The sequence below is a fragment of the Neolamprologus multifasciatus genome, chromosome 2, assembly GCF_963576455.1.
Source record: "Neolamprologus multifasciatus chromosome 2, fNeoMul1.2, whole genome shotgun sequence".
In the NCBI taxonomy this organism is placed as follows: Eukaryota; Metazoa; Chordata; class Actinopteri; order Cichliformes; family Cichlidae; genus Neolamprologus; species Neolamprologus multifasciatus.
The window spans coordinates 8,524,018-8,595,836 of NC_140440.1; the positions used below are offsets into that span (position 1 = coordinate 8,524,018).

The 71,819-nt window shown below is 39.2% G+C and overlaps 3 protein-coding genes across 6 annotated transcripts; all 3 read left to right on the forward strand.

Annotated features, from left to right (window-relative positions):
* Nucleotides 1-4,640: 4,640 nt before the first annotated feature.
* On the forward strand, nucleotides 4,641-18,562 carry tlx2 (T cell leukemia homeobox 2). 3 transcript variants are annotated; one of them, XM_085180502.1, is made up of 5 exons: nucleotides 4,646-5,978; nucleotides 12,126-12,338; nucleotides 12,924-13,161; nucleotides 15,416-15,596; nucleotides 16,090-18,562. In XM_085180502.1, exons 1-5 carry the CDS (start codon nucleotides 5,462-5,464, stop codon nucleotides 16,099-16,101), a joined length of 1,161 nt encoding a protein of 386 aa, XP_085036628.1. In that variant the 5' UTR covers nucleotides 4,646-5,461; the 3' UTR covers nucleotides 16,102-18,562. The 3 variants fall into 3 exon arrangements, with proteins under 3 accessions (XP_085036621.1, XP_085036636.1, XP_085036628.1); XM_085180495.1 differs by lacking the exon at nucleotides 16,090-18,562 and having other exon boundaries at nucleotides 4,641-5,978; nucleotides 15,416-16,083; XM_085180510.1 differs by lacking the exons at nucleotides 12,126-12,338; nucleotides 16,090-18,562 and having other exon boundaries at nucleotides 4,643-5,978; nucleotides 15,416-16,083.
* Nucleotides 18,563-21,443: 2,881 nt separating this feature from the next.
* npm1b (nucleophosmin 1b) lies at nucleotides 21,444-38,758 on the forward strand. The gene is made up of 11 exons (XM_085180520.1): nucleotides 21,444-21,569; nucleotides 21,879-21,961; nucleotides 23,793-23,912; nucleotides 24,137-24,230; nucleotides 24,522-24,613; nucleotides 24,883-24,956; nucleotides 25,145-25,208; nucleotides 30,202-30,300; nucleotides 33,995-34,084; nucleotides 34,179-34,253; nucleotides 35,660-38,758. Exons 1-11 carry the CDS (start codon nucleotides 21,473-21,475, stop codon nucleotides 35,711-35,713), a joined length of 942 nt encoding a protein of 313 aa, XP_085036646.1. The 5' UTR covers nucleotides 21,444-21,472; the 3' UTR covers nucleotides 35,714-38,758.
* A 17,510-nt stretch (nucleotides 38,759-56,268) lies between these two features.
* Nucleotides 56,269-67,338, forward strand: fgf24 (fibroblast growth factor 24). 2 transcript variants are annotated; one of them, XM_085180539.1, is made up of 5 exons: nucleotides 56,269-57,216; nucleotides 57,394-57,430; nucleotides 61,863-62,031; nucleotides 65,151-65,257; nucleotides 66,956-67,338. In XM_085180539.1, exons 1-5 carry the CDS (start codon nucleotides 57,185-57,187, stop codon nucleotides 67,232-67,234), a joined length of 624 nt encoding a protein of 207 aa, XP_085036665.1. In that variant the 5' UTR covers nucleotides 56,269-57,184; the 3' UTR covers nucleotides 67,235-67,338. The 2 variants fall into 2 exon arrangements, with proteins under 2 accessions (XP_085036665.1, XP_085036658.1); XM_085180532.1 differs by having other exon boundaries at nucleotides 56,275-57,216; nucleotides 61,863-62,040.
* Nucleotides 67,339-71,819: the final 4,481 nt, after the last annotated feature.

Genomic DNA, 71,819 nt, shown 5'->3' on the forward strand with positions numbered 1-71,819 from the left:
CAAGAATGTACCTACGCACAAGTAACTTTTACTTTGAATGTAATCTAGGCTGAAAAAGATCAATTTCTGTCCATGTATACACAAATTTGTATACTTTGAATTGCAATAAAAAAAGGCTCCTGGCAGCACAAAATACTCTAGCTGTTATATATTTCTAGATACTTTCAGAGATCATTAAGGTGCTAGCATTGAGGCCAAATATGATTTTTGTGCAGGTGTCCATTTATTTATCTCGCTACCTGGAGAAAAGACTGTGGGAACTAAACCCACTCAAAGGCTACCAAGACACCCTTGCCTGTAGTCTTGTTATGAATCAGAAATCTGTAAATGTGCCTAAGCTGATCACTGATATGGCTTAAACTGTAAAGGTAAGGGCAACAGCAGAATTCACCACAAAACGTAAAGCAAATACAGACAAATCAGACAAATATACTTGTATCAAGTAACTGTGAAAAGGTTTTTGTAGAAGAACTCATGTTCTTCTCACAGACAACAAAACGTGCCGTAGTAATGCTATGTGTTTCCACTAAACATGTGGTATCGAACTTTTGAGTTTATTAAAATTCATGGGTATTTTATAATGACATTTTTAGGTCTTTGGAACAGTGCATTTTAATTTTTAACTTGATGCATGGATGAGTCCTTTAACAGTTGGACCTTGTTATTTTTTCTAGGTGTGTCTCCTCTGAATTTCAACCTAATAGCAACAGAGAACCAAACAAAACTGGGAAGAGAGAATCATATAAGTTGGCAGGTAGACATCCATTATGAGATGCCTGTGTTTGTCCTTAGTGAAATGTTCATGTGTTAACTGCAGGTTTTGTGTGTGTGGTGTCAACTAGGCAGGAAGATGTTCACACTTTAATTACTAATTTTTCTTAGTTTTGTTTTATTTTGTTGTTTTATGGAAAAATGAAGTCAACTTTAAGTGAATGGAGGGGTGTGGGTGGGGTTCTTCCTGTACAAAAAATCCATGGACATTAAAAAAAATTCATAGCACAATCTAAAGATACAAAGCCAGTGATGCAAAACAATATTATTACAGAGAGTGAATCCTCCAGGCCACTTTTAAGAAAACAATATTTTACTTGAGTATTTCCATTCATTTCAGGGGGAAATGGTGAACTTTGCTGAAAGTTTTGTTGATGATTCACTGGGTAAAATTATACTTTTTTTTTTTTTTTAAATTTAAGTAACATTGTGTCCAGTATAAGCTTTTTCTGTTTGGTGACTTGGCTATTTTGTCTTCTTATCAACGTTCTGTCAATAAAACATCTCAAGGATTACATATAAATAATAACTTAGAATAGGCCTGAACTGTGATCCCCTCAGTGCTGGAGAATTAGGCCTAATCCAGATTTATGACAGGCTGAAATGTATTGGAAAACGTTGAACACTTGCAGCACTGAAAGCTGGTTCGCATGCATCAGAGCATTATGTGAAAGATTACCTGTAACTAAAGTATACCGCTAGTTGTATATTATTATGAATTTGTAAGCCCAGGAGGAGATCTATACGGTCCTCTCCCAAAGCCCGAGCATCCTTTGGCACTTTGCTTATACGTAACTTTGCCTTTTGCGTCTTTTTTATCATCCTCTTCTGTTCATTTTAATTTGGTGTGCAGCTCCCCCAGTCCCCCAAATGAGAGCTAAATCGGCCTATAGGTCACTAATATATCGGGGAGGCAACTGTGACAAATTCCTTTTGTCTCCGCTTTGCTGGTACTTTATTACCCAGACGAGCAACATGGCCTGGAGATAACGATTCATCACGCACAGCCGGCAACCATAGACAACGCCTTTGGGCAAAGTCAGCAAGGGGCTTTCATATTAAGAGAGAGTAGAGAGCATGCGAGCATGCGCACGTGTGTTTGTGTGTGTTGGGATGTGCGTGTCTGAGTGTGTGTGCGTGTGCGTGTGTGTGTGCGTGTGAGGGGGGCGGGGGGTATCTTAATTGGCTATGGGGTTTTATTGCATTAGTAAAACTGCTGATTGCAAACCTGCACAGCATCACGTTGAGTTTACGTTTAAAACCTATAGATAAACATCCTATGGGCCTATTATAGATTTTTATAATGACAAAACAAGTTCAGGGATCTTTATTCAAAAATCTACAATAATTTAAGACGTTCTGCAGGTGTAGCACATTGGAAGAAAAAACAGTCTCTTTTGGAAAACTGGGTAATTGCCACCGCAGATTCGCAGACTGGGAGATATATATAAGTGGGAAATGTGGCCAGAGGAAGATATTTTAACTCGCACTTGAAGCTAGAGAGAAGATGGAGTCCACAGAGAACAGTCCCAACAGTGTTTCACAATGCGCTATGTCAGACGAACATATATAAGATTTAGCAAGATATGGCTCAAAACCTGGTGCTTTGGATGGCTAAAGAAAATAAAATCCAGAGAATTAAAAAAAAATCCAATAACCATTTAATGGATTGAAAATAATAAAAAGGGTATACAAGTAGAAGGAAACCCTGCTACAGGTCACAGGATAAGAAGTTGCTCGATCCATCTAAAGAGTCCCAAACTACACATTAGACATCAGATAAGTTTTAAAACCCCATCTTAACTCCCTGGTGTCTCATTATAATACGTTCATTTTACACGAGAGCTAATCATGGTGTGCAGTCTAAATTGTTGAGAATAATGAAACAAGACGCTTGGTGTCCTATTGAGCAGGCTCAGGTTGTCAAGCTCAATAAAGAGATCTCAGATATTACACCTACATTAGAGGTTTACACTTTAACTCTTTTGTTTAACATGATTATGTCTCTTAAAATCCTTCGGAAATGAGATGTCAAATAATCAATATGTATGTAAATGCTACTAATACTACTACTAATTACTATTATTATTATGATCTAATCGGAATATGCGATCTAACAGCTTCCCTCAGATCCCTCAAATCCCAGATGTTTTAGATTATAATCACTCAGAATTTGTGATAGGACGCATTCATCTAACGCTGACCCCACACACAAGTTGATCATCCTTTTAAAAGTCTGAATCTACATTACAGTGTTGCGCAACAATAGAGCAGTCGGCAATTTTAGATACAGTTCTGTAAATCGTGCATCAGTACATCAGATTTTCTATTTACTGGACATGGAAAAAATGGGATTCCCTGCATGCTCTGTATCCAAAAAGAAAAAAAATGTCACTTAAGGTGACGACCAATCAGACATCACATCACAGCTGCTGACATCACCAACAGGGAGAGATGTGTTACCCCAACGTGGCTTGCAAACATTATTTTCCGCCTTCCTGCCCATAGATCTTCCTGGTTTTGCATAAACGGCCAATTGCCTTGTCAGTAAGCTGATCCGAGTCTCAGTGCATCCTCCCGTCCCTATTCATTTTATTGTAACGCACAAATATAAACAGGCCTAATAGCAGCTACACTCGCACCGGTCTCGTCCCGCACCGTTATTGATATGGCCTCGAATTCACACAATTGATTTTTATGCTTCCCTCTAGCCACCTTGTGCAGTTGAGAGATATCTTTATTCGCACAGAAAGTGAAATAAGTGCGTAATAAAACGGTGATATATTAAATTCGTTTTTCCCCGTGTCGCGCTTTTATTATGAGCCATTTTTCATTTTTATTGAATTGAGACCCGACTGATCCACGCCGTCGCTCCGGGCGGGGAAAGGTTAAATAATTTGTGCAAATCAGAAACGCAGCTTTTCACATTTGGCTTCTTGATATCTGTCCTGCTATTTATTTGTTTAATTCTATCTATCTATCTATCTATCTATCTATCTATCTATCTATCTATCTATCTATCTATCTATCTATCTATCTATCTATCTATCTATCTATCTATCTATCTATCTATCTAGTTTTGTGATCGTGTGTATTGGAATGAGACTATCAGCGCCTACAGTGGTCACATCAAAATCTGAGATTTATGACTTCATTGTGCGCAACAAGCACCTTTACACTTGCTCACAGTTTTTTGTTTCATTTAGGATAAATTGTACTGCTATCAGCTGCCATCAAATCAGCGGAGATACCACACAGCTCACTGTCACTTCTTTTGATCTTCTGTCCGTTTCTACTGGTTAGAATATTGGTGAATAATGGATAAATGATGGTACCAACAAACTCTGGCGGAATATCCATGTGTCACTGTGTATGCAGTTTAAGTGGCTTCGTGGATTACACATAAAGTAGGAATAATTGAAGAGTAAACTGTTGTTTTCCTTAAAGCGTCCCCTTGCTATTAAGTTCTGTTCCAAATCATGTCCAGCAGCAGGTTTCCTTGGGGAAAGAATAAAATCCTAACAGATAACTGATTTGAAAACCTTGGTCATAACATAAAGATAATGATTATCAGACCATTTGCTGTCATAAACCACATAATGTTATTGTGGGAAATATTTAAATAAGTCTTTAGTTTATGTTCACAGACAACAACGTTCATTTTTTTGTCCTGTGATTTTCTCTACACTGTTGTTCAATTTAGATTTTTGTTAAATAATTTACTTTCTTAAAACTGAAAAAATATTATCATTCCTGAAGACCTAGCATAGTTCTCAAATCTCTGATACGTAGAGGAGCATTAAGGTGAAAGTAGCCACTTGACGCGGGCCTAAGTTCCACTAAATGCACGAAACCTTGCATTTGAAACCAGAAGAGCTGAATAAAAAATAAAAAGCTGCGGTTTCTTTAAGACATCCGAGCAAAACAACTGTCCTACCGTGGAGGCGGGAGGGAAGAAGAGAGGGAGGGAAGGAGGGTTGGCTGGAGGACCGAATGGCAGCTTTTACGCAGAGGGTAGTCTCACCTGCTGAAACGCACTTCACCATTCAGAACTACAGAGCCCTCTTCCGCGCTCCCCTCCAATTAATAAACACGCCTTCGAGGTCAGCGCTTCGTTTCGCTTCTTCGGGGTTGTTTTGTTTTGTCTTCAGCTCCATTTTGATGCGACGAGCTTGGTTATCCTATCATGACCCCAGCGTATGGATCGTCTTTGCCCGAGTAGGCGAACAAAGCGCATCAAGTCTCTCCAGAGAGGTGCCTCCCCCCCAAAATCTCGGATTTTTCTCAGTAAGTAGGCTACTCGGGATAGCCATTTGGCATTTATCGGCTGTTTTTCTTGTTGTAAAGCTGCCTTGTATCTAATTCACTTGGAAAGAACTCGCTATTAAAGATGGATACGGTATTTCTTAGTCCGACGGATAGGCATTTAATTTAGGGAACACCCGATCCCACTGTTGGACAAAAAATAATGGGAAGATTTTGGATAGCGCTGGACACCTTATTGGTTTCCTGGGAGTAGAACAGGCCCGTGTCGATGCTCGAAAGCAAAAAAAAAAAAAAAAAAAAAAAAAAGCTCACCACTGCAGACTACATCCAAATACTTCATTCCCAAAGGCGTGAATTGCTTTATGTCAAAAACACATCCGTGCGCTGATAAAATATACTGACAAGCACATTACGAACAAAAACTATGGAGCACACTGGGATCGAGGAGGTGAACCAGACGCACCAGCAGCAGCATGAACCCATCAGCTTCGGCATCGACCAGATCCTCAACAGCTCGGACCAGTCCAGCGGCTGCATGCTCCCCAACCGGACCGGTGACCCGGATTACGCGCTGGCCTCTAATGTCTACAGCAACGGGTACAACAGCGTCTACAACCCGGCCTGCTCCATGGCAGCAGCGGCGGGTTTAGCCGGCTCCTATAATGTCAACATGAACATGAACGTCAGTATGAACATGAACATGAACGTTAACGTGAACTCTGGAGGCGCAGGTGGGGTAATTCGGGTGCCGGCGCACAGGCCCATGCCGCCTCCGCCACCGCCACCCGCCGCTGCTGCTCCTCATCCACCCCCATCGACGCATCCACCGGGCATCGGACCCGGCATCCCCTCGATGCCGGGGATGGGAATGGGGAATGCAGCAAACTTCACATTTCCGTGGATGGAAAGCAGCAGAAGATTCGCCAAGGACAGATTAACAGGTAAAGAATAAATCTTATCCTGGTCCCACAACACTTGTAGTTTAATGTTTTTCATGAACACAGAGATAGTAGGTCAGAAACCAAGACCTCGTTATTTACCACCAAAAAAGTGAATATTTTCCTCACACCCACTAAAGAGGAAATTATGAATTTACTAACACTTGTGTTGAAAACAACCTCCGACCGACGAAGCGTGAAGTGGGCCTAATGGCTCAACAAAGTGGCGCTGATGATTTCATCTTTAGGTTGTAATCTATAACGAATCATATATGCGCACACAGTCAGTTTTATTATGCTGGAAGGGCAGCCTGATAAACGAGTGGAGAAATTGACTCGGACATGCTGATGAATCAGTATTGGACCATCACTCTCCATTTACAGCGGATGACGGATAACGACGTCCCCCGTTTTTTCATGAGGATGAATGATTTTTTTTCCCTCTCCCGGAGAGCCAATTGAGAAAGCAAGAAGATGAGTCACCGTAGAAACAATATATGACATGTTAAATTCTAAACAAGAATGTATGATAACGTATTATTATTATTATTATTATTATTATTATTATTATTATTATTATTATTATTATTTGAGCTGAGTAAATTAGGCTAGTAAATAGATATTAATAAATAGTAGGTTAAATGTTATGACACAGCAGTAACCTATAATTGGACAACAGCTACAATATTGCTTGCAGACTTACTCTAGCAGACTATATGTAGACTTCAGTGGGTTTTTTTTTTTAATTTGTAGTTTTTATTTCCAATTTTACTTCTTTCAGAACCAGCTGCTTTTATTTTTTGCCTTAAAAATGAAATTCACCGAAGTCGATTTTTGTGCCATTTGGGCTTTTAATGCCCACGATGAGTTACATAATTCCTGCCTATGTTTTTTATTCAGGTGTCTGCAAACACATGCTGCCATTTTTGTTCCCAAAACCCCACACGCCTTTCAACACTATCAGAATTACATGCTACTTAAAGGCTGACATCGTTTTGTTTATTTGTTTCCTTCTCAATCCAAAATGAGATATTTGCTTTACTTATTTAAATATTATATATATGCTTATTTAAATATTCAAATGTAATGCAATTGAAGATAAGTTCTTTTCTAGTATAACGACTATATATTGTTTATAATAAATTATATGAAAAACATACGAAAGATAATTCTCAGAGAGAAAATGGTAAAGAAAAAAAAATAACGATAGCCAATAAAATTTTATTGGAATAAGCTGAGATAGGTAAACGTATTTCATTAAAAACGATTTCTGCGTTCTCTGTTTTCTTTTTTTGGGTGGGGGAGGGGTGGTTCAGCTTATATTTTTCTCATGACCTCATTGCTATAAAGGAAGAACATCATGGATTTGCGCGCGCACGCCCCCTCCTCTCCATGCATTAAATATTCACTCTTCAGTTCTTTCTACCTGATTAATTATTAAATACCGGGGGACGATATGTCATCTGCAAAAAGATACAGTGTAAATAGGCTTATCAATTTTACTCATAGTCACCGAGGGCCCCTCGTTTAATTTCTCTCAGCTTTGTGTCGCTGTAATTATTTCGCAGCTTATATCTTTCCTCTGTATTGATCAGCCAAAGATCACCAGCAGCAGGACCAGCTACAGCAGCAACTACAGTAGCACTATCCACACATACACACACACACACACACACACACACACACGCGCAGACACACACATTCAGATATACACACACAAACACTCCAGATTTAGCCTGCTCTGTTTCCCATAAAAGGCCATAAATCAAATGGACTATCATCTATCCTGATGGGTAGAGCACCGTTTTAAATGTTTCTCCTTGTTTCTTGTTTTTCCTTTTCGCCTTCCAAGTTGAAACCGGAGGAGAAAAACGGTCCCGTGCAGCTTTAAACAGCTAAACATGTTGCCAAATGCTTCCAGCTCTGGCATTCATGGCAGGATTTCTTTCTTTTTTTTTCTTGCAGAGATGTAAACGAAACCTGTTAACTTGGACAATAGATTCTCATTTTTCACGCCGGGATGCCTCCCACATGGCACAAACTCGTGTTATTAATCACAGTAAGCTGGATTGGACTGTCGCAAAAGATTTACGGGTTATAGGGGCATCATTTATCCATCTGTAAAGATACACTTCATGTAGCCTACTGATGAATCCTTGGTGGTCACCCACTCCTCTGTGTATTCACTCAGCGCTTACAGGCCTAAAATGTTGTGCGCCAGGCTATTTTATTACAACTAATTGTGTTATTTTATTTTTATTTATTTCTGAAGGACGAGTGAAGAATTAAAATAAGTTCACCAGGGTTAGCTAGCTGCTATTTTCCATCTGCTGTTCCTGAACATGTAGGCAAAAATCAACCAGAGAAGAATAAAATCATACATAAAGCCGCACCGTGCGTAAAAGTACACACGCACTACTATAGCAGCAACAGCAGCAGTAGTAGTCGGAGGCTAACAGTAGCCACCTTTATTTTTCAATGTACTCTGCTCAAAAAAATAAATAAACCCGGGTTCAAGATTTATTTGTAATGTTATTTTTTTTCACATTATTATTTTTTTACGTCAGAAACGAATTAAAAAAAATAATACATTAATAACATAAAACATATCACAATAATATGTAATGAAAATTAAGACTAGTTAGTAACTGAAGAAAAATGTAATGGATAGTGAAATGAAAAGTGGGCTTTACAGCACAAAATGTCAAGTAAAATATGTACTAATTTTAAGAAACCAAGCCTTTTACCACTAGTGATTACTACTACTACTACTAATAATAATAATAATCTAACAGAAATTTGTGATCTGTGATGAAGGATCAAAGTACATAATAATATGTTCTTTGAATTGTTTGGACATTTTGACAATAAACAGAGAAATAATACAGCGTCTTTCACCGTAGACCACCTAACAGCAATAAAAGAAATATAATTAAAGCGCCTTTTCTCTCCTGTATATCTGTGTCTGGGTGTAAATGGCAGCAGGGCCGAAAAAAATATGATTTTATTTCAGAGCTGAACCCGCTCCTGCCCTTTTGCTTCCACGCTGGCCTGATTTTCCGTGTGACAAAAGACAGTATCCCTGCTTTTTGTTGCGTATAGTGTAATAAATAGCAATATATGTTCATGTTATATTTCAATATCCCCTTTAGAATCCTTCACGGATATATTTATTAGATTGCTACAAAGGTAATATCCGCCGTGGGGACGGGAGGCGCTGTCACCGGGAAGTGTTATTAAGTATAAGTGGTTTTATTATGGCAAACATATTCTCCACGGTAGCATTTTATTTTTTGATATGCTTATGCTAAATTGTATTATCCAGGCAACAGATTTAGCATTCGCACCCATTTTCTTTTCCATTTGATGAAGAGGGGGAACAAAATGTGCGATGTGTTTTGCAGCATTTATTTTTGGTTGCTGGTGATTCTTTTCATTTTCTTTGTTTCATGGGAACACTTACATGATCGCTTTTTTTGTTGGGGATAATGGCCACATACAGACTGCTTAACTGTTTCCCGAGCTATAGGAAAACAATTAATTATTAGAAAAATAATTATGTTTTATAGCTTTATTTAATAACTCATTTCCTAATTATGGAAACTCTAAGCTCGTGGGACTTATTATACCCTTACATTTGGAATCTGTACAGGAGTGGTATTCTTCTTCAGATACAAATTACTGCCATCAGTATTTCTGATATATTTCAGATTTATAAAATTTTGACTACTATATTTGTTATTCCATATGGCTTTAATTTTCGGTACTATTATTTGTAACATATTACTTATAATCCAGTTATATCCAGCTAGTTTACACTGACTGTCACTAAACTAAGCTACTCACTGATGCAATTGAGCAAGGGTATTCTTAATTGGTTTGGCTTAAAATCCAGCACATTGCATAATTCATTTTGATTCTATACTGCAGTTCACAGTCTCGATAATTATAGTAATGGATAAACCTGAAGGCATATGGAGTAAAACCAAAGAAAAAAAAAGCATTAAACATGTCTGGTGGGGTATCACACCACGGGATCATATATTTATCAGGATTTTGCACACTGTAAAGCAAAGCCTTGCTGTACTTGTCAGGTCTAAAGGGTGTTGCTGCATGTTAGGTTGCCTCTGAACGTGCTTGTATGTGCCTGGCCCATTACTTAGCTCACAGATGGCCTGAAATAGCCATCTAATGCTGTATTAGTTAGCCAGACCTGCCGCTGGGAGCAACAACAGGCACGCTTGCTTTCTCTGTGGGACCCATAAAGCTCCAAATAGATTTGGGCAAAGACACAAAAAGCAAAAATGATATGTTGCTTAACACATGTGCTGTTCATTTAAGACTCCACTTTAAAGTTACTGTAAGAATGTGGCTTTACAGGAGATTTAGAAACACACTATGAAGTCCAATAAGGGCCGTATAATTCAGTATTAAGGACTGTGGAGGTGCTCCAGTCCATTGTGAGCACCTATAGTAGTGTTATAGAAATATCTTGGGGATTTTGTCATTAGAAACTCATGATTAAATACTACAGATGCCGGTCTAAGTCCCAAAAGGAATATTGGAGGGGTACAATTACCATTTTTTATTATTATTGAGCATCAGAGCAGCACATAATGTGAAATTATTATAAGAATATTAACATAGAAGATTAAAAATAATAATGAGAGGGAACGAAGAGGTCATGGTCACTATAAATCCATGCAAAAGCCAATAACTGTAGCACATTTTCACTTCAGACACTAAATCTGTGCTGCTAATTTGCACTTACGTGATGTTAACTTTATGTGACCTACCGTAACAGTGCATAGTAGCTATTCATCTTTACTTTACAAATCATTTGTTTGTGTACGCTTCAATTTGCCACTCGTGTTCAGCACCATCAGGGGACGTTGGCGGCTCCCTTGAAATGACTGCCAAGTGCGTAATAATTTCATGTTCTATTTTACATCCAAATTGTCAGCGTCTGTATAGCAAATGAATTTTCAAGTCGCTGAAAACTCTGAGAACAGCAGCAGCAGCAGGAGCAGCACGTAACCCTGAGGGGACACCTATGCAGATGTTTTCATATTCATTTTGGCTCCTGGTGAGCTTTTCTGACAAAACAAAAACAAATAAACACCCTGTAAGACAGCAGGCAAAACAGCTTGCTGGGGACGGATGACATAGAGATAGAGAGAGAAGGAGAGACGAAGACAGAAAGTATATTTTTTTTCTCTTTTCTTCTGTTGATTTCCATTCAGAATGAGAATGTGGCTCGGGAGTGGATCTATGGCCAACGATCTCATTACATTTATCGATCTTCTGTTTACCCATGGCTGACAAAATAGACAGGATTCATAGATATTTTATGATGCAAGAAGATAAGTTGTTATTAATACCCGGCAGTTGAAAGAGAACCACGAGGCACTGAGGCAGAGAGTGAAGAAAAACACAATGTACACCCTTACAGTGCAAAACTGCAGTTTATATTTTTGAGAAGGAACAGTGACTAAGCGACAAGAGACAAAGTAAGACAGTACAGCAAGACTTTGAAATAGCATTTATTACAAAGTGTCTATATTCTAAATAGTAATGCGTGTAAAGTTTATGGCAGCCTATCCTGCAAAAAATGATGTCACTGTGCAAGATGTTACACAATTGCAAATTGAGGTTATTGCTTGAGTTGTAATGACACACGCTTCATGTTTGTGCTCCAAGACATTTTGCAAATATCAAATATTTTTTAAATGTAATTATTGTGATGAAAAAAGACCCACCAAAATCTACTTTCCTTCAGAAATTGTGTTTTGTTAGGCTTGCAATTATATTATGTAGGTCTGTGAATAGTACTTATGGAGCTTCATCACATTGTCAGAGGATGACCTTGGCTGTAGGTTTTTGATTGGTCAGCCAGGGCTTGATTTATCTGTATCTGTGTAATCCTGCTAGATGTCACTTATTTTTTTTCTGAATGGCATATATCTCATTTCTTAGCTAAAGATCTCCAAACGCTAACTTAAGAGACTAGAAGCAAATGGCATTAAAGTAGACTCTGTTCATCATTTAGGCCTCCTTCATGTGATTAGCTGCTATGCGTCGGTGCCCGCCCGGCGGCAGCTGCTGCTGTGCTCCAGATGCGGGACCTCACTGTGTCTCCCTTTCCTTTAGGGGAGCAGGCAGAGGAGAGCCGAGCCGGAGAGGCCACAGGGGGGCCGGGGGCCACCGGATCCCTCTGTCCTCTCCCCAAGGGAGACATCGGCAGGGTCCCTGTCTGGAGCACGGTGGAGACATTAGCCAAATGTTATTACCCCGAGCTTGCCCACCTGCGAGACGGCAATGGCCTTCTAGCAGACTATCCTTTTCCAAAGGGTGCTTGCCCAGGTGAGTCACCCCCTCTCCCCCACCAAAAAACCTCACCTGTAGCTAATTTTTAAGAGCCACCATCGTGTGCCACCAGAAAGCATAAACTGGATCTAAAACAGCATTTGAAATCTTAATATGTGTCAGTATTTTTCACGTCTTTATCCTCTAGCACTTTAAATTTTGAAGTGATAATTCACATACCATCTTTCTACTTCTGCCTCAGTTACTTTTTCCTTGGTTTTTCTGTTTGCACATCTCAGCGTGCTCTTCAGAAATGGAAAATGTGGCAGTGACGTTTATCTTCTTCAGTTGGCAGCTTCTAGGCCTTCTCTTAAGACTCCCCAAACATCATAGCTTTTTTTCTCAGTTAGCAGCAAATGAACAATAATTTTTATCTTACCAAGGAATGGAAAACTAACTAGGTTTATGAGTCTATAGAAATAAATCCTCAGGGGAAATACATTTATAATTCAGAAGAACAGGTCACTCCAGCTTAAAAATGGAAATAAGTAACCAATCAAGCATTCATGTTAAATCTCTAGAATTTTACAAATTTAAAACACTCATCAGACAAATTAATCCTCTTTTTCCTCCCTCTTTCAGCTGCCCTCTCGCCCTTTTCTGTGACCCGTCGAATCGGCCACCCGTACCAGAACCGGACGCCACCTAAGAGGAAAAAGCCTCGCACCTCCTTCAGCCGGGTGCAGATCTGTGAGCTTGAGAAACGTTTTCACCGACAGAAGTACCTGGCATCGGCCGAGCGTGCCACCCTGGCCAAGGCGCTGAAGATGACGGATGCACAAGTTAAGACCTGGTTTCAAAACAGGCGGACAAAATGGCGGTAAGATTACAGCAGGGTGTTATTGGATGCTAAAGTAACATAATTCTCCGTTCTACGTGTCACGTTTTGCTCTTTGTTTTGCATCCCACTATATACTTAAGCAAAACAAACAGGCCTTGATGGTTTTTGACTTCATTAGGACAGGATGTTTGCTCAGAATTACAAATCTTCTTGTCCCACAAACTGACATTACAGAATGTGTCTCTGTTTTACACTTGCGTCCAAAAATGCTTACTAGTGTCTTACTTTGAAGACAAGTAAAATGGCCCACATTGCATTGAAGGAGTTGTACAACACAACACCTATTTTGCTTAGCTTAGCTGCCAGTTGAGGCCAGTTCACTTGACCAAGCAAAATTACTCCTGAGCCTCCTGAAAGGCCTTTTAGAAACCTGCTGTCCAAAGCAATACTGAAACACTCACAGGAGGAATTGACTGCAGAGTCCATGAAAAAAACACACACTCATTCACTTCATTCTAACTGTTGTTTATAGCCATTTGAAAGTAAATGAGTAGTAAATCAAATTATGATGCCCTGCCCCTTGTTAAAGGAGCAGGATACATATTTCAAACGCATATTACACACAGCTAAATTACCTTAAGTCATTACGCTAAGGGTTTTTATGTGTAAATGGCTTTAAAGCTTTTTTGAATGATTTTCTATTTAAAAGTTAAAGAAAACAGTTAAAAATCACTGCCTTCTTTGTTGTAAATTAAAGTATAATATAGAATTTTGGTTTAAGGATGTTCATTTACATTTAAAAAAAAAAAAAATTCATTTATAGAAAAAAATCTTTAGCAATCATGTCCTTAAGCCATAAATGCTAAGGCACAGTTTCCACTACAAAGTGCAGTAAAAATGAATTTGCTTAAAATAAACAGCAGACTGAACGGCATGTCACGAGTAACAAGGGAATTGGCTTAACTCGCTTTTCTGATTTCCTACTTTTGCTGAGATTTATGCCATTTCCCTGTAGTGTGCACCTGATAGGATGAGCATGAGGGATGTCTTTGTGTGACGACTACGCGAGTAACAAGAGGATGATCAAATCAACAGCCAGGGAATCAGATTATGATAATGCTGTTAACAATAATGTGTGGCTAATGGATGGAGGTTGGCGTGCTTGAAAGAGTGTTTTTAGAGGTGTGCTTATGCTGGTGATTTCTAGCTGCCATTTGTATTTTGCTTTATATTTTTAAGAGAATTGAACATTTATTACATGTTGTTTAACATAGCATTTCCAAATGTCCGTAAATAAATCACCATGAATTATTCTGTTATGGTAATAAGAAATTTTCAAGACTGATAGAGTAAAATGTTCCACTGTTTATAGATATGCTTGCCTTTGTAAAGTAATTCAAGTAAATTGCCAAAAGTATTTACATTCACTATTTCAATTGAAATAGAAGTGTAATTTTTGTTGAGTACTAAAACACCAGTTCACTCTGGAGGTTTTCCAACATAACTACAAAACAGGCTGTTTTTTTAGGAAGACGCACGACTTTTCAACGCAGCAAATGTTGATATCAGCACAGTGCATATACAGGATGTGCGTAGTCGTTTCTTTGAAAAGAAAAGAAACAGATGCAACTTTTCACCTTGAGGCAGGAAGTGCTTTGTATGTCTTCCCCCTCTATTAGTCACGTTCCTTCAGCAACACCTGTCACTCATCTTGATCAGCTGTCGCGTAGCCAAAAGCAGAAGGAGTATCTGGCACAGGTGTAGCACAAAGACAGAAGAAAAAACAGGCAATTTGCAAATCCACAGGATTTATTATGGAATAAATAAATATATATATATATATATATATATATATATATATATATATATATATATATATATATATATATATATATATATATATATATATTTTTTTTTTTTTTTTTTCTTGTTATTTTAAGGCATTGCGGCATATGATTGAAATTCTTCACCACAAGAAAAAGACTGCCAGCTTTTTCTTGGTTTTGTCAATTAGAAATGATAATAAATGAGCCTGGATATGCTAACTTATCCAGGAAAAATTTAACAGAAGCACCTAAAACAGAATTGCAGATCTATTCTACATATGTCTGTTTAAAAAGTAAAGAAAGAAGGAGGGAGAGAATCCCACTGTTTCTTTTTTTGAAGCATAGCACACTGCTAAAACGCTCTGGCACGTGATACAAGTCGATACTGTGTACAATCGCCATAAAAAGAAATATTATATTGGTCTTAAATCCTCCTTTGCTCTCCTTTGTCTCCTCCTTTCACCCAGGAGACAGACTGCGGAGGAGAGGGAGGCTGAGAGGCAGCAGGCCAACCGGCTGATGCTGCAACTTCAGCAGGAAGCTTTCCAGAAGACGTTGAGCCAGCCACTGCAGCCGGACCCACTCTGCCTGCACAACTCCTCCCTCTACGCCCTGCAGAACCTGCAGCCCTGGGCAGAAGACAATAAGGTGACCTCCGTCACCTCTGTAGCATCTGTAGTGTGAGCGTGTGTGAGTGTGTGTGTGTGTGTTTAGAAGAGAAAGGGAGGGAAGGGGAGAAAACAGAATGTCTTGATCAAAGTGTCCAAAGTGTCGTGAGTGTGAATGGACACAAGAGAGGATTTTCTTCCAAGACTGACATTCAAAAACTCAGAACCATTTTGGGATATCATAGATGCAGGATGCTTACTTTGGAAAAAAAAACAAATCAAATAATGGACAATGTGCTTATTCACTCATTGATCGTTACCAGCAACATGGTGGGGAAGAGTGTGTAGAGAGAAAGACACAGCTATCGGTTACTGACCAGACCTGCAAAACACTGTTTGCGGACTTCACAGCACAGGAGCCGCACTTACATTGATGTTTGTCAAAACTAAGCAAGTCTAAAATTGTTATCTTAAATATCTAAAGCATGTTGAGTAATTCCCTGCCTTACACCAAGTTTCCGCTCTCCCTTCAGCTGTCGGTCTAAAAGAGAAGAGGGCACTTTATCCCTAAGTGCCAGGAAACAAATGGACACCTCTGTACATGCCCAACTGTCAAGACTGTACCCTCTTTTGCCTCTGGATCCCTCACAAGGTGGCAGAGAGACTCTCTGCCAATAATGGCAAAAAGAGACCTCATGTTTTCGCTTTTGACTTTGTAACAATGTAGTAAATGCATGTTTCAACCCTTTTCTGTGTGCACTCGGATGTACCATTGAAGTCAGCGGCTGCCAAGGTGGATCTCCTCCCCAACCGCAGTGTTCAAATGGTAGTGGATTGGTGAAAGCCCTGATCACGGATTCCTCATTATGTCGAATTTAAAGGTGTTTTATATTAAATAATATTGTGACTTTTTGAAAAGATGACAAACCTCTCCGTTTTTCTTGCCTCTTATTGTCTTGTTGGGTTCTCTCACTCACTTCCTGTTTGTTGTTTGTCACCATTATGAAAACTGTGCAATAATACTTTATGATTTTAGGGATGTAGTTAGCCTCATGGGAATTGGCTATGATTACACATTAAAGTTTCAAACCACCCAAAGGTAAGATACCATCAAACTGTATGAGTAGGACAGAGCAATACCTTTTTTTATCCATAAAAACTGATGACTACAGCTCCCATGTGTGAACGTGAAGCAGGGCGTTGCCGAAAAAACAGCAAGCGTGCTCGGCAAAAGCCTCCCTGGATAAATAAAAGGTTTGAAAACCGATGCCAGCTCAAATTAGAATGAGAGTACATGAGAAAGTACGAGCTGTGCCTGTGCCAAATGAACATCTGAAATGCGGCAGCCTGATTTTGTTTGTATTTTTGTTTTACTCCACTGAACTGCGAGGACTTAACGAAGCAGTTGTCCAGTGATTGGTGCAGGAAACCAAGCAACAAATGAAAGGCTAACAAGTTTAGCCTTTTTCTGTGGGTCACTGATTGAGATAGGGTCTCAACAGCACGGATAGCAGGGAACGGCTGAAACTATCGGGGGCCAGATATGGTGTTTAATAATGCCATTCCTTCCTTCATTCCAGCACAAAAAAACATATTACATAACCGAGTGAGATCAACAGTTACCTTAAACAAGAATTTTGATGTTTGATTTGATCAGAGTTCATTTGCCTTTTACTGTAATCCAGCAGGAATGCAAATCTCAACCCTAAATAATCTCTCAAATACCTGTTGCCTTTTTTATGGTTAATGTATCTTTACGTTTCGAAAGAGTTTCTTCTCTTGGCCAAAAAGAATGCGATTAAACTTAAACTTACGGTAAATGTACAAGCGGAATGCCAAAAGACAGCACTATTATTTAGAAAACGAAAACAAAACATCCTCTATTGGAGAGTAGCCATTTTTGGTGTTTGCCTCCATTGTTGTCTGGGCGAATCGTGGGCACCTGTGCACCAGACAGTCGCAAACATTTGTTATCAACACATCCAGCCTATCGTGCTTATCGCCCAAGTCAAAACAAAAATGACCTAGGCAGACCTAGGCACAGTAAACACATCATTCAGGTTCCCTGCTTGTAAATGAGCCTTCAACACAAAGAACGTCACAGGAAATGGGCCTTGTTGTGCTCTATCTTGTTTCCTTAACAGTGAGCTACTCAGTTCCTTTGGACTGCAAAGCATAACACCAACCTCTTGTTAATCTTGGCTGTACCTGCCACTGAAAAATACCTATCAGAAGGCCTGTCCCTTACCTTCTTTTTTGAGATCTGCCTGTTTGAGCCTTGCCTTTCTCTTAGAGCAGCTTGATGATGTGGTTCGAAACAGCTGTCTGCAGCTGCAGCCACCCTCAACAACCCTCTGTTTTCTCAGAGGCATAGTGCCAATGTTTAGTCAGTTTCCAGAGCGTCTTGCCTGGTTGAGATCGTGTCAGTAACAGCCAGCTCTCCAGGTGATGCCTCCTCAACCCCCACTTCCTCCGCTCCCTGCTGCTTTCATCTCTCTATCTCGAATGCCTTGAAGACGTGACTTGGCCCATTTTAGAAAAATTCCTTCCTTTTACCGTTTTCAAAACTGCTCATTGTGTTTTGCTACAGGTGCTTAAAGATTTTTTTCCTCCTCTCCTATCATGGCACTGGATTTTTTTTCTCCCACCCCCCTCTCTGTTGCCACTGAGGAGCCCTGTCCTTATCCAATAAAATGTCACCACACAAGATGAACAAGAACAAAGAGGCTCAAGGTATATCAGACTTCCTATCAAGCATTTTGTTTTGAACAGGAGCACCATAAACGAAAAAAGTGCTCACCACGTTGTGCTCTGTCTCCTCCAATCAGCTGTTTCCATTCTTGAGAAATGCAGTAAACATTTAAGCCGTTATCAGGCAGTTGTTGACGCTTCGGTGGGTTTAGCTCTTCGAGCATTGAAAGTTTGACTTCTATAGTATGACTATCAAGTCAGATCTGCTCTTGTGCAATAAATATTTCCTATTTGTTATCACCCTGCATATTTTAGTGTCGATATATACATCTATCTATCCATCTATCGACATATATATATATATATAAGTAAAATGCCTGTGACCTGCATATTTGGCACAAAAAGCATAATTTTACAGCCTCATCTGGACAATAAATACACTAAATTCCATTTAATCCAGTGACATATTTGTCATTCTTTACAAAACCAAGCATCTGATAAGGTTTATTTCCAGACTGGCTTGATGCCATGACACCAATGTTCAAATGCACAAACATCCCATGGCATATCTACCGCATAAATAAGCAGGATATAAATTCTTTGAGATTCTTTTTTTTCTAGATGTATTGTCATCACTCAGCAGTTATAACAACTTTTCCGTCTGTGGCAGCTGCAATATTTCAGAGGAAGGCAAACACAGTCTGACACTGCCAAACTGCTAATGTGTTGACACGCGAGGCTTTGTTGACAAAAGGTCGTCTATGGTTTCTTGGCTCTAATGTAGCACTGTGATCCTTTTGTGTAGCAGAAAATGCTCAATGAAGAAGAACTCTACTGAAGATTAACAATATACTTGGTAGCGGTTTGCACTAAATCTGCAAAATACTCCAAAGGTGATCTGTGCAGTTTACCTCTAATGCTTTGTCAAGTGTGACAGATTCTTGAAAAAGGTGCTTATAAGCAGGTTATTACATGTGGGCAAATTAGGCTTGTCAGCAAGTTTAGCTCTGTTTGATAAAACACCCAAATAAGGTTAAACAAATTTATTTTTTACGTTTGATGAAAAGTTTGAAGCACAAACAATAGATTTTCTTAGAGAAATGTTATTTTGACTAAATAACTAATACTAAACACATCCATGGACGGGATTCGGCCTGAATTGGCAAGTAAAACCCTAACATTTACAAAGATATATAAAGTCATACAGAATATTTAACAAAAAGTGCACATGATTTTATGGTAGAGAAGTAGAAGGCAAGACGGTTAAAAATATTGGTTTAATATGATAATTTTAAAAAAACAAACAAGGAAATTCCATAAGGATCAAGTCAGAAGTCAAAGTGACGAATGAGGAACTCTTTCTGCTGTTTGATGCCACGACATGAATAAACTCTGTCTGTTGACATGCTATGCTCTCATGGCTCTCTCTTTGATGTACACACATATACAATTGAACCCTAAGTGTGTGCAACCAGTTACACTTTTGCATATTTACACATAAGAATGCATACAAGGAAAAGAGAACAAGGAAATGTGAGCATTTCCCTGTTAAGGTTAGGAGGGAGGAAGATTTATACATATGGGAATATGTACATGGGAACATTTCATTGTATGTTCTTTTTATCTCATATGGTAAAATTATTCTAGCATAACTGTAATCTCAAAGAAGTACTTAAATTTTTTATTAAGCAGTATAAGCTAATTGGTGATAGAAAATGACCGGTCACCAGCAACTTCATACATTCATACAGTCTTACAGCATTACTATCTGTGCTAAAGTGCAAAACTAGTTTTGAGTAATGCCCATGCACATCAAAGTCACATCATTCATGAGAACGGATCTGCAGACGTGTCCCAACAGTATATGACACATTAAAGCTTTCTCAAGCTTACAAGCATGCATGAAGAGGACTTATTCTTGTTGAGTAATATAGGTTGAGTAATACCTCAGCTGTCGTTTTCCTATTACACTTTACACATTTGTTTGTGTGCCCTGGAAATGGTTAAAGGCAAGTAAAATAGCCATGTGAATGGCAGATTTTTGCTGGCATGGGCTGGGTTCACTTGTCCTCTAAGAAGGAAAGGTTACTCCGTGTCAGTGAAAGTGATAACCTTTATCATGCAAAGAAACATTTCTGACCTTAAGGAGTCTCTTCCATGATGAAACTGATGTGACTCACATACCATGTTCTATGCAGTCATCAGATACCAAACCAGAAGAATGGTCCACCATTCTTGCAGTAATTCTAAAGACTTAGAGAATGAATGGCAAGGCACAAGTGTCACTCTGGAGGCACATGGTAACACAGCAAATACTTTACTGCAGCTTTTCTTTTCTTTTTATGGAAGAATCCGATTTGAATGCTCCTTTCAGTTCAGATTTATTTTCATATTGCACCAGTTCTCAACAACAGTCATCACAAGGTGGTTACAATAAAAGAATGCTAACAAAATGTTATAACCATGCAGGACAAAGGCAGTTATCTGATTTATTCTATCCCCTGCCTTGTAATTAAAAAGAACAATACGGTCATTCATGTGATCACCAAACCAAAAAGGGTAATGTTTTTATACATTTAAAGTGACCATCACAAAAACAATGGGTTTAAGGAGATGGATCTGTTTCAGTCTGGAACGTCATAATGGTTAATTTCTCCTGTAATATGCAAGGCTGCAATGATTCTTCACTGTATTATGAATATTTTTAACAACCGCAGAGGACTCTTCCATTCTGCAACTGCCCCCTGGGCTGGACTTTTAATATTACTGACCAAAGGCCTCTTTTATTTAGTCCAAACAGCACATTAGACAATGGACATGAGGGAAAAGATCACAATCTAAATATAAACCCTGCTATCTATCTATCTATCTATCTATCTATCTAGATACACACAAAAATTAAACAACAACATGCGACTTCAAGCTTTACTATAGCTTTTAGTTTGGATTTGTTTGCCAAGTATTATAACCTATGCTTGTCTCAATCATGTTCAAAAAAACGATAATAGTCTGTCATGTCTTCCTTCCTTTAGTTAGTATTATGTATGTATACGTTATATATTAAGGTTTATTAAAGATAAAACTACCAAATATTCATTCAACGGCGCCATCTCGTGTTCATCCAGATGACCGCTCACCTTGAGTTTTCTCTCCGCTCTAATTTCTATTGGCTCCAGATCACTTGTCCCCCCCCAAGTGACGTTTCACCGTCCTAGTGGCTCTTTCATGTGTCCGTCATACGAGTTTACGGAACTGTATCCACCCACTACAAAGATGGAGGACGATATCTCAGATATGAGCAGACCACAAATGTACTTATTTGGTGAGCTCGCTAATTCTGACAAACCCGATTTTTTTGTTTGCACAATCAGTTTTAACGTCATGTTGTCATGCACAAATAGCCACTGGAGATTTTTAATCGGAAGATAGCTAAACAGCTGGCTAGCCTGCTTACCCCCTCCCACTCGCGCCAATTCAGCTCTTTTGTTAGCTAGCAGAGCATGGCGTGGAGCCACGTAAAGAAGCAAAATGTATATACACCTCTTTATCTGATAAAATGATATGCATGTGCGTATGTTTATTTAAGACGAGCGCAACCCACGGTTGGTTACACGTATTGTTTCCCCCTCAGGTTGCACCTTGAAATCGGACAAACGGGAATTCAAAGTTGACCTAGACGGCGATGAAACGGAGCAGCAGCTGTCACTGAAAGCAGTAAGAATCAGACTTTAGATCGAGTTTGCCTGGTCTTGAAAAAAATTAATTCTTTGACTAATACGGCTAATAACTACGGAAGCCGAGATCTACATTGAGCGCTGTTATTCTTTAATGCTATACTCTCGCGATAAATTGTTATGTGTCTTGTAAATTCGTAATAACATAGTTTGTTTTATCGCGATAAGATATTAATTATCCAGAAATTGGGAAATGCCTTTGTTATGGCACGTGAAGACAAAGGTATAGGCAATAAACAGAGAGAATAATATTACATATAGTATATATATAATTTAAAATACACCCACCCCTAAAAGACATCCACCCCTCAAATTTTCTATAATTCGCTTCCTAAGAGGCAGACTTTCTGGCTCTTTTAAATTATAAAGTGGTCTTGAGCAATATTTCCTCAGGATTTCTGGAGGTCTTTCAAAGCTTTTCTTTGGAAATTCGGTGCTTTCTCACTCATTTGCTGTTCTTTTCTGAAAATCGACTACTTGCAGTCTGTAGCAAAAACAAATAATCCGTTACGAAAAATGGCAGACATAAGAGAATTTGACAGCCATGTAGTAGGATTTTTTGGTTTTTTTGGTTTTTGCATTGACAAAGTGATTCCTGAAGGGCTATCGGCCAAAGTCTTGGCTTATGTTGACATGGTGTATACTGTATCCTTAAAAAGAATTGAGGAAACAGGACATGTGGAGGACCAAAAAAAAAGAAGTGGTAGTATGAAAAAACTATTTACAGTCATATCCTTAAGAAACAGGAAATAAATCCAGCAAAGACCTGAAACAGGACCTGAGACATCAGATCTTTCTTCCATGTACTAGTTACTAAAATCTTATTAGAAATTGTGTAAGTGGAAGGGTGGCTGTCGAAAAGCCCTTTTAAAGGAAAGGAGATGGGGAGAAAAGTCTGAGGTATGCCAAAATACACAAGAACTGGACAGAAAGTGACTGGTAACAGGTCTCATGGAGAAATGAATCCAGATTTAACACTTTTGGTTCAAATTGCCTTGTGTATGTACGGATGAGGTCAGGAGAAAGGGTGAGTGTCGCTATTTCTGAAAAACAGAATGTAGAAAAAAAACCTGTCAGATTTTACTCCACTGGCAAGAATCTCCTTGTTAATGGCTTCATTTTTCATCCTGACAATAATCCAGAATACACCTAGTGCAGTAAAAGCATATCTCAATTAAAAAAACACAATGGAAGATTCCAGTCAGTCGTGGTTTGACCTCCCCAGAGCCCAGACCTGGACCTTATTGAAGCAGTGTGGGATCATCTTGACAGAACTGAATAAAAGGCAGCTGACATCCAAAGAAGAGCTTTGAAAGACAAATAAATTGCATGTATGGCAAATATGGACTAAACAGACTTAAACTGGGTGTTTAGCCTAATCAGATGCTATAGGGAAGGCTGCTGGTTGAAGGATCAAAAAATCTCACATCGAAAAAAACCCCACTCCTTGCACCCTAGCAATTGTTTATTAGAAGTTCCTTACCAGTAGTTTGTGAGCTAGTGAGCAGCGGACCGGAGTTTCGGCTCTATTTTATATTCTCCTGACAACATGATTTCTGAAATGTTAACATATTGGATTTTTGGTATTAATTTATATTTATTTATTAATTTATTGTCATGGAGCATTCACAACGTTAGTCTGCTAACCTTACTGATGCAGTAGGCTATTTAAAGATGATAAAACAGGAGTTTAATCAGATTAACAGTAACATTAACAAGAACAGTTTATGTTTGCACCAAAAAAAAAAAAGAGACACATTTTGCCAGTACATGGAGGTAGTGTTATATAGCACACTGTTATTTTGTTCCAGGTGTGTCTGGGAGCTGAGGCTGAAGATAAGTTCCACATGGTGGAAGTTGAAGGCCTCACTTACGACGGGAAGACGACAAAAGTGCCGCTAGCTGTCCTTAAACCTTCCGTCCTGCCCTCTGTGAGTCAGCACCAACACTGACAGAAGTATTTAAGAGGCTTCTGGTTTAAATTAACTTGTTTTTACGCTCTTCATGCCTAATAAAAAAGAGAACTAAAAAGAAAAGGCATTCTCTCAGAACCATAAATACAAACATTACACTGTGCTGATAAATCTAAATAATTCATAAATCGTTGACAAAATACTTATAATGTCATCTTCCTTCCTGCTATGTTTTTCTCCAGATGAGTTTAGGTGGATTTGAGATTACACCTCCAGTTACCTTCCGTCTCCAGTCTGGTTCTGGACCAGTTTACATAAGCGGGCAACATTTTATTAGTGAGTATTAAGGTTAAGACTCAGGTAACTATTTGCCTCATTGTTAAAATAAAGTAGGCATACCTACTGAAGACCTTGTCAGTGGAAAAATAGCAAATGTAAGTCTGACCTTCATGCTCGGTAAAACTATACAGGGTCAAATTTTCCAGCCTGAAAAAAGTCCACATATGACTTTACACTTAATTTCTTGAGTAAGTTTTTCTTCTAAAACAGTGTTTTGGGGTAAAATAACATAAAGAAAAGTTGTATGATTGTTTGACAATATGTTGACCAGTGTGTTTGCTCTGTCAGGTGTGAAGGATTCTGATGACGAAGAGGAGGAGAACAATTCGTCGCCGGTAAAGCGGCCTGCAAATCTGCTGCCAGGGAAGAAACCCCCAATGGTAGTTATTGACATTGTCGTATTACATTGCTTTAAATGTTTTATATTTGCACTTATAGCAAAACTAATCATTGTTTACAGAAATTGTTCTCCTGCCGAGGTGGTGGCTTACTGCATAGCCTTCTGTTTAATGGTTATCACGCTTAGTGATCGGTGATAAGATGCTATCGCGGGACGTCAGCATTAAAGTGTACACTGTTACTTATTCTGACACCCCAAATAAGCCTCAAATGTTGTTTTTGACAAAAAGACGATTCATATTTCTTGTAGAAAAAGCTGAAGATGGATTCTGATGATGATGACGATGATGACGATGAAGAAGACAGTGATGAAGATGATGATGAGTATGTTTTTATTTTATTCATTTATTTATTTATTTAATTGGCTGAGTTTTCTAAATAATTTTGCATTCTAAAAGATAACATCTTTGTAAACTCATAGTATAAAATCTATTATTTTGTGTTTTTTTTTTTTATTTTGGGCACAAACATCGAGCAGTGTAGCTTTTAACCAGCTTACTTGCTTCTTGTAGCGATGATGACAGTGATGAAAATGATGTGAAGCCACAGAAGAATGTGGGAAAAGTGCTTACAAAGGTAAGCTTCATCCGTTTTGTTTTATTGCAAATAACAATCAACCTTTAGGTTCTCCATGTTAAAAAATATGAGAGTAGGTTTGAGGTACAATCAAATATGGAGGAAATATGGTCAAATAAAAACATTTGTGTATCATGGAGTTTGTGATAAATGCAGTTTGGATTTGTAATCATGTGGGTGGTCTATGGAGCTTGGAAAGAAAGTGACTGGAAGTTTCTTGAAGACATTTCTCCTCTCATCCGAGGAGCTTCTTGAAAAGTGAAGAAGCTTTCTTTCTTTCCAAGCTGCTTAGACTAACTTGACCTGGATGACTGAGAACCTACACAGACATATCATGTGCCTGCTTTCTGCATCTTTGATTTAGGCAGCACCCTTTGCTAAATTAAACAGAATATTTCCAGTAGTGAGTGTGTCAAAAGTGGGCAGTCCCTTGCTTTGTTCTACATGTGAGAAAGGATAATCTGACCTGATTCTCACCATATTTTTTAAAGTTTGTGCGTTAAACAGCTTTAGAAAAGCAGAAATCACCTATTTGCTTCATCAAACTCCATTAATCTCTGTCTGACTTGACGTTAATAAACCTTCATTTGTTTATAAAAATGCTGCACTACAACTGGCCCACTGAAAGAGTGTTATTGGAACTCTAGTGGCACCAGATAAAGCCTGGATTATACTAGGTTGTGGACACGGACAGCTGGAGACTCAGTGGCCAAGTACTGATTCCTGTGATGCTTTTTTGAAGTCTGCCGCCTCGAGTGTCACCAGGACTCGAGTGGACTCGTACATGCAGAAAGTATCATTTCTGTTTAACCCCAGTCATACAGCTTAAAGGAGAGAAACATATGATTCTGTCCTTGCTCATTTAAGTATTAACGTTAGTATGTTGCTACAAAATTAATATGAACCAGTGCTCATCAGAATTTAGTTGTTTTTGTAACCCTAAGAACATAATGAGCAGTTAAATTGGAATATCTCTGAATATTAATAAAAATTGTTTAACTTTTTAGAGCTTCTGTCCAGAAAAAACTTTTTATTTACAACTTTTTAGTTAAAGAAAACAACAATAAAAAGCTAACAAAGAGATGCCATCACCATCAGTGTCTCGGATTTTGCTATTTAAATCATATTGAAGCAAACTTTTATCATGTAATGTACTGTGATGACCGTTGCCCTTTAAGCTTGGTAAAAAACACAAGCAGATCATTGCGGATCTTTGTAGTTCTCAGTACCTGAGAGGAAACTGCCATGATCAAACTACTTTTCCATACACAGCGTTTTTCATTGCTTTGTTGCGGTCATAATTACAGAGAAGAAGGGCAAATCCATTTTGTTTATTTCCACTCACAGTGAATTCAGTTGTTTATTGCTTTCTTTGCTTTCTTGCTTTCTTTTCTATGAGCTTTTTAAGGCACTTGATAGATTAGTAGAGCTAGAGCAATTCTCAGGGTGCTGTTACCCCCATTTGAGAAGCTACTATCTGATAGGCTCGGATAATTTGTATTTGACAAAATTCATTAGATGCAAGGATATATTTTTCCAGCCTGTCTTTGAGAGCTGTGGATATTTCTTGCGTTTCAGTAACTCTAATTTTTACAGTGGAATGTATTTGTGTTTCTGAGCCTTTGTTGTCCACTAGATGTCAGGGCAGCCATTAGCGTCCCCATAGTGTTTGTTTGTGTGTGCGTGTGTGTCTAGAAAGAATTTCTCGAACCCTTTTTTTTAACCACATCATTTAAACTTCCACTCACTGTATGTTACAGTAGCATTTCATTTTAGCGGGCCCTCCCCATTCGTGCACTCGCTGACCGTCCACCTCTTTGTATGAGACAAAACATGGAACTTTTTCATCCTGTTCGCTCAAGTACCCACCTGTTTTCCTAGAGTAAAACACAGGGTCTGTGTGGTGTAATGATCGGATTTCTCCTCTGTAATCTGCTTGAATTCTCACCGTCTCACCAGCAAGACAACAGTATGTTATGCTGTGCGTAAGCAGACACACACACACCTATATAAAGGGATAGATACACTTTAGTAGACATGCACATTTGAACATATAAGTACATATAATCTCTAGCGTAAATGCACAAAGTCTGCAAACATATGCACTTCATACTGGTAGTGCATAAGCAGAGAACTGCACTCTACATACTGTTTCTCACCCATGCGTGCTCACACGCACATGCACTTCAGTTATGGGAAACATCTTCAACCATTTTTCTGAAACACTGCATATCTTTGTCCCTCTGTCATCCCACTGTTAATATGATTGCTCCTTTTTATCGTTTCTCATGCCATTTCAGCTTTGCACCTGGGTTTTGCCTTTGAACACTTGTTTTGCATGTTACCACAATCGCTTGCAAGTGTGTGGGTGCGTGTGTGTGTATCTGCCTCATTTTTACGTCGGTGTCTGTTTGTGATTTCGTTCTTCTATTTTTTTTTAAAAGCACGCTATCCAAGTGCAAACTCTGCCAGGCAAAAGATCAAAGCAGGGCAGATGCGCATACCTGCGACATGAGCGCCGATCCTTCCCTCAGGGTCAGATGACAGCTGAGCATTTCTGTCACCTGTTGATTTATTCTGTTGTCTTCTCTTCCAATTCCTCCTGCACCCCACACCCCATTCCTTCCATGACCTTAATCCTTTTTTTCACCCTTCATCTCTTTAGCTCAATAGCTACCCTGTCTCATTCTTTAATAATGAAAGCACAAAGCTTTGGGGAAGTAGGGCTGGGAACAATTATTATCCCTTTTTTTTTGACTGCTAATTCAGCTGTGTTTCAAGCTATATTTTGCTCTCTTTTTCTTGTCAAACCTCCATACTGTACTGAATAGGACCCAAAATATCTCAGACATATTCAGTATCAAAATTGAATCAAATCCTTTTTCATATGAATCTACATTTCTTGTTATTATTTGATCATGTATTTTTGATGAACAGGTAATCAGGATATTAAGCTGTTCTTGTGTAGATTAGTATCGTCACGGGATCTCACGTGTTTTAAATAATTACACACTACTTTTGTGTTTCTTGCAACAGATTTGTACAGGGTTAATAAATGTTCTTTACTCAAATTTACTGGACAGCAAATTGCCTATTGATTGGCAGATTTCGTGCTCTCTCTAAACACTTAATATCATTTTTAATGGACTGTAATAACTGTTGAGCCTGTTGAAAGACTGGAAAATGTTCCTTACCACAAGCTGACACGTGTGTCACTCATCTCATCATCCTTCAAGAGTTGGTCTTTGGTTTCCTCTTTCTGTGAATGGGTCTTAGTGCTTTGTAGCAACATGAGCGCTCTAAAGTTGCACCCAGAATACCTTCATAACTCCTGAGTTGGAAAGAGATGGTAGAAAGGTGTGAAGAGAACAAAGAAACAATGGAAAAATAAGAGTTTCCGAGGTTATCCACCTGCTGACATATTACAGAACCTCTGTGTTTGGGTAGATGTGGTAGATATTTTTGATTAAACTTTAAAAATTACAAGAGTTGCAGGTTTGCATTGGTCGTAAAGCCCTTTTTGACTGGGTACCTACATAACCCTAACCCTTGGTATAATCGTTGTGCTCATCCTAATCGCATTCAAATTTCTCCACAATTTGTCGGAAATACCCCCAACATTTTTGGGGTATTTCAGAGGTCAGGAGATTCAGATGGTTGGTGTAATATAACCATATAAAACAGAAAAATGAGATACAAATGTTGATGTACAGATTCTGTTTGGTAGACTCAGATGCATCCATGATGATGATTAGTTTCTCTTGATTGAATTTTGTCCTTCAGGAATTAAGGCTTTGAAACCTCACTGTTACTTCCAGCATCTTATATTGCAGGCGTTGCTGTAGGATATTACATGTGTGATTGCATTGTAGCATTTGTGTCAACACAGGCAATTACACTTCTAGTCCATTCCAAGGTGAATACCAGTGATTGCAAGAAAGGATTTGCTGCTTAGGAAATTCAGGTACTTGCCAGCTTTTCCAAGGTAATTACACATGTGACTGAGAGCAATCAAAACCTGACGGGAAGGAATCCTGTGCAACAATTACAGGTTGTCTGGGTACTAAGTACCTGATCAATGAGGAATCACTAATTAAGTGTAGTCCTTCCTCTGCAGTATAGGTAGCACTATTAAAGGTATGCTTTTAACGTAGACGGCAAAGGAAGGCAATTGTTTTGCTGTCATATCTAATTAGCTGCATAACCTTATAACTGATGCTATTTATTTTCCTTTTTTTTGGTTTAGGTTTAGGTTTTAGGAGAAAATATCGTGACAAGTCATGGCAAAACAAGAAATGGAGTTACTGCAAATGAGGATAATGTTTTGTCACTTGCCATTTATTATTTATCGGCTATAAAAGGGGGCATTGCGTTTAGCAAGAACATCAGTGGGATACAGATTTTTAGAGGGTTAGGAAATTGTAAATGGCCAGCAGTCTAAACTGAGCCACATGTGTTGCATTGAATATTTAGTTAGTTGAGTTGGTCAGAACACGAGGGCAGGCCTCATTGAGTTGTCAGCAATGAACAACAGCAGTTAAGTAACTTTATTCTGTCACTTTTGATTTTGTTTAGCGTGATTAACTGCCACTAGCTGTTCTCACACATAAATTCTAAAAATGATCCAAACTTGAATTTTCTCATTTACAGCACACAGCAGAAATAGTCTGATTCAGAGACAGGGTGTGTCCTGGGTAGAATGTGTAAGATGCATGATGCCCCCTCAGTCGCTCTGAATTTACTAGATAATTACCAGCGCTATTTCCGTGTGGACATAGTCTTTGTACAAAGGAGCTGATAGGTTAAAAAGTTTTACATGTTCCAAACAATATCTCTGTCAGATAGTATGAAGGAAAGCTCAGGGCTGTAGTGCATGCATTAAGCATTAACATCTTTATGAATTTCAGGAACCCGGTGTGGTGAATTGAGCTGTTTAAACACATTTCTATGAAGCTCTGAGATAGCTTACTGGGAATGTTGTTCATTTCCTCAGATCCCGGAGTCCTCACCTAAGAAGCCCAACAAGACTCCAGTAAAACAAAATGGCCCTGCAGGAAAAGCCTCAGGATCAGCTGTCAAACCACAGATTAAGGTATGCCCAAAAGATTTCCGAAGTAAATCTTTGTTTACCTGTGGTTGGCTTGTGGGTATTTAAAATACCCAGTTGTTAAGCATTGTACTCGAGATCAAAAGTGTTTAAGAAAATGTGTAACATTGCAATTTTTAAAGGAATTTTTTTTATTATGTCACTAGTTACAGCAGGGTAAAGTCAAAGCCAGTAGTTGTATTTCTAAAGAAATGTGTCATGTTAGGCATAGAAACAAGTATACAAACAATAGATGATGTTTTACAGAAGAGTGGATGAAAAAGTATACAATTACATAATGTGTTACAGAAGGTGAGGGAACTTTGCTAAATTGGTTGTTTGCATTTACTGCCATTATCAATTTAAAAAATGCAGGCTCACCAAATGGAGGGGAAAAGACACACAAAAAACTTGGAGAGCCTTCCCATTCCAAAGCCAAGGAATGTGATAAATGCACAGTGCAATTAGTCCAACCTGATAGTTAATTTCTTCGATGTAATGTCTCGGACAGCCACTTCTGAAAACCTAAAGCTTGAACTCTGCCTGTCTTTAAGCAAACACACCTGACCTCTAAACGGGTTTCCTGGGGCAGGGTTTAAACCTGCGACCCTTTAGCTTGACCTCGCCATCTTAAGTTGCAGCCACCTTTGATGCCCCTCACCCCTCTGTAGCTCGCGCACACTTTAAGAAAAACAAATTGTCAAGCTTCTCTGCAGGTTTACATACTTCTTAAAGCGCGTTACTGTGAAAGAAAATACTTGGACAGAAACTCGGCTCAGATAAGGTGTTACGTGTCGGCATGCGAACGTTGTCTGTTTGTATGATAGAAACATGACTTGCGCTCACTTACGCAGACAGGGCGCGTGAGAAGATTATCGTTTCTCATCTGACATCTTGATGGAAAGCTTTGTGATTTTTTTTTTGTCATGTTAAACACTAAGCCACAGGATTACCAAACCCCTGAAGGTGTAGTGCCCTGAAGGGCATGCTGTATGGGTGAGCGCAGCTTATAATGCAGTAGTTGTTGTCCAGACATAACACAGCGACTCTTGAAATGCTCTTGGGGATTAGCCAATGGGCAACTAAATCGCCCCAAACCAACCTGCTGGTTTAACTTTCTTGCCTGTGGTGCTTTGAATGCTTCCATCCCCTCTCAACTGTTCTCTCTCCACCACCTCTTCACACCCCTCACTTCCTGGACACACCTTCTCCCAATTGCTCTCATTACCAGTGTTTGATGTCTGGTGCAGCTTGCGCTTCCAGATGCCCCTGAGGAGCGAGGAAGCGGGTGTGGGTGTCTGTTTTTTTCGTTCCTAAATGCAGGTGACTGGTCATTAGATTGGCTTGTCAGATCTGTTGCCAGTACCACGGTTCTCACCTCTCACGGCCCAGCGTGTAGCTGCACCTTCTTGTGTAACAGGCTCGACGTGAGAACCAGCTAACTCGAGTTGCGCTGATCTGAAGTAACGTTATCTTGCAGCTGGTGTCGTTTGATTGATGGGTTTGGCGAAGCCGATGCCTTCGAGCACACGTCAGAGTCGTAAAGTTGTTAACTACTTCACTCAGCCTTATCCCACAAGGGTTTGAGTCATTGTTTTAGCGACTGATTGGCATGTGTTACAGCAGGTGCATATCTTGTAAGTGCTTTAATGTCTTTTGTCAATCTGTCATTTTACCATTTGGACTCAAAGATAGGCCAAAAGATCAACTCATTAAAGTACCTGTACATACAGAGGCTTTATAGGATGAGAGTCACGGTTTTTCCGTGTGACCTGACATTTTCCCCCTACTTGTGCCTCCAAGGTTTTCATTCCAGCAAAATGACAATTACTATCCCTGAACAGCCCTGATGAGCAAAAATGTCACAACCATGTATTTGCACTGGATTGAAGATGAGAGATTACATCAAATGATAGCGTCCTTGTGATTAAGTTCCATGTCTCATGGCATCTGTAATCAGTGTCTGGGCCAGATGAAAAAGCTTGTTGGCTTTGTGTGTTTATCAGCTGTTTCAGGTCCACAGCTGTCCCTTGGAAGTGGAGAGCTGCCTGTAAATAATAAACGTGTAGTGCATTTGTCTGGCTAGGAGCCAGAAAAAAGGCCATTTTCTTAGTGTGGTATGTGTGTGCCAAGGTTTTGTTCATTTTATACCTTTTAATCTCTGCTATTAAAAAAGAACCTGATCTCTCAGAGGCAGGGACAGGGCATTGTGGCTACACGTGTACGACTAATTACAACATTTTGGGTCTGGTATTTGGAAGATGAGAGCTTCTCCTGGAAGGCCTGTTAAACTTAGGTTATGCATGGCAAGACATTACATATATTATGTTATGCAGTTATTGTTCTTTTTTGCAATCAGCACATTTTGACTCGGTATCTAAAATTAAAGATACATATAATGACCACTAGTTCCAGTAGGAATGACACTACAAACAGTGATTTCTATGTCCCTGTTAACTAGTGAGCTGCTAGATGTCACCATGAAATAGTATAGTGTCGTAATGCAGGCACACAAACATACAGTTGGTTGACTATAGAGTGGGTATAGAGTTTCTCTGTACATCTATACACTGTCATCTTTCCGATGTGTCTCTGGCTATCAATGAAACCCTGCAATTTCGCTGAATTCCACACTCCGCTTTGCATGCAGGGGCAAGCTCCATGGCTTGCATAACATGCAGTAACAGAGTATGGTGTATGTGTGTTTTTGTTGTGTCACATTCAGACACTTGCTAATTGAGGACCTGAGTCGTTGGCTGCCCAGGTCTGGACACACCTATTGGCCTACTAGTTCAGTGCTCGCACTTCTCTTCCTCAGAAACACAGCAAAGTCTTTGTGTTTTGAAATAAAACATTTACTGTTGCAAATCTGGTGATAGTATTGTTTTTTTTAATCCTGACCATTGGTAGTAAATACAGGACTGTGCAAAATTCTTGAGCTACACATAATTTCTTTATATTTTGAGCGGCAGAAAGCAAACTCTGTTTTTACCTGATATATTGTATTTCCATTTATGTTTACATGTTTCAATAAATCACTGCACCTGTTTTCTATTTTCCAAAGAAAATATACAGAAATGAGTGACTGCTTTTTGCCCAGACAGTACTGTCTGTTGAAAAGAAAATCTGTTGCTTTATTTGTGCAAATCAATAATTTGATATTCAGTAGAAATCTTTTACTGACAGCAGCCATAAAAGCTAAAGTTGCACTTTTTTTTCTTTTGAATTCAGTGTTTGAGAAACTTTTCTTCAATGGAAAACACTTGACAAACAACCTGAATTGCTCACTGGAGAGTCAGGGCTTGCCCTCTCCTGCTTGCAGGCAATCAAAACATAATTTGTACCTGATGTATTTGTTAAAAAAAAGGATGATGGTGTAATGAGGCTAGAATTTGTTGTCCTCTCCAATTCTTTTATCCCCTTCCAGCTGGTTGCCCACGCCAAGGCTTTAAACACAGACCAAGACTAAGTGGGTCACGACAGGGCTTTTGCCCACACTGGCCTGTTGGTCAACAGATTAATTAATCAGCAGCATGCTAAATTTAGCAACTGTGTGTTTGGTTCATTTTAGCAAAATCATACTGATGGCAAGAACTGAGCTTGTGTTAACGATGAAATGCTGTGGCATAATCGGAAGCCATCATTTTATCTATAGCTCTGTAAATTTCTAGAGTCTTATCTAGCTGATGTACGTTTCCAGATACCTGCTCCGGGAAAAGACAAACAACAGCCCGGCCCATCTAAATCTCTGCCTGAGATTAAGAGCAAGTTGTCAACTGCAGCCAAGGAGGTAAGGCTGCTGTTTTTTTAAATTTGTTTTTAAATGATCCTTCATAATTTAATGACAGTTAAGATTATGATGATTTAATGGTCCTTTTCTTCAGGGAAAGCCACTTCCAAAGACAGAGCCGAAGTTTGAGAATTACTTGAAAAGTGCTTTTAAAATCTCAGACAAACAAGTAAGTAATCTTTGTACAGTGTTGTGCTTATTTCCAACTTCATGTATATCTTTTTGGGCCCTGCTAGAATAGTTTTTCATCCCTCACAGTTCAAAATAATCTTTATCCAATATGTTGGAGCAGCCTCTTTAGCTTCCATTCAAGCCAGCGTTTGTCCGATTGGCTGTCCCTTGTAAATAAAAGCTTTGAATAGCAGGTGAGAGAGGCCGGTGCTCACACTAGATATATGCCTGAGATGAGCATAATAAGGGGTGTGTATATGTGCTCCCTTTAAGTTTGTACATTTTTATCCCATGTGCAGTTCTCATCAATTTTCTGCTGTTCTGCAGTCCGTGTAATCTGTCTCGTAAACGCTCACTCGAGAGTGGCTGTTTTCCACCAGGTTTCTAGAAATACTCCTTCAGATGTAGAGTGTTAGCAGTTTATGCCCAAACTCGTTTTATCTGTAAGAGCTCATTGCCGTGATGTATAACCGGGCATACGTTATTCTTCCTCTCACTGTCCTCATACCTTATTCTGTTCAGTTTGCCTCAAATGTTTCTCCAGCACAGTGTGTACTCTTTGAATTATATTCACACTGTTTCGGTGGGCTCTTGCGAGATGGATTTGGGAGTACACCTGCCAAGGCAAACTCTTTCACGGTGATTTAATGGAAGTGTGTCTTTTGTAGCCCTAATGAAGCGACTGGTGGTATGTGCGTGGTACCAGCCTTTTTCGCTTTCAAGGCCTTTGACCAAATGCAAGCCTTAAATCTTTTCTAATGCGGCTTCTGTCGTTTCAGAAGAAAAACAACATCCCCTGCACATTATTTTGCAAAGCATGAATTAATCACCCTTAAACCCTTAGATGATCACTGCAGACTTAATGATTCTGGGCAGTGTGTCAGATAGCGAAGTTGTGTTTTCTGTATTAAGGCATCTGTTAGATGGCGATCACTTGAACCGAGCTATTTGGACATTCATATGTGATTGCTTTGCAGTGTTTAAATAATAACTGTACAGTTTTGAGAGCAGGTGAAAGCTCTTTAGAGCGGCACATGGGTTGGGTGGACAAGGGAAAGAGTGGGGGTGGAGTTGGGTCAGGGAGAGCTTGTTGATCCCACTGTGTAGAAACATCTGTGGAAGTGCTTTGGTTTCATCAGCCAAGGCTGAGATCTGTCAGACCTGGAGCACCTAGTCATATACTCTGGTATGTAATGCTGCCCCCACCCAGCCCCTCGTCGTTCCCCCAACAGCCCCATCCAAATTCAGTGTTCCCACAGCCGAGACGCACAAAAGCATGTTGTAGTAAAAGTGAGTCATGTGTCTCATGCTGTGTAGCACTTCATTTAGATAATTTGTAATTTTTCTCTTTCTTTCCTTGTTTCTTATTTTGGTGTTATCCCTCTTTTCCCTCTCCTTCCACAGGTGGTCAAGGATCTTTGGAGTTTTGTGCAAACACTGAAGACTGAGAAGAAGTAACATACACATACATTAAAGCATTTCTACATTTGCATCCTATAAGGCATTTAAAGGCACAGTCGGCTAGATTTCCTAATCGGTCTCCTTCTTTCAGCCCTGTGAAGGACTATGATCAGATGAAAATGGACTGAGTGCTGAAATATGGTAAAGCCATCAATGCATAGATTTAGGTTTCAATGTTTTTCTTCTTCGTTTTTTCCTAGACTGAAAGGACTTTATTGAGTTGGTTCTTTCACAGACTCGATTCATGTTTAGCAGACTGTAGATTTGCTGCAAGGGGAAGCTGCGTGCATCACAATGGGCGGGGTCTGTGTTGCTACTACAGGAAAGGAAAAGTTTCTAAAATTTATACTACCTGCAGATTTATGTAGCTCCTGTGTATCACTGAATATGATCATTAATAGTTAACAATAAATCTTATACTTGAAGTATTCAAAACCAAAAACAGGCCAAACTTAGAACCTAACCTAGTTAGTAGTTGCTAGTTCTTTCGTACGCCCTGTTGGCAAAACAGTATTATTTTTATACCAGCAGAAGGACTCACTAACACAAATGTGCTTGACAAAAAGTAAACAAAACTTTGAAACTGTTGAAACGCTGCCTGCAGGTGGTGTAAGTGTCACAATACAGAAGCTATTCCTTTCCTTGCCTGTAGGTGGTGATATCCTCATTGAACGTCCCACTTTCTTCAAATACTGAAGAAGATGCAGGTCACATTGAAACAGCATCTGGGTGGAAATGTGTGAAACTGGTTGATTAGCATCTGTTTATCATATTCAGTCATTATTGCAAGAGGAGGTTATGCAGAATGTGCCTTTAAATACAGTCCTGATCAAACGTTTAAGACCACCTGAAAAATGGCCAAAAATCATACTTTGCCTGGTTGGATCTTAACAAGGTTCCAAGTAGAGCTTCAACTTTTTGCGCATGCAATTTATTGAAAACAACACTTAAACTGAAACAGTCTGTTTTACAGCGTTGTTTTCAATAAATTGCATGCTCCAAAAAATGTTTTGTCTTGCTCCCATTTCTTCTTACACGTTGAAGCTCTGTTTGCTACCTTGTTAAGATTCAACCATGTAAAATTAGATTTTTTTTTTGTTGCCATTTTTCAAGTGGTCTTAAACTTTTGACTGGGGAATGTATCTCTACTGTAAACTGAGATAAACCTGTTTTGTGTGAATTTGAGCAGCGCATATGTAAATGGTGAAGACAGCTAATAAAAGAGGACCGTTTGACAGCTGAAAAATTGAATCAGTTAGTGACACTAAAAGTTGTTTGTTATTTCAGCTTTGAAGAAAAAGCATTTCCGCTTACAGACTTACAGATTGTACATGCGTTTTTTTGAATACTGTATTGTTTTAGTCAAACCACAATCAGTCATTATAATATAATACAATACAATTATATTTTTTTAACAGCTTGGCCAGCAAAACCAATAAATATGTTTCTCCCAGCAAAAATTAAGCAAACAGACAAAAAGATGTCACAAAAATAAATGCATTAAAAAACAATTTTTGCAGAGTAAAATTATCAAAGATCCCCGTTGTGTATTTATGTCCACAACATGAACAACTCTCATTAAAATACTTACAACGCAGGTGCTCTGACTAAAATGTTTTTGTTTATTGTATATTTCATATAAAATCAAAACAGATTGCTAACTCCAGGAGTATATTGGCCCTAATGCTGTTTTGCATTATATTTGAATGTACTGTAATGCATCAGAAAACATTACAAGCGTATTAATAATATTAGTACAATATGAGGTATCAGAGAATTACATCAGAGTAGCATGTCATCACCTTAAAAAAATTTAAGAACTCATATCTGTAATTGTTTGCAGTCATATATCAGTCCTCTGGTGACAACAAACTCTCGTTCATGCTGAGCTTATGATGTGTTTCTATTCTCATTTAATATCAAAATGTTCCACATCTTAAACCAATTAAATTGATATGCTCAAACTCTGCATTATCTAGAAAGCGTTTTTGCTATAAAATGTATTACTTCAATTTTAATAATGGAAGTTGGCCCTGTAATTTACCCAAATGTAATTAATAATTGTTAGTGATGTCTTCTTTACACTGAGGTTTCAGTAGCAGCAGGTTGCCAGGCCCAGTCTTTTGTCCTTTTGCTTTGCACGTGTTTGAGTGATTTCTTTTTTAATACTTCTGTCATATCAGTCCTAATGAACGTTGTGTTGTGTAATAAATAAAATAAAAATATTTCTTGCTTTTATTTACAAGACTGGCAGCTCGACAATTGCAGTTTAGGTTTTATCCTGCCCTTTCTAATCATTTCTTTTACAGCTTTGAGCTGTTTTCTTAGTCTTTGTTTTACATATTGTGTTCTAGTAAAAAAAAATCCCTTTTTAAAATGTCTGGAATATTGTTCTGATTGTTGTTGATCTTTCGTTTTACACACGATGTGTGTAAGTTTGTCATATTTTGGGCAACGGTGAAGCCAGGACCTTAAACAAGTCCAAGTGCGAAAAAGTGATTGTTATTTGTTGAAAGCTGACGCATGTTTAAGGCTCATTATTTTTAAATAATTTTTGTAATCACAAACATCTGGTTTAATTTGGCTGTAAAAAATGTAAGGGATAATAGGAGCAAACTCTTTGTAACGGAGCTGTTTCTCATTTTTTGGCAGTACATGATGAGCAGGTGATGCATGTATTGCTTTACTGAGTGAGCTTTGTCCCAAACCATGTAATGGCACTTCACTGAATTTAGTTCACCATCCAAATGGTTGTCTTTTTTTTCCTGTGACATAAAATACAAACTGTAAGCTAGTACCCATCTTCAGTTTGACTGGATGACAAAACAAGGCCACATGAAATTTTAATTTACTGTGTGATGTAGTCAAGTATAAATTGTAATTAGGTAGCTTGGCTGACCCATTGTGTGTTAAAATAAAATGCATTGTGTCCATTTACTACATCAAACTTAGTTTATTGTTAATGGTTTGTTGAGAGGAACATGTGCGTCCTTTTTTTGTACTTATCTGTAACATTTACCTGAATCAAATAAATTCTAGTAAGTCTTTGACTTACATTCTGCCCTCTTTACTGTAGACAACACCATTTGTCAGTGTGATTATAGTCACATTTGTAACTATGTGACTGAAGTGACAACTTTCAGCTGTAATTAAGTGGGTTTAATAAAAAAAAAAAATGCACCAGCAGTTTCGGAATTACAGACATTTTTATACAGTCTCCTTTTCAGGGGCTCAGAATTAATTTGATTGTTGAATAATGAGCAGTTTGATGGGCAGGTGAAGCCTGTTCCATTGTTATTTCATGACAAATTAAGCAGACAATATCTTGGGATGATTTCAGATTTAAGACCGCACAAATACAATTGAAATCTGAATTTGTATTATACAGCTTTTGACTATAATTTAAAAATACAAGCTTCAAAGAGATTGCAACTTTAGGTAGGCTACCGTTAACCAAGTTGAAAACAATTTCAAAACGTTAGGCATTTCATTGTCCATGTTGACGGTCATAAAATGCCATCATGAGTAGAAAAATACAGAGAGTTAAACCAGTGGTTTACATAAGGTGCAAAGTGCAAACCACTGGTTACACTCAAGAATTGAAAGGCCGGATTAGATTTTGCTAGAAAGAAAATCTAAAAGGAAAAAAATGAGATGAAACCAACAAACCAATGCAGGGCCCAGGTATTGCATCATAATACCATGTCGAGCAAAATACAAAACTACTGGAAAAAACAAGAAAGAGCTGACATTGGCCTCCGCCTGGAAAACCAATCCTGTTTTGGGCGTTGTCTCATTGTTGCCTCTCTAGTGCACTTGTTGGGAATTTCATCAACACCGAATCACTTAAAATGATTAATAACCTCCTCTGCTTCTTTACCCACCAGATCAATATCCCAGAAGTTTAATTGACTTGATGCTGTGCTTTGATTAAAATGTCCCAGTATGTTTTTGTAAACAATATTCAGGAATGATTGTTTCCAACAAATTATGGACCTAACTGCGAAAAATGACTGTTGGACCATATATATTGTATATAAGATGACTGAGGTATAAGTGTATTTTTATTATCATGAATCTAAATAGGCTGCGTTCACATGGAACTTATTATGCCCATAAATTCGCTTTGTCACACGATTAAGGTTGATGGGAAAAAACCACCTCCCATTAAACCTCATGTACTGGAAACTAAGCATAAACACCAGTGACTGTCAGATGTTAAGCATGTTAAGTTGTCCATCACTACATGAACTTTTACACTACATTTATCATTTAACCTTTTACATTTGTTTGCAATTTATCCATGTTATCGTTGTTAGTTTCCTTTGTTGAAAACATGGCTGTGAAATTTCAGCATAAAGAAACAATTATGAAGCATATGGGCTACATTACCTTTCAAAATTCGCCAGATTTGGCCTTTTTGTCGCAGACTAAATGAAAACTCTGTGATTATATATCTCCTGATGCTTCCAAATACCAGAGTTCCACAACCTTTATATTTTGAGTCAGTCCTTTGTAAAGTTCCTTAACATTGCCAAAGAGCTGAGGTTAGGGAACGCTTTGTTTCTTTTAAAATATTTGCAAGAATCTGTTCTGACTACATTAACAGAATTATCAACACACATCTGGCTGTTAAAAGAAATTTAAGTCCAAGGTGACGAACCATCCACCTTTGTAGTCTCCACTGGGTGGCACTGAAGTCCAGGCGTTAACTTCAAAGCCAGACTCATAATGATATAAATTGATTAAGCTTTTACCTGAAGTGTGAGTCAAGCATTACTTCACTGCCAGCTGAAGAGTTTTTGCCCCCTAGCCACGAGGAAGTGAGGCGCACTAGCAGATGCAGCCACGGGATGACGCACAATTTTATGTTCCAAACAAGACGATTGCGAAGCACGTGGAAATCCCCCTATTGTAGTTCACTTGAATTCCAGTCCAGGGTTTGACTGAACCAGCCTGGAGGTATTGACACACTCTTGCACATTGAAATCCCACTGAAAGCACGTTCAAATATAGGTGCTATAGAAGTAGGCTTACAACTTTCTCTAAGTGTGGCGAGAAAATGGGAGTATTGACTTGCAGGATTTAATTCCACTTCAGTTACCGGCATCCATTACTAGTAAGTTAGGCATCAGTCAGGTAGATACCAAGAAAGAAGGGCACTAAAAGCAAAGATCATCTTTAGAAACCGGTTTGAAAAGGTAAAAACTAAATGGTACAAATCAACAAAAGGATGCAAGGACAAGAAACATGAACACTTCCCAGTTCTAGTGATCTTCATAACTCTTAAAACTGCAGGAAGCAGAAATGTAAAAAAGGAAAAAAACATCCATCCTGCAGCTGTCCCTTCCTCTACAGTCCAAGTCACGTCCACGAAATAAGCAAAAAGCATACGCATATGCTTGACAACAGCTAGAAAGAAGTTTATGAACCGAGTCTTTCTGTTTAACAGAAGATTTAAACCGTACTCACTCAGTTGAAGGACCTTTGCTAAACACATTAAAGAGACCTGTGTTTGACCAAGGCCTCTGCCCAAAAATCCCAGAAGAAAGCAGGTGTCTAGTTCCTCATTGAGCGTACTCACTAGGTGATCCATACCGTGCCAGTTGAGCAAACCATGCCTATGAAAAGATGAGCATGGGTGTGGTGTAATTGTAGTGTGATCAACTACAGCTGCCTCCATAAAAGTTGCTTTGTTAAGTAATTAGCAACTATGTGAGGGTTCAAAGTGTCACCACTACGGTTAAGTGAGAAAAAACGAAAAAGTTAAACCCTGAATGTCTTTTCAAAAGCCCACGTGTGTGTGTGCATAAAAGGGAAAAGGCAAAGAAAAGAGAGGATCTGAGATGCTGAGACAAAGAGACACCTACTCAGGCCCGCATCTTCACTGTAATGGGAGTGGGGAGGGTGGGCAGCCATGCCTAGTGTTTTTGGATGTTTGTGCTCAGCTACACCGAAAAGCTCTTCCCCACTCCAGTGCAGGTGATCACAACTTCACGTTCGATATCCTCAACTCTGCAAGTGGGGCTATTTTTTTCCCTAAAATGGCATCATTGCTTTAGAATAAGGCAGAAATAAGAAACTGGCTTCTCAAAGCTTTCATATATAAACACCCTGCAAACTTTAATGGCACCAGGGTGAGTGGAAATATGTTTTACTTATCTAATTTATATGAAATGACCCTTTAATCCTTCATTAGTCAGTCAGTGCCTTACGATAAGAGTTAAACCACACAGACGCACAGCAGGTGGGCTGTACACATGTGAGACTGCAGGTATCCATACCCAGCATGTGCCAGCCAACCACAACATTCAGCCATTAGGGAAATATTGCCCTTCTCTTTAATCCAGGTGTCACGCGATATGGGACCGAATTCAGTCTGCTGTGAGGACTGCATCCTGCCTTTGTGTGTGTTCGTGTTTGCGCTCTGAGGAGAACAGGTGTGTTTTGTTTGAGTGCATTTGTACCCCCATTGAACAGAGTGTAAGTGGTACACAGCATAGGCTGTTTGTGTTGGGTACTGTACCACCATCTGCCTTATTAACAATCTTATAGTGTGTTTGAAGAGATGTACGGGGCTAAGAAATCTGCAGTAAATAACTTCCAGTATTTGTACTCTTCAGAGGACTTGAAGCTAAAACATATACACAAATATATTTTTTAAAATACTACTTAAAGCTACAGAGATTGTGTTCTTTGCAAATCGTAAAGACACGGACAGCTGCATGTCAGACACCACTGTACACAAATAACTGTTTTCACAACACATGAAATGGAAGTGGGGAAGAGGAGGAACTGTAGATAGCATCTAATAGGCACAAGCTGTTCTTCTACATTCAAACAATCTGCTGTAAAACCTTGAAAAAAAAACACAGAGGGACCTTAAATAGTTGTTTAAAACGTCTTTTGAGGAAACTGAATACTTTTGTAACACAAACCAGGATGTCGTGTTATGCAGTTGACCAGTAACAGAGTTTAACCCCAAATACACGTAGTTTAACAGAACTAGGCTGAACAAAACTTCAGAGCAAAATTATATTAGAAATAATGCAAACTAAAGTGGATAACCGTTTTTCCTGGTTCAGGATATTAGCCATTTTATTTTCAGCACGTTTCTCCATCTATTTCTGTCATTTCTTACATTTTCCACTTTTTTTCTTTTGCTTTTCTTTATATTATTGTATTATTGAAAGAAGCATTAGCATTCTGCAGCTTTCACCTGGATTTACTTGATCGCTAAACCATGGCAGAACTGAATATTTCTGGCAGATACAATGCAATATATATCTAGACAAGCCAGAGGCTTATCGGATCCTTACGATAGTTTGGCAGCTTCTGCTTGAGCTCCAGCAGTTATATTTTAAAAGACCCTCTTTGCTTTACCATACTTTCTCTTGTATATATACAATTACAATAGTGGATTAAACATGACCAAAGTTTGAAATAATGAGTTTTGCATATGTGCGAGTACTCCATAGCCAAAAGCTCAGATTCAAGACTTTGTGAAACTCTCAATTTCAGACAGTATTTCTACTCTTGGCTCTGTGTAATGCCATTGAGCGGCGTTAACCCAAATGTGGCCATCTCAGAGACACTGTGCACTCACCTGCTGTTCTGTTTCTGGGGTGCAGTCAGCCAGATGAGAGCTGACTTACAGGGAGAAAATGAAATGAGGGACTGCACTATGAGATACACAATAATTATTTTGAGAGTTTTTGAGAGTTCAGTAATAAAAATATGAAGGTGGAAATGAGCACAGCCTGTAATGTTTAAACCTTATGAAACATAAATTGTGATTGTCTGTGATTGTCTGTGTTTGCCAGTTTGCGGGTGCCTTTTATTCAAGCTTTGTAAGCACATTTCACATTTGCATGCCTTCTGCATGCAGGTCTAAAGTCTTCTACCGTTTGAATTTTTTATGAGAAGACCAAAAACTAAAAAGTCTGTTAAATCTATTCAAAAATGTATCACAATGCAAACTTTCATATCCATTTTTTTAAAATTCATACATGCCTTGTCACTCCCTCATCACATTCTCTGTTATTACGGCTTGTAGCAACTAGTATCAATTAAGCTACAAATTTCCATTTCATACAATCACCTGCGTTTCTGCCAAGAGCGTTACTCCACATGCTTCTCTAAAGACAACTTGGAAGTGTCAGTATCTTTCTCAGAGATCAGGCTCTCTTTTCCATGAGACTGAAGGATGGATTATGCAATCTCATTCTACACTGTTCTTTAAACTGCCTTCAGGGAATGCTAGCACTACTGTCAGATTGACTATATCACTCTACTCACAACGGCCAAGTCTGTACTTCTACAGCTTCAGTTTTGATAGCTAGAAGCAGTGATGGCAAGCACAACCACTTTATTTATTTAATTTCTTTAGAAATGTCTGCTTTGATTGTTTTTGCAATTTTTAATTTTTTTTTATTTATTTATTTTAGAATGACTGCCAATATTTAGTAGCGCATTGCTGACACGAGAAGTTCAGCGAAACTTTGTGAGTCCAGTCAAATCAGGCTTCATCAGTCAGATTGTGTTTTACCTGGGGTTTACCTGCAGGACATCTAACCGAGGACAATATTTTCATGCACTGTCTCTGGTGGAAAGAAATGTAAGGTCATGTCTCTGCAGGCATGTACATTTCCGCCCTCTTTTTTCTTATGACCCAAAGGGATGTGTGATTTTAGAGACATCTGTGTGTTGAGTTTTTTTTTAAACCCTTTCCAGCAGATGTTATTATGTTCTAACCCTATGTAATGTTTTTGTAGATAACACATGTGGTCAGTTTTATAACTTGTAATTTCTGTTGTTGTTACGTTAGAGAGACATTGGAAATGTATTTGTCCCTCGAAAATAGGACATGCAGTAATGAAACATTTCTTAACCAACACATCTGCACTTTGGCGGCCCCAAGTGGCAGGGAAATATAACGTTCTTTTTTTTTGGTCTTTTAGCTTTTTCAGTCATGTAATATGATGTGACATGATTTGGGACAGAAAAAAAGGTCTGTTTTTGTTTTAGGTTTTGATTAGCATGCTATTATCCACGATCAAACCAGCTCAACTTCATGTAATATCCAAAATAGAACAACAGCCTTAGACCTTTTAGACTTTTCATTTAGACGCATTCAAAATCTTTTGTTTTCACACATGAATTTTAGATCTCTTGCTTCTGCAAATAGGTCATTTATTTGTTACAGAAAGGTGTGAGAGAGACTCTTTCTGCAGTTGGTTTGAACTTAATTTATCAAACTAAAACTCGTGAGTGTGATCTATACCCCCCCCCCCCCCCCCACGCACACGCACACACACACACACACCCATCCCGTGACGATTGTTTTGACCTTTGCTCTGAGGAAGTAAGGCTGTGTGTGCTTGATGTGACAGGTTGGCACATCACCTGGCTACAAGCAAATAAAGAGCAGAGGGAAAAAATATCAAGGCAGCGTTTCAAGCATTCACAGAGAGCTTTCAAAATGGAACAATGACTTTGCCCTAGGGGGAAAAAGTGATCATGCTGGTATGTTTATATTAGACAGAAAGGAAGCCATCATTGTCATCACCAGTGATTTTCTCTTTCACAGCACGATTTTGACAGTTGACTGTATCTTAATAACAATTCCTTCTATGTATAAGTCAATTGTCAAAGGTGATGCTCTTATATAAACATTTTTTTCAACCCCCCCCTCCCCCCCTCCCCAAAAAGGAGCAGTCAGCTCTTTTCCTGTCAGGATTTGTGAACTCACTGGCAGCATAATTGAATACTCTGAAAGGTAAACAGATCTATTTTTAACTATTTTTGTTGTGCACAAAAATGTCCGCGTACTCAGTTATAAATGCAATACTCTTGCTGATCCTCTTTAAACCACATGTATTTTTTTTCTTTGCCAAAGTATGCTCCTGACATTTATGATATGTGGGGGATGACATAGTGGGGGTTGTATGGGTGTTTTTAATTCATAGACGGGGAATACTTCAGTGAAACAGACTTTGGGGGAAGTTATTGTGTAAATTAAAGGAAGAGGTGTGGGGCGTTCATCATCTTGTCTTCCCATAAGCAAACCCAGGCCTAGTAAAACAGAGCCCAGTTGATACAGCAATAGGACATGCGGTTATTAATACAGAAGAGGGAGGTGCACTCTCCTCGACAAGCGCCAACACGCGAGCACATTACCTTTACGGCTGCTATGGCAAGGATGCGAGCTGCATTCCTCTGCCCACAAACTGGGAGCTTTTTTCCGCTAATGCAGTCGAGAAACTTCTTACAGTTACTCTGCCGGAGGAATTTGAGGGCTGGGGCTGTGAAAGAGAAGCCACATAAACCTTTATATCCCACGTATTCATGCGTCTATCTTCTTGATTGATTTATTTGTTTATTTGGCCATAAATACATTTTGAGAAGACAACAAATCTAAATAGACCTATGGTACTGCGCTACACTTTGATATACAGTATACCTCACTAGTACATTGCAATTTGAAGTATGTCAGTCTTTATGCAAGATTAATGGTTATCGTTTTTTGGAAGATAAAAATATGACGCAGTTTTATGTTTGCTTTTGAGAAGTCTGGGCATGTTTTCCCACTATGAAGCTCATCACATCAGCACAAGAAGTTGGTGAGATTGCGACGCGATTAAGTTTATATTTGGAAGAAACTGAAAGAAACTGCAGCCAGCTTAATCACATGTAAGAAACTTCATCACATGTAAGAGTGTAACATCTCAGCCTGGCTTCAATTAGATGTTTGTAGCCAATCTAGTTAAACAAAATCGACTGCATCCTATATGTAAATCCAGCCGCTAGCCTGTTGGAAGACTGGAAGATTCTCATCAGTTTCTGGTTGGAAAACTGATTATGGCAAACCTTGGTTATATTGTCCGGTCTTAAGTTTGATGTCACTCGGGATGATTCGGTTATAAGGATCCTCTTCGCACTGAGCAGCCTGCAAGACGTCTTCTTGCTCTCTCCGTTTGCATTTCCTGTTATATTCTCAAGGAAGTTATAAAGCTATTGCCTTCAGCTTGCTCTTAAATTATTAACATTTCTATTATTTCAGGTTATGCCCCAACCTGTTTTGTCAAAGCTATTATTAGGTCTGCCTTTGAAAACTTTGACCCCTTTGCTCTAAGCATCTAGTAAAAGCCAAGAATAAATCTGTGGTGAAGCAGAGTGATCAGACTGACAGCTGGAAAGCCCGGGATAGGCAGTGGGTAGATACGTATGGGAATGCACTTAGTTTGTTTCTCGAAATGATTTCATCCTTAATGTCTTCTGCTTGTGAAAGACTGCAGTTCCTGGATATGGCTTGGTTTTAAATATGCGCTATTTTCATTGCATACCCATGAGCCTGGAGGCCGTGTGGTAAGGGGCAACATTATATTGGCCTCAGGTATAGACAGATTAGAGAACACGGACACCTAAAATACCCCCAACACTCAGAGTGAGACACAGATCAACCAGAAACCATGGAAATATGAACATATGAAATATGTTTTGCATCTTCATCTGAGTATGGTGCAAATACTTAACTTCACCTTGTGTCATTTTGCATCTCTTTAAGGTCATTATGAATCATGTTTTGTTTATTTTATCTGTCATGTTGGTAATGTTGCTTCACATTGTACAATCGGAGTCTTTTTGAGTTCAGTTGGTATCTTTACGCTTGTGTTTTGTCCCATTTGGTTTATTGTGATCATTTCCAGCTTCTTAATACAAGTGGCTCCCTGACTCTTTAGAGCCTTCAGCCTGGGTCTAGTAGGACTATTCAAATCTATTCTAATCCTTCAGTTCTGAAGACAACCTTAGTAAAGGACACAAAGATGCGTACTGGTCTAAATCTCAAGGGATCAGCATGGGTGTGCGTTTGCTCTGTGCAGAAGCTACTGGCAGTTTTTGCAGATCATCATCTGCATTACTGTCACCAGGGGGTAGAGCCAGAAAAATGACGAACAACCAGTTTGTGGGCTACTCTCCCTTTATGCCGTTGTTTGTCCTTCAGAAGGCTATGGAGAAGAGTGAGGTAACATGCAAATAGCTGAACAGAAACGTAGTGCTACGATATAAACTGTCCCCTGCAGCCACTTTTTGATCTTTGATGGGTTTTTTTTGTTGTTGTTTTTGCACTGCTCCCATTGGTGGTGAATTCCACTGTCACATCCTTTCCTGTTCAGGCCCACCTTTCAACTTGTCAGCATCCCACCCGTGCATGGTGGCATCCAGCTCCCCACTTTAGAAAGCTCTCAACTGCAGATGTCCTGCAGACGTTTGGTTGATCAGAGTTATGTCAAGAGGCCCCTATAACTGTTTTTACAGCCTGATAACCCTGATATCCTGAATCCTAGAGTGAACACTTTTTGAACCTAAATAAAGAGAAGGAACAAAACTAGATATCTCAGAAGTCTTGGATGTCTGTCGGATAAGGGTTATAATATGGCAAGGATGTGGTTCATATTTCTTTCCACTGTTGTGTTAAAATTAGGACAGACTTAGCTGATGCTAAGTATGGTTAATGAAAGAAACAGTACTCTGTGCCTTTCTCAGACACTTTTCTATTACTGTATACTATTCTGTGTATTTAAAGGGAGATTTACCTGAGTAGAGTGTGCAGGAAGTGGAACATTTAATGCCAAGAGTACTCCAGAATATTAATTGGCCCACTGGCACTATCCGATACCAAACAGACTTTGTACTAGAGAGTTGGCACGTTAAAGACTGGCTAATGTGTGATCTGGCTGTGTCAGACATTTTTGTTCTCACATGTGCCTTTGTTGAGTAAGTCCTAGAAGAGTTCAGGGCTGGAGTTCACGTATGAAAACAGCTTAAGATAAGCCATGGAAGGTAAATGAACGGACTCTCACATCTCTATTTTCATTAAATAAATATGTTAGTTCAAGATATGTGTCTGAACAACTGAACAACATAACTGAGGTTTAGTGTTTCTCTGCAGTCTGCCTGATTGTCAGCCACTAAAGAACTCCACTCAGTGTTACTGCATCCCAGTAAACCAATACTGTGTAAAAATGCTTAGTAACAAGTTACAGTATTCAGTGTGAATGATGGCTAAATACATGAAAATGTTGCTGAAGGACAACCATTATTAGTATTATGAGTCTTTGTAAACTGAAATCAGCCGTTTTACATAACTTTAATGTTAATTTATCACCACATCACAGGTTCACGCTACTGAATTTACATTTATCTGTTTCACATGCACTTATCTGTCCAGGATCAGTCCAACAGCAGCCTCGGGCAGCCTTTTATCAGATATTTGACAGACAAGCCTCATTCAGAATAATAAAGTTCAACAAGGTAATTTGTCAGTCCCCAAACTTCAAAAAGCTGATAACGGTAATGACTTTAGCCCCCAAGCTCTGTGAGGCCATTACACACCTTGCACGTTGTCTCATCTGACATCTTTCACAGCTCCTTAGTGTATTCATTTGAACAAAGTGAAGGCTTCTATTTTGTATGTAAAGCAAGATGCGACTCTTTGTAATGACTGATTGTTTTAGCTACTGTTCCAGCTCTCTGGTTGTCCAACGACAGCAAATAACCATAGAAGTTAACATGAAGTCGACTGTAATTTGCATGAAGTAAAAGTCAACACATACAATGAGATAATGTTCTTTTTGTTATTGCTGTTACTTTATTTCATACATTAATTAAGAGCAACAAAAGTAACAGATAAAAGAGAAAAGAATATTTACTACAGATTAAAGTGTTTATCACATTAGCAGGAATGCAGAGACACGGCACTAAAAGTTGCTAAAAGTGCCTCTGAAATCTGGAACACAACAAACCTTCAAACCCACGCACTCACTCAACAGTGTGGCCTCCTATACACAGGTGAGAGTAGCTTCAAAGCTATAAGCGATTATAATTTGAAAAGTGGTTTCACAAGAGAAGTTCAGAGGAAGGAGGACTTGTAAGTGGCGATACTAAATCCCCCCATTCTTTATTCGGTTAAAGCTAATGCATTTCTTGACCTACGACACATTTTTACCAGCACTAACTTGATTTACTGGTTTAACTTCTTTTTTACTTTACTAATGTATTTATTTGTCTTGCATGACACAAAGACAAATTATGAACATAATAAAAACCAAGTACCAACCCAAAACCTAAATGCTTTTACTCTCGTGTATCTTGTTTAGTTTATTTTAATGCCATCGTTTAAACAGTATTAGTGTATACAAATCTGCATGTTCAAGTTTAACAGTCATTTTGCAGCTTGCATGCAGTCACAATGCTGCAGAACACTATGTTAATAGTACAACAGTAGCTATAAATTGGATCATCAGCTCATGTAATATATAAGGAACAACAATGCATGTTTGCACGTTTTATATTTGTTACCTTCGGACTAAACAAGACAAGCAAACCGGAGCAATTAGGAACTAACATCTTATGATTTAATTATACTTTTACCTGCATAATTGATGTAGAAAGGATCCATCTGAAGAACTTCAGGGAATGGTTCAGCGATATCTCAGCATGCGTTGACAGTGAAACTGCCTCAGTCATATTTTATCTTTCATTTCAGTGCAAGATGATGTAACACATCGCATATTTGCTTGGAAATGGTGTAGGCAAGAGCACAGACTTTAGCCATATCAAAAATGGTTGGGTGTGGATGAGTCCAGCCTTTTTCTCTGTGGGTGGAGGTACCAGCCTGCCTTCCTTTTGTACATTTTACATCTGGAATGGGTACCCCCCCCCGCTCCCCTTTTCAAATAACATCTGCAGCTAAAAAAGCCAGACAGGTAGTTAGAGTTGATTGGTCATGGATGGATTTTCTCTCACTCTTTCTGCTCTCTCCTTGCCTGTTTTTTCCCCTATTCTAAGAAGCCCAGAGGCTAGTATTTCACTGATTACAGAGTTGCCCTATTTGAATGGTCGTTTGTGCATTGTCAGAACAAAGGGGCGAGCGGCCTCTGAAGAGGTGCTAGACAGGGGAATGGATTGGGCTCAGCGATTAGGATGAGTGGAACTGCAGGTTCAGGCTAGCTTAGCACCGCAGAGACGGCACAAGAAGAGACTCCACTTCAGCTCCTGAAGATTCTTTCATGACTGGGAACAGAGGACTGTTCCCAGTGAAGCTCACATTTGAAAACAGACCAGCTTTAAAATGTCAAAGACGTTTATTTTTAAAGTTGATTCGCCAATGACACAACAGAAACGCTTTACCTCCAAGCTACAAAGCGAAACTATCAGCAATCCTGTGTGCTAGAAACTGGAAAACATGTTTTCCTAATATTATTATTTTTAAACAAATCATGTATTCTCCTAATATTTTGAGGGAAAGCATGATATATTTCCTCCATTATATTCTCAGTTGTAGAAACTTGCGTTATACAAGTAGAACGTTGTAGGTGGTCTGGGTGGATTCTGGAAATTGATCTATTTCAGGTTTTATCCCTCTTGTCAGTTATGAAAAGTTGCTCCATGATACTGTTTTTCGATGGAGTCCAGCTTTAAAAACAGGTTTCCTTTTTAAGTATGTAAAAAAAAAATTCTAACTGTAAAAACAGATATAATATTATTATTATTTAAAAATTATGTTTATTTCTAAAAGGCCTTGAACCTGATAGGGCTGCATAAGACCAGAGCGGACCAGCTACACCCAAGCAAGTCCTTTTTTTTTTTCTTTTTTACACTACACAGTAATCAGATAAATGTTAGTCTGACAGGTTTCAGGAGTACATCTCCTAACCCTCCCAGCTTGAAGGTAATGAGGTAAAACCTAAGTCCTCATCAAAATATAAAGGTGAGTTTAGGTCACACTCTTGGTGGGCTTCCATTTGATTAGAAAGTATCACCTTTTCAAAGCTGTTCTAAAGTAGATTTTTAATTTACTTAGAGCCTTTGTCTCTTTAATGGCATCTATAAATTGCGATCCATCAAGGGTTCAGGATTCGTTTAAACACGTCAGGGGGCCTAAGTGTTTTTAGTAGCTGTCAAATAACCACACATTTTGTGTGAATGAGTCAAACCTGGCCAGTTTGCGAGTCTCTAAGCAATTTTATGCCACATTACAAACAAAGCAGCCCCTTAATTCGGTAATTGTGGCCATCCAAGAAAACAATTTTGAGGCTGTTCAATTCAGGGAGGAAAAAAAAATTAAAGAGCTGACAAGAAACACTTACATCATTTAACTTCCCAAACTTTCACCACTAGTCCACCCAGCTCTGAAGGCTTATTATGTCATTAAAGCACTCATATTGTTCAACAAAAGTCTGCGAACAGAAACACGACTTTTTGATTACCTTTGCTTGTCCAAGGGAGTTGACATTTATCTGTCAAACGCGGGCCAAAAGCTTAGAACACATGAATTCTGCCGGCTGATTGTTATTCAACTGTAGGACTGTGACACATTTTGGCAGTTTGTCTTTGCTAGGCAATAGCCAAAGAATTAATCCAGGCATGAATAGTCTAGTGAGGTCTTCAAAATGCATGTAGTCACAAAAGGTTATAGCATATGTTAGCAACTAGCAACAAAAAAGCCCAAACTTGTGTTTATGTTTTTGGACAACTTTAGACTTCCCGCTGGATCGCTTTGGAGCAAATCATCATTAATGTCAAACAGACGACCAAAGCTAATGGAAAAGATAATATGTTCGACGTGTAATGTAGTGCGTGGAGATAATTTGTTGAAGAGCGATGCTTTCATTTTTAACCCTTACCTCCCACGGCCTGCACCCAAATTTTTGGGCAGCTTCTCTTCAAGGCAAAACCTAAATGGTCCTTAATGACTCCGTGCAAACAACGTGTGACGGGGGACAAATTACCAAAGTAGTTCTCTCCCCCCCCCCCACCCTTTCTCCTTCTTCTTCAGGTGATACTTGAAAGGTCTCAGAGGTAGAGCTCTCTGAACCCTCCCTCCTCTGGCTCCTTTCTCTGTCACCCTCCACAATGTCAAGGTGTCGCGACCCCTTTATGACCTGGAGCCACGTTAGCAATTGGACTTTTGGTAACCAGCAGCGGGGCATGATCACCAGTGTGAAAAAGGATGTTTGTGTGTGTGCGCGTGGGTGTGTGCAGAGGCGGGGGTAGGGTCAGCATACACTAATGGGGTGAGGCTGAGTTTTAGGGAGATGAGAGGAAAGGGGCCGTCCCATTTAGGTCTCACATGCTTGTCGGCCTGTGACTTCTAGTTTAAAAAAGGCTTCTGGGTGGCTTATATGAGTCAGTGGTCACCCCTCGGCATCAATCGCTTCACCTTGGGCACTGAATGGGACACATGCACCCCCTCGACACACACCACAACTACTGACCCCTCCTTCGTGTCCCGGGCACCCCTCCTTTCCTTTAAGTCAATATGTCCGTGTCAGAGATGAAAGTGCAAAGTGGGAGGGACGCGGAGGGGGTCCTGACACTAATGTAGTACATTGGGCTTCACTTACTGATCTGCCAAGTTCTTTTATCAAGCCTTAAATGGCTGCTAGGTTCCTTTGAACTGCTGAGCGCTCGCCCGCCCTCAGAAGCCTCCTCCTTCAGCTTCAATGAGATATCCTCGGTGACATTCCCACAGTCTCGTTGCTGCAGACAGACACGCATAACTGCACGGAAGCGGCGAGGTTCAAATTCAAAGGCTTGGGAGGACTCTGGGAGTCGTCTAAGTAACATCATCGCCACTTAGTAGCCCCTGGCTAAAACAGTTCTCTTCATTTTCATAAAAATTGAAATATCATTGACAAATTTGGCTGCAGTGGATTCATTCATTCATTTCAGGCACCAGGCTTGAAAGCACTTTCATTGGCTGCCAAGCACAGCAAGGCAGGTAAACTAAGACCTTTACCTTGCTGGCTTGTTTTTTCTCACTCCCTCTCTCTTTTCAGCTAATCTGTGTGGGTAACCTTATCCCAACTCTTGAGTGGTTGCCCCCCCCCCCCCCCCCCCCACTCATCCCTCTTCCAAACCTCGTGAACTAGACTGAAACTTTTCTCCTCATTCACAAAGCTCTCTCTTGTTACACTTTTCCAGCGTCAACCTGCGTTGATTGATTTTCATGGTTTCATCAGGATTTTTTTCTCTTTTCTGTTTTTCCTACTGTTTCACATCAGCACACGTTTTTTGTTTTGTTTTTAGGTACACCAACTCTTCTAACTGACTTTTTTGGTTCAGGGTAAATTCACACATGGATCCAGTGATTAAAAAAACCTTTCTGATGTTGTGTACACTTTTCCTTGTTCCACCAAAGCAGCTCTGATCTGTTGGAGCATTGACACAACCTCTACGGTTGCCGTTAAGCGTCTGTCTCTGGGACAGTGACAGTGGATCCTTCAGGTCGTACGGGTTTCGTAGTGGGGCCTCCGTGGCTCTGGTTAGTTCGTCTCATCGAGCAGATGTTCAGTCAGATTGGGGAAGTGTGAAATTTAGAGGTTAGGTCAACATCTTAGTGTCTTTGTCATGTTTCTCGGGCTGTTCCTGAGCGGTTATTGCAGTGAGGTGACCTGCATTGTCCTGCTGGGGGTGGCCGCTGCCATGAGAGACTGCTATTACCACTAAGGGGGTTTCTTAATATGCGACAACTTTTAATTGGCTCCTGTGTTAAAGTTACATCCCCATGAATAATAGAGACAACGTTATAAATTACATATGTCAGTAGTTTTATCAGTGATCAATGTATTTTCCCACTTGCTTCAATTGGTATCTTTCGTTGGATTGCAATTTTTTTTTTATTTTGTACAAAAAAAGTAGATAAAAAAATAAATTATTAATCTAAATTCTAAAAAAAAATACAGAATAGGATAGCAAACATTTGAATCTCAACTACTGCTAATACTATGTAGGAAATGTATTTATTTATTATTATTATTATGTATTTTTAAGACTGCATCGCATTTAGCACAATATGTTCTTGTTCTGTGTCTGCATCCTTTAGCACCGTTTCACTTCAATCTCCTTGTGCAAAAATGGATAAAACCACAGGTGGAAATAGATAAAAGTGTTGATAAGATAATTGTGTGTTGAAATGAGGCATCGCAAGAACAGTGGAGTCAAATCATGGAACTTCAATAAATAAAAAAATCCATTTGGTAAGTACAACTTTTGGCAGAATTGGAAAACAAAATATTTATTTGGATTTACTTGAACTTTTTTGTTCTATATATTAGTTTAAGTTTCTAGAATTACCTGCTGACTCCTGCAATTGGTCAGCTGCCAAAGTGACTACTAGACCAGACAAGTGCATTGCAGAACCATCACACAGTTGGCTTGTGGCCATTGCTTATTCCCATACTTGTAACACTGATGAAATGATAAAAGTCCCCTAAAAAAGGGGGCCTTCCCTTTTTCCAAGAGCCAGGAAAGGTTTTCTCCTTCTTGTGCTTCACAGGTGGCCACATCCAAGCCTCTTGCTCCCACCCCTTAGTTGTGGAGTTACAGTCATGCTCCGAGAAGTTTGTCGCAAACATGTGCTTAAGAGGCGATGAGTGATTCCACAATGCTGGCTGTATCACATTCAGTGTGATAATTGCTGTTTATCATCCTGCCTTTAAATCAATTGTCAGGTGCATTTACGTTTGACCTTCAGAGAAATCAATGAGCAGCAGCTATTGTTTGCTCACACAATCTGAAAGCCCTTTATTTCTAAGGAAATAATCAAATTATCTTTCAGGATAATTACTATTTGCTCATTTTTTGGTGATTTCCCTCCCTAAGGCAGACAAGACTAAATTAGTCATGCTTTAAATTACATTGTACATCAGGTGTGTTAAAGGGATTTGTACAGTGCACTGAGGTTGACAGGATCAAGGAGTCTTGTTAGGCAGAGAGCCATAAATCACTGGATAAACCCACATTATCCATGCACTTGCAGGAAAGATACAGGCTTTTAAAAACTTATAAACACAATATATTTTAAATTAAAGTGATAGACACTTTCCTGATAGAATCCTGACTTTTTTCTGCTAGCAGAAATTATAAGCTCGAGTTCTTAGTTAAACACTCATTTTCAATTCCCACTGAACTAGCTGCAGGGAATCCTTTGAAATTCCCAGCACGGGGAGTTATGTATGTGATCATTTAGAATCATTTTGAATATCAATGGGAGAAGAATCCCGAGGACCCAGTTTTAATGGGACAATAAGGGCCAGCCACAAAGGTTTTCTCTTTTTTTTAAGGCAGCATGCAGAGATGGACTCACTTTACTGCTACCAGCTCTGAAGTAAGCTACTCCCAACCACATTCACACCTCTCTCTCATTTAAATTCAGGGTAAGTTATAGCACATTACTGAAAAAATTCGAGACAACCTGCATTTGAATGCTGTCTGGGAGAGCCAGGCCAATACACAAACCATCCGCTGTTTAAAACGCACAAATAACTTTAGGGACAAACAGTTTCTGTAACACTTAGAACGCCTAATTTCAGCTAACAACAATTATAATACTAATAATAAATACAAAACCACTGAATCGACTTTTTTTTTAAATTAAATACATAGAGTGCATATTAGATTGTCGGATTGGGTTATCTTTGTTTAGGTGCGAATACACATCCAGTCCTAAAAGTTCTAAAAAAATAAATTAATAAATTAATAATAAAAAAAAGTCCAAATCTAAACTAAATTTTTTAAAAAAAGCACCTAATCTCTGTGTTCAAGTTCTTTGCGCAACGCTTCGCCCACCAAGCAGAAAAAACCCTCTCCAAGATGATGGTCTCTCCAAGATTACCCTATCAGGTGCTAACCGCTGACATGTTTCCACCCACCAACAACAAAAAAGCCTCTCTGTGCCCAAATCTCAAGCCGCAGACGCACAAACACCACTGACAGGCACTGCTGCGCCATCCTCAGCTCCCGAACCTCTCCAGGGATCCGCTCCTGTTGCTACCGCTGCGATTGCTCAGCACTTCTTTTTTTTAAATATAAATTGAGCTCGGGAAAGTTTGTCCTCCCATATTAAACAACTTCGTTTTGGTGGACTGCTGTTTTATTTATCGCCACTTTCTTTTTTTACTCTTGCACTTGGTAGCGTAAAATGATCCATGCAAGGTGTAGAAATCCAGCACAGGTACGGACGGAGATGAGAAGCATGTGATCTCTGGAGCAACAACCTTCGGTTTGTGGGGTAACTTAGCTGTTGGTGCGCAAAACTAAAGGATACTTTTTTAGAGTGGTTTTGGAGAGGTCGAATACTGAGTTCCATTCTTGACACAGACTTGCGGAGACGGGTTTTTTTTTTTTCGGGAAGTGAAGGAGACTGAGCAGAGAAGAAATAATCTTCTGGATAATTTCATCCAACAAGGAAGCACCCAATGTTGCACTCCGTAACTCTGCCGCTGGTGTCCCGTCATCTGCCCTTACACTGGGATCCAGTCTCCTACTTACCCCCGGAGCTGTGTGCGTAAAATACGCACAGGGGAGCGAAACGGAGCGAGAGAGGGGGGCGATTTCGCCAACCTTTCCTGGGGCTAAATCAGTGGAAGCAGGTGTATTTCAGCTGTATTTCTGCAAGTCAAGATGTCTCTCCTGCCTTCGAGGTTCATATACCTGTAAGTCTTCCACCTCTCCGTTTGCTTTTGCACACAAACACATGCATTCTTACCAATAGAAGTCGCCAAACGCTTCATATTTTTGGATTGCTGTCATCCAGGTAGGCAGCGTTTATTTTTCACGTAATTGCCTGTGTGATTAACTCCCGTCTTCCCTTCTCTCTCCTCTCCACTTAGGTGTTTACATTTTCTGGTGTTCTATTTCCAACTGCAGGTATGTTTTATTACTTTTTGTGTGTATGTGTTTGTATGTCCCTGTGCAGCTTTTTGATGTGACTGTTGATTATATCACGGTTATAGTTTATTTCACGACGGTCTTTGCCACGCAGGACAGGAAATTCATGTGTTTTAATTCTGTTCATTTCAATACTAATTGGTTAGAATGATTAGGAAAAAAATGACAAATTTTGGGTCTACTGCGTGCCACAGTAAAAACAACAACAACAACAACACCAAAAAACAAACAAAAACTTAGTCGTACAGTAAACCACGAAAACCCCGTGAAATATCATTTATATGATTTAAATAGTAATGCATAATTAATGTATATTCAAAATGTTCATTATTCATTCAAATCAGTACAATTATCCGGGCTACACCTTAATTAAAACCCGATGTTTGCAATTTGACATTCAAGTAGCAGTTTCGATATTTTACAGCAGAATTGTATAAAAAAAATATTGCGATCCCTGGGGTTAACAGTTGTTCTTTGAACAGATGGCTCTTTTGGCGCTCAGCTTTTATTAGTTGCACGTCTCACTTTGAACAGTAATGATTTGCAGGCACCCACTCAGCTAATTGATTGCGCGCCGTGATTCACATAGGATGCAGTCAGCACACTCCTTCTCTCATAAAAGTATCTGATGGGTTTGTTGGTATGACGTGTCTGACCATAATATTGCACACACACTTGTTTCATATTAATTTCTCGGTGTTATTGGGATCTACGACATTTAATAAAAACAGGATACCCTGCCTTAAAAGGTACCGGTATCTCATCCGTTTTTTAACAAACAGCTCTTAAAAAGTTGGCAACGTTTTAGTGTTTATGTAATTACATCTTTTAAAAGTTACTACATTTCTTTCTTTCTTTTAATTGAAAAATAAAAACTATACCAAGAATAAGGAATAAAAGGAGTGTTTGTTTGTAAACTATAAACAATACATTTTATTGGTTACAGTTACTGCTGCTAGGATCACATTGTCCCAACCTGAAAACCATCAGCTTTTAGAGTAATAGGGACAAAATGTAAACCAACCTGAAACTAGAAATTGCAATCATAAAACTGTGTAATCAGATTATTTCAACAGAGATGGCACAAACACAGTTGATGAAAAAGTTGACCCCTCTTCACTTGACCCAACATTTTTGGTTATTATTTTTTTAATGTGAACTTTATGCTTGTTGTGATTTAAAGTTCGTCAGACGATAGCTACAGGTAAACACAGGATGTTCATGGCTTCAGTGGTTTCAGCCTAATCATTTATCTTAGAAAAATGCAGGGACATTCCTTTATCCTCCACTCCTTCTCAATGCTCCTCGGTATGGCTTAATGGCTCTTGCATGTCATGCTGTGGTTGTGACTTTACGAGGTAAAACAAAAGAAGCAACCGCACTTGGAAGTTAACTTTGAATACACTGCCGATGTCTGTCGGAATGTTTTTCTGTATGTGAGTGTGTGTGACCCCATCTGTATGTATGTATGTGTGAATGTGTGTGTGTGTGTGTGTGGGGGGGGGGGGGGGGGGGGAACAGATAGCAAGGTGTATCTTAGATGACTGCGACAACTTCACTTCCTCAGTGGAACTGAGTGCCAGACTTTTGAAGTTTCAACCATATCCGTTTTCGTGTTGTCTTTGAAGAAAGGAGACAGAGTGATTTAAAAAAAAAGAAAAAAAAAAAGCTGTTGTCGCTAGCATTCACCTCAGCCATGTGCTTAGGCTTGCCTTTCCCTTGACATGAAATGCAACTGTCTACCAAACACACCTTTATGTTTGTTTAGAGATTGGGAGATTTGGGATAAATCCCTCAGCAGCCCAGTTAGGCTATGTTTTGTTGTGCGTTCATTTTTTTTTCTTGTTCTTTATCTTTGAGTTTCATATTAAGAAAGAACATTGACAACAGATGATGTTAATGTTCAGCTCTTAAACACTGTTGTACTTATTCTACGATAAGCAAGTTTGCTGGAACCATTGGAAACATGCTTACTTTTACACTGTTATGCATTAGTGACTGGTAATCCATCCCCTAAGCCTCTATTTAACTAACTTCTTCACCTGAAATGGTGACACTTTTCTTCCCCCGTCAGTTTCTTTAACTGCTGTATCTGAAATACTCACTCAACTGTTGATATTTATCATTTTTTAAGACGCATACTGCTTAGAACAACAGACACTGAAACTTTCACGACTCACAAACGTAAAATGACAACTCTTTCTCTAGAATTTCCATTTGTTTGGTCAGTTTTAATGTGCAAATATAAAAGGATATTTCCAGCCAGTAAGCAGACTCCTCTCTTACATCTTTGTAAGACCAACAAAGGCTTCAATCAGTGCCTTAATCAGCTTACAAAGATAAGCAGTTTCATCTCTGATAATCTATATCTCTTGTCAAGGAATGGCAAAGGGTTTTTCTGGAATACTCTTACCCTCCTAAGAGACCCTCTCTAAATCCACACATCTCCATGGGACCTTCGACAAAGTCTGACACTGACAGTATTTTTCACAAGAACTGATTAGCCAGAAACAAGTCTTTTTGTTTGGATTAGTATGTTAAGTAAAACACAAGCTGTGATGGAGGTTAAGAGTTCGAGATGTGTTAGCATGGTGTGGTATCCTAGTACGAAGATAACAACCACTGCAGCTCTGAAAAATCAAGGTTAAACCTGAATTGACCCCAGCAAACCCCGAATCTGCTTTGCAGTACAAGCCTCTGGTCCAGGTTGGGTTTAGGATTGTGAGTATTGAAGACCAGGGAATGTTTAGTTTTTCAGAGGGTTCTTCTTGTGATTTATTTTGATTTCATATTGTGTTATGTGCAGAATCTAAATATATTCTAGGGCAGTGTGTAACATCATTGTTCTGTATTGTATCATGAAGGTTGTGTACTTGTGTAGTAATTGGTACCTTTCTGGGCAGGAAATACTATAGAATATTCTTATAGGGGGATAGTCAATCTGTGACTAGAGACAAAAAAGCCATCACATGCCAAATTTGAGTAAGCGAGTACATTTGATTTGATTATCTTCAGCGTCTTATTTTCCACGCTGTCTGATGCCAAAAATAATATCATTCGTGTTTCCTAAATGTCAACAGACACAGAGGATATGTCACCATTGTAGACCAAATATGCCATAACAAGCAAGCATATCTTTCATATTTCAAAGGCTCTTTGAAATATGACCAAGAAGTGCTACTTAATCTGCACCTCATGACCTTTTTGGCAATTTAAAATGTTTACAGATTGATGAGTTGGTGCTCAAACGTGTCTTTTGGTTTGGTTTATTGAGGTTAAACTGTAAAGCCGGGCTTCTTCAGTAGAACCCATGTTCGTGGACAACATCCGTGGTACACGACTCATACGACATGTTTCAGCAGCGCGTTGTCGGAAGCCTCTTCAGAATTGCACCCAGTTTTGCGAAATTGTTTACTTTTTCCTCTCTGATTTTAAGGATTTGTTCGGTAGAGGCCATAATTTCCAATCAAGTTTGCTACATGTCAGTCATTTTACTAGAATAACAAGGACTTGGGGTATGTAATGTGTATATAATTAGCCACCTGAGAACAGCCACATAAAAAGCCATTACTGTGCAATTACGACACCATACAGCTGGGGAAATGGGATCTTGGCGTGAACTTAGATTCCAGGGCTTCTGAAAGTATACGTTTCCTCTTCCACGTGTTGAGTCATAGTCGCTTTTCTGAGCTGCCGCTGAATTCTGCAGTTTCCTCTATTTTCATGTCAAGTCTAAATTGATTCCTAAACAGCTGACCAGTGAGTTTTGAGAAGCAGGTTTCGATGCGTTTTTTTTTTTACAAAAATTCCTCCCACAAGAGAACTTTTATGGTTTGAGGTGCCTCTTTCCATCTTGTCCTCCGCCTGCTGCATTTCCTAATTTATGGACTTTACTTTGCCTGCAGGCAGATATTTGTTTGATGATAGTGCAACAGGTCTGGATGCTTCAGGTGTATAATTGCTAGTGGCTTGCTTGCTTGTGGAAATGGAATACAGGTTTCTCAGTATTGCCCAGGGCACAGAATATATACTCTGTCAATATAAACCAACACTCAGTTTTCACTGTATGGTTTGCTCTTGCTCTGTGCGATTTTTACTCAAACCGTGACTTCATTAACATGTCTCGTAACATAGTTAGCAGCTTGTAAATGCATTGCATATAAAATGTGTCAGTTAAAAGCAAGGAGCAAAACACTAAAAAGCCACAGCACAATTTCCAGGTTGTTATATGAGTTTTTAAAACCCCAGGGCAATTTTTTATTATTTTTTTTACACCAGGCCCATAAAATGAGCAGTGCACATTACTATCAATACCTGTGCTGCGAGGATCTCTCACCATCTGTCTCTCCTCCTCTCTGTTTCTTCATCTACTGTCCCTCTCTCTGTTTCCTCCTGTCTCACATCTGTGCAGGAATCGCAGCAGCGCTCTGCTGATTTCAGGTTTTACATCGAAAACCACACCAGAAACCCAGATGACCTGAGTCGGAAGCAAGTCCGGATCTATCAACTCTACAGCAGAACCACTGGCAAACACGTCCAGATCTTGGGGAAGAAAGTCAACGCCAATGGAGATGATGGGGGCAAGTATGGTATGGGAGAACTCCTGTGCATCTCACTTGACATTTAGCTAGGCTGTTATAATAGGATGAGAAATTACCTGCCAGCCAGAGCTTTTCTATCTCCACCAGCCACTTTGGCTGTTTACTACTCATTGTTTGTCGGTGGTTTTCCGTGCTCTGTGTTTGGCTGGCTCAAGAGAGGATGGTGACTTTTCAAAGCCACCAACTACAGGTTGGGGTGGATGAATACATACTGAAATTGCTGACTTTGCTGTCGATGTTTACTGCAGGATTTGGGTATGTGGGGCAAGTCTGTTTTTATCCTGTTGGAGTCATACGTCAGCAGTGCTACGCTTTTTGGGGGGGTCTAATACAGACCAAGACTTGTTGGTATCTGATGGTGAAAATATTGTTTTCTGTTGGTTTCTAAGTTGTAAAATATAGTTTTTTGCCCTCTAAGGATTCAGTCTCAACTTGGTTACTGTGAACTTCCATCATGCAAACTGGGGAAATCTCACATTTGCATTACAAGAAATGAAATTTATAAATACGGTTAGGGAAAGCCAGGAGAGTTTTGTTCAGCCTAGCAGTGTTAAAGTGCTCACCTGACCTCACCTGTTAAGCATTAAGTCTGAAGATGTCAAAATACTTTTGGCAGATTGACCCAGTAATTATCATTGTTGTTATGTAATTAGCTAAAGTATTTCAGATAAAATCTTAGGCTTTTATCAGCTTTTTAAAGTGTTCTCTATCTTTTCTTTCTTTCTTTTTTCTTTTTTTTTTCACGTGCACTTTGCTATTTTGGTTTAAAACGAGTATGGCGAATGACTAAATCGATGGTCAGTATAGCACCCTTTTGAAGTAGTAGTCCAAACGCAAAGCAGTGGGGCTTATGTTGTGCTTCCCTGCAGATATTTTGCTCATAACAGCTGACTCACGGCTCTAAAATTGCTGGTCTTGAATGCCTTTGAGTGAGTGTGTTCAGTCACAGATGCGCCGAGGCGAAGTTTCCTCACTGCTTGTTAGAGCTTGAGTGGAAGCAGATCCAATTTTTCCCATGAGGCTTTGCCAATTCCACCCTCCACGCCTCCTCCCGTCCCCCCACCTCCTCCTCCCCATCCAGCTGCAGTACCTGGCACCTGTGAACTCCTTTGCAGCAATAATGCTCAGTGAGATAACTCTCCTTACTCTAATTCATGCATAGTGTCTGCAGCTTCACATACAGGGACCAAAATACGCTGCTGAAGAAATATAATATATTGCTAATATACTCCTAAGTAGGTATCTCTCCAGTTAACATCACTGGCATTATAAATCTTCTTAGGTATTAATGTAGCATATTCATTACTTTTAGGAGACCAGACCAGTCATTTTCCAGAACAGTCCATTGTAAGTGATGTTTGCCAAGAGTGATGGTGGGTCATTGCAAAGGCTTTTAAATTGATAAAAGCTGCAATCTTGGATTAATGCCGACTTTTTCAGCTTTATGAACAGGTGGCCTTTTGCTGAGGTCAAAATATGGCAGCAACCTGTATTATTCATATGGAAGCAAGGCAGAAAAAGTGCAGCATACCTCAGAAGCGAAGGGGTTCATGGCTCACAGTTCTGCCTGTGTGTCTCTTTAACTTTAGAAAGTAGACGTTTGGCAAGTTTGTCTGTAACTTTTGTCATATTTTTTCATTTTCTTTTCATCTCCTGACTTCTGCTCTGTTAAATAAAATACACCCTTTTCATGTTTTACACCTTTTTTTGTTTATCCATAAAAAACTGGGAAGCATTGAGGAGTCCTACACTCACAAGGCTGCTGTGAGATTATTGAAGCACCCGGTTTATACATTCAGCAATTTTTAAGGTTGTGGATTATGGAGATTAGGGGTATTCAAGTGCTTACAGTGTAAATAAAAGCACCGCATTCCCTCCTTTGTCAACTCAGTGCCACTTGTTAGAGGTATTGACAACAGTGAGATTCCTCCGAGTGTTTGCATTTCACTGTAACTATGACTCAAGGATCTAATTACGTTTATTGATGCCTTAAGCTGCCAAACTCTTCTTTTATAAAGATCAAACCATTAGTGTTTTCCCAGAAAAACTTAAGATAGGGGTTGGAACTGGGTCACGGGCAAAGAACAACTTACAGTAAGGAGGGAAATATTGTTTTATCTGATGTTCTCAGTCTCCAGCATAACTGAGGTTGAATTTTTGGGTCTTTTTGTAAAAGTAGCTCACAATGAAAAGGCCAAGGTGTGGTTAAAGATTCCCTAAATTTGCATTCATGGCAGTAGTTTCTTTCAGAATATTATTTTATTTGTGTGAAAACCAATCTTGTTGGGCTGTTTTTTCTTTTTTAAGGATGTCCCTGCATATCTATTCGACGATAAAACCAAGTCCGATGTGCTATTCTTTAGATCCCAAGTAAGACGTACAAACAAATCTTTTGCAAATGAAGAATGAATAACCATTTCTTCCCTCACCTTTAAGACAGATTACCTACAACCCACTTTTCTCCCAAGGTTGGATTTAGGGGGGTGGAGAGTTATTTCTGCCCCCGAGCCTATCCCGTCCCCTTCGACTATTCTTTCTCTCCTCCCTTGAGTGCTACTGAATGGCTCTGTGTGTTAAACAAATGGATCATCTTAACTTTTTGATTGAGTGAGCACAGACTAAAGGGAACTTGAAACCTAATCTGGAGGGGCACATAACCGCTCCACAAATGTTTGGCAGATCTCTTTACTGGTCAGAGGGTGAGCAGAGACAAAGGTGACCTCGCAGGGGTTAACACTGGGGTGGCGGAGTGGGCACGGAAAACTAAAAAGGCTACCGATATAGGTTTTTAAACTGGACTACTGAAGTGACAGTGGCATTGTTTTTCTGATGTGTATCATACAAGGAATTTTCTACTTGAATTGAAACATTTTAACTGCATTTAGTCAAGAAAATCCTCATTATTTAGCTAATGATCACAATATTGTGTCCTTTTGTTTGTGTTTCTTTAACTAAAAAATAACAAAAGAAGTTAACCATGATTAAAACTTGTATTCTTACAGAATCAACTAAATGTGTTTGACTCCTTAAGGTATGTGTGCTACAAGACATATACATGGCATTAATTGGATGTGTTTTTCTTTTCTTTTCGTTTGCAGCTCTCCTTATTGTTGAGACAGAAACCTTTGGGAGCCACGTCCGAATAAAAGGAAAAGAGAGCGAACATTACATTTGCATGAATGAGAAGGGCAAAATAGTTGGAATGGTGAGTACATTTTGATTTTCACTTTGGTAATATTCAATGAATACGAATATTTTAAAGCGTGCACTTAATCCATGCTGAATCAAACGCAGCCTGGGATCTGCTTTCTCCTGCTGTTTTTCTACACCCTAACAAAACGTCTTTGATAACTCACTGCCATTCTTCCATTACGTAATCGGCCTACTCCTTTGACACTCGATCAGTCAATTACAGTCTGCAATCACCAAAATGCATTGAGAGACTAATAGTCACTTAGGAGGAATACCATTGCAATTATATCACTTAGTCGCACCAGGTGGCCACAAGTGCAGGATGACTGCATGTGGCTCGGCAGATGACCATTTCCGTGTGAAAAAAGCTAACATTTGAAACTGTAACATGAGCGTATGTGCTGTTTCTCTAATAAATCATGTTCTTTGGTGTGACTGGATTATTTCACTCAAGTTTTCCCTCGCTGCGGTCGTCTGCTAGAACTAAATTATGTTCCCATCAAGATTTCTAAATTGTCTTTAATCCAAATGCCAGAATTTGCCATGTTAGTGTTCATTTTCCTGGCCTCTGATTTGTCTGAAACCCAGTGATGTATCGATTTTGTGTCTGTCAATATTTTACCATTTTTAACTCTAAACCTATCAAGAAAGTGTTAATGAGGTGAGCCAAGAGCCATTTCCTCTAGACTTCTATGAAAATCAGAGAGGTGCAACCAGAGGAGTGCCCCCTTCTGGCCTACAGAGATTATGCAGGTTGAAGGCGCTTCGGCTGACTTTAGTTTTAAGACCTGGAAGCTATGTCCATCTTTTATGAACTTTATATGGTGTGAGAGCTTCCTGTGTGTCATCCTGTACATAGCCATATGTAGTGTACTTGTATACCTATGCTATAGAGCTGGGAGATAGCTAGCTTAGCTTTGCAAAAAAGCTAGATGCAACGGGATATAGCTAGCATAACTGAATTACAAGCTAAGAAATCCATCCAACTGCAAGATGTCACTGCTCTAAAAAGTTGTCCGTCCCATAATATTCTGTAAAGCCAGATATTTAATTTTATCTGCCACTGCACCACTTTGTTTTGTTTTGTATGGATTAACTAAATGTGGGATTTTTTTCTTATTATCTTTGGAATTTATATAGAACCCTTCTAAACAGCAAGGAAGCTCAAATAAAAAGATTTTCTACAATTATTTAGAGAGTTCAATTTTCTCACCTAGCGAGAGTGCATTAGTGGTAAAAATGGGAATGAGTCAAGTAACAGTTAATATGTTTACGCTTACCTAACATTAACTCTCACGTCACAGGGAGGCCTTTACAGAATGGCCAACTTTTTTTTACCTCACAAAACGTTGATTCTGTTAAACGTAACCTTTTCAGTGGGTGAAACTCATCCAAAACTCATCACTCATTCAAGTGACTTCTTCACTCTCAGTTGACTGCAGGTTTCCCCGACCCTATAAACAGTACATTTGCATAATGACTGAAACTAGCACCACTGATTAACAATTGTATTTTCAGCTGTGATTGAAACCCTTTTTGATCTGTGAGTACGTTATAACCATGTGACGGGAAAACTTAGATTGCAACACAAAATCACTCCAAACTGAAAATGAGGAGAAAATGAGGTAGACTATTCAAAGGCCACACTACTATATTAATAATTAGTGTCACATGATAACTTACTCTGCATTCTTGTTCTTTTTTCTTTCAGCCTGATGGAAGGAAGCAGGAGTGTGTCTTTATCGAGGAATTCCTGGAGAACAACTACACGGCTCTTGTCTCTGCCAAGTACAAAGGATGGTACCTCGGATTCAATCGGAAAGGGCGGCCTAAGAAAGGCTCGCGGACCACGCAACGACAACAGGAAGTCCACTTTATGAAACGCCAGCCGAAGGGCAAGGTGAACCCGGTGCAGGAGTTTCGCTTCACCACAGTAACTAAGCGGACACGAAGGGCTCGGCGGTTAAAATCCAACGCAAAGAGGAACTGACAGGACTAATGGGACAGCTCTAGTTTTCCTCGTGGAGGAAAAAAACTGTACCTGAAAATCTCAAGCTTCTTAAAAGAAGACTTCTCTTCTGTAAAAGAAAGACTGACTAAAAGAACAAAAAAAAAAGAATTTTTATTTTTGTATTTCAGGATGACTGAATATTTCCTAACTGTCGGATTCTTCTGGGTTGATGCCATTGAGCTAATGTTTCTGTCATGTTATTTATACTGGATAAACTAAAGGACCTCTGAGCGAATTCCTGTGATTGTGGCCCTCAGCTACATATGAACTGCAAGCTGAAGGCATGCTTTCTTTTTGACAAAAGCAGGAGCTGATGCAATGTTATAAAAATCAGCCAACTAGAGATTTATTGGAATACCTGTCGGTTTTTGTTTGTGTTGCCCCTGACAATGCGGATCCCATACTTTCCACTGGAATTAGAAACCATGGAGATGAAACGGAGAGAGGTGGCAGTTGCAGGTGACACTGTGCTGCCAGAATAACTGTGTAGCTTCGAGTGCAATATTTTACAGGTCTCTCTCTTTCTCGTTCTTTCTTTCCATGTGTGGCTCAGCTCCTAGAATGCGCGGAAGCCTCCAAGTACTGTGTGAGATTTCCATACAGCCTGAGATTCAGCTGAAACCCAACATGCTTTGACTAGTCAAGCGCCAAACGTGGCTTTTGTTCTGTTTAAAGACTGAAAAACCAACACAAAAATACAACAGCTGATGTAATACATAAATCCACACTGTCTTCCAACTTCATTGCATTTGAGTAGGGATCTTAATCCCTTTCATCTCCCCTCAGATTGCATCTTTTACAGCTCTTCTTTGCATGGGTTAGAGCTGTTCCACAACAAAAAGCTGCCTTAATTCTTTGAGTCGGAGCTACTGTCTGGGGGCTGATGATGACTTCCTCTACCTCCTTGATCTTTTGTTTATCTTCACCTACACGGTCTGCACTCGGTTGATTTCAGGAACCTTTCTGTTGACTCATTTTCTTTCTCTCGCCGTCTCTCCTTAATTCTCTCGCTGTTACAAAATCATCTTTTGACTGTGAGCTCATCTTCGCTCCTTTCACTCTCACTGGAAGACAGTCTCAAAGATGCTTTTGGGAAGGCTTTATGCAGATTAGTCATCCATGGATAGGAATACTGTACATAATACACTCCAGATCACCTCATAAACTCATATTTAACAATTAAACAATTTCCTCAAAAATCCAGATGACCAATACGTCAAGGATCCAGGGAATACTTTCAGCAGCATGGTAGTTTTATTTTGTTTTCAAATCTGAATCCTAAAGGGAAAAGTCTGCTTTTATTATTATTTTTTCTCACTGACAACAAACTCCAGCCTCTTATCACCCGTAGTATGTATTTACCTGCTGTCAGGCAGGTCTTTTGTATGAGTTGCTACTAACAACATGACACGTTTATGATTTTTTTTAAAAAACAACAAATGTAAGCAAAAAATAATTTTATGACTATTATTAAGATATTTATTGCCTCTCTTTGTAAATAAAATGTGAGTTTTATTTGGCCTCTGTTAATAAAATGAGGAGTATATTTTAAAACCGACTTATTTTATGTCTTTATTGAACTCTGAAAACAGGTATAAATGTCTTTATAGCCTAATTTGAGACAGATTTTTGAGATGTGCACACTGACTATAATACTCCCTGAAAGTGAAATCACTCCAGGTAGGGTTTGGTTGAATAGAGTACATTCCCTTCTCTGCATACTGCCAAGTTATGCATTTTTATATACAAACCCAAAGCGTGAGGACTGCTTTTAAGCGCAGTGATTTGAGAAAGGCCACTGAAATATTTCTCAAGTTTTCTTTATATCATTGTGTGTGGCAACTGGAGTTCAAACACCTGGTGCTTTAAAAAAACAGATTTTCTTTTTAACATTTAGGAAATGGTGGAATAAAGTTTTTCCACCAAGTTATTAAGGTTATAAATCAAGATTTGATGAATTTTTCAATCATAGCTAAAGTGAGTGGTGAGACAATTACAAATATTTTTGTCACAAGACTAAAGAACTTGATCAGGTATGAGACCCCAAACAATCTTTGAGTACTTGCAGTGCAGCCTACTTTCATTTAAATGCTTCGTCCTCCAAACAGTAAGCATGAAGAGGTAAAAGATGGACAACTTTGCATCTGTTAAAAGCACTGAAAGAATGTGGGGAAAGCATGTCTTATAATGCTGTGTGCAGGAATGATGTTTACAGTAACCGTCAGACTGAAAGATGGCGGCTTTGAGGGGAAAAAAAATACTTTTGTTTAAATTCCTTGCAACGCTATCGGCCCCCCTCCCTTTCACTCCACTCTGGTAGTTACCTCCAACACATCCAGAAGTTCCCCCATTCCGTCATGGGATTTTGAATGTCTGGCCTGCTGCTTTTAAAGGTGGAAACATAGTGCTTGAAGTGTGACCCTGTTATGTGCCATTAACATAATGGATCAGCACTGAAGATGGTGCTTGTCTTTGGGGGGATGGAAGGAGGTATTTGTAGGATTTTGAAGAATGTTTTATGCCCTTTATCTTGTCTTCATCTTCCTTAACTGTGTATTGTCACTTCTGTAGAGGAATGATGACTTTACTGAAAGGAATAGAAACATGCAGCCAGAGTACATACATTGTACAATGAAAAATTTCCCGTGCCATAAATAAAAACATTTGATTCACTGCTTCCTGTTTAAATCGCCAAAGTTCTGTCCTGCCAGTCACTTACTGTAAAGATTTGTTACTCTAGAGGACTGGGAGTTAAAATCAGCCCGGTAGATGTTTGAGGAATTTAATCAATGCAACTTTTGAAACCCTGCAAATTCTATTTATACAAGCAACAAGTTTTTCTTTTTTTCCCTCCATTCTGCATACTTCAAACTTGACCAAGCACAGCCAAAGTGCATCTGGGTATATTGACATTTAAACGAGAGCCGATGGTTTCCAACATGGCAGCCCATTCGCAATAAGGAGATGACATTTTTGCATAAGCCTCCCGCTAGGCTTTTCTCTGACTCAACCTTTGATCGTTGGAGGCTAGATGGTCTTGGAACTGGACCAATAACTTCAAAATGAAACATAGAATTCCCTTTTGCAAAGCCCAGCCCCTTTTCAAAGGAGGTGGAATCTTTAAATGCAGTCCTCCTTGCCAAGTAGTTTATATTCTATTATTAGAAAATCTCAGCACACTGAAAATGTGCACAATGGATACAGTATGACCAGAAAGCAGAGTCAACGTAGAGAAAAAACTTTGTGGTTCTGAATAAATTATACAAATTTTAGTGGAACAACCAAAAGTGGTCCGTTGGCCTTGAGATCAGCAACCACACACTTAACAATTAGCCCTGTCAACAGAAATTTTCTTCTATTTGAGACATGAAACAAGTTTTTTCTCGATGAATATTACTGAAATTGTCCCTCAAGGTCAGTGAAAAACAAAACTCTGAAGCCAAATAAAACAGTATTCAACCTATAATATACCTTGTGTCATTAAATGTAGTTTGACATTACGTCATTTACTGTCAAAACAGGACTGTTGCTACCGCCCGTCTAACTCACGCTAAGCGCTAACCACACTTGACTGGACTGCCTTTGTGACTGTGAAATCCACAGGGGAAACCCTCTCTGTGATTCTCAAAGTATTTTTGAATACATGGCTGAGTTGTGTTTTTACAGGATTACAAATGTGCTTACTGTACATACAGTTTCTGGAAAGCCAGACCTCTTCTCCGTTCTCCTCATAACAACATGTGGCCAGCATGTTTTGAATAAGAAGGGTCAAAAATAAAGGTCAGTATGTATACTGTGTCAGCCTTATTATATTTTATTTCAAGTTCACATGAGGTGAAGTTAGCACAGTGGTTAAAGTCCCTATCCACATTTGTGGGAAATACACTAACCAACTTAAGTGAAAATTCTGTGTTTTTTAAATATTGTGTCAAAACTAAAGTGTGAAATATCAAAGCTTACCTGGCAGTTTTAATACTACTGCATGTAATTGCTGGGTTACGACATTATGTCACCAGTCACAGCATTTTAAAACTGCTAGCAGCATACTTGCATCTGGAACTGAATGTATTTCAATCCATCAAATGCATATGTACCTATACTTTGATTTTCTTTCTGATGTTTTCATAACTACAGTAGCAACTGATGGAATTACTGCTACAGGCGGCTCTGTCAGGCGATCTGTCCAGGACGCACCCTGCCTCTTGCCCTGTGGTAGCTGGAATAAGCTCCAGCTCCCCCCGTGACCCTTACAAGGATAGGCAGAAGAGGATGGATGGATGTATAGAATACTCTCAGCTTTTGATCCACCATGCAATGCCATTTGGAAAGCATGTGATTGGGAACAGCTTTGTTTTTTTGTTTTTATTCTTCAAACCTTAACAGACCTGACTAGACAATGACAGTCACAGTGGCTGAACACCTAAAGGGGGAGAAACAGCAACACTGACAAAGCTTCACATCGCATACATAATAATAGAGTAACAGAAAGTTTAAATTTATCTTTTGGGCAATGTTGCAGAAAACTGAACTTAAAGTGACAAACTGTGAAAACACATTTGAACAT

Excerpts from the sequence above, each read along its gene's own strand:
- tlx2 (XM_085180495.1), top strand. The coding sequence starts at position 5,462 with ATGGAGCACACTGGGATCGAGGAGGTGAACCAGACGCACCAGCAGCAG. Across the intron at positions 12,339-12,923 it reads TCCAAAGGGTGCTTGCCCAG|CTGCCCTCTCGCCCTTTTCT; the intron begins GTGAGTCACCCC and ends TCCCTCTTTCAG. Across the intron at positions 13,162-15,415 it reads AACAGGCGGACAAAATGGCG|GAGACAGACTGCGGAGGAGA; the intron begins GTAAGATTACAG and ends CCTTTCACCCAG.
- npm1b (XM_085180520.1), top strand. The coding sequence starts at position 21,473 with ATGTGTCCGTCATACGAGTTTACGGAACTGTATCCACCCACTACAAAG. Across the intron at positions 25,209-30,201 it reads TGGGAAAAGTGCTTACAAAG|ATCCCGGAGTCCTCACCTAA; the intron begins GTAAGCTTCATC and ends TCATTTCCTCAG. Across the intron at positions 30,301-33,994 it reads CTGTCAAACCACAGATTAAG|ATACCTGCTCCGGGAAAAGA; the intron begins GTATGCCCAAAA and ends GTACGTTTCCAG.
- fgf24 (XM_085180532.1), top strand. The coding sequence starts at position 57,185 with ATGTCTCTCCTGCCTTCGAGGTTCATATACCT. Across the intron at positions 57,431-61,862 it reads TGTTCTATTTCCAACTGCAG|GAATCGCAGCAGCGCTCTGC; the intron begins GTATGTTTTATT and ends ACATCTGTGCAG. Across the intron at positions 62,041-65,150 it reads AGATGATGGGGGCAAGTATG|CTCTCCTTATTGTTGAGACA; the intron begins GTATGGGAGAAC and ends TTTCGTTTGCAG.